Source organism: Gouania willdenowi, chromosome 3 (assembly GCF_900634775.1).
Source record: "Gouania willdenowi chromosome 3, fGouWil2.1, whole genome shotgun sequence".
Classification (NCBI taxonomy): Eukaryota; Metazoa; Chordata; class Actinopteri; order Blenniiformes; family Gobiesocidae; genus Gouania; species Gouania willdenowi.
Genome location: NC_041046.1, coordinates 26,062,034 through 26,122,643, shown reverse-complemented (window position 1 = coordinate 26,122,643; position 60,610 = coordinate 26,062,034). Strand labels below are relative to the sequence as shown.

Sequence of the window (60,610 nt, the reverse complement as noted above, 5' to 3'; positions counted from 1 at the left end):
GGCGTCTGCCGGACACTGTGTGCCCTCAAACTCTGCGTTTGAATATTGGCTTTTGAGCTGATTTTGAAGGTTGGTCTATGACAGAATTACTTCATATTAAACTAGTAGTGGTCAAAGAACGCACATGACAACACCTTATTTTATGGTCACTTCTACAAAAGTGAGCATGTGTGAAGGAGCTTACTTGACAAAATGTGCTAACAGAGGAAAGCCAGATAATGATTCCTGTACAATGACTCAGTTCTCACATTTTGAGATAAAAAAAATCAAAATGAGATCCCTAATTTATTCTAGGCTGCAAGAGAGAAAGACTTCAGAACCGGTATCTGCTCTGGGGTGTCCTAATCTGATATTGGATATCGGTACAATATCAGCAAATAAAAAAACTACCAAAAAACACCAGGAGTGTCGGATTATATTGGCTTGCCTCTAAGACCTCCGATACAAGCAGTTCATTCTCGACTCCTCTCTAGCACTTCTGACATATGGGTCAGTTTTTCTCACACTTACTGTTGCTGACTATGGTTCTCTGTTTGATTAATATCTTGGATCAAGTCCTTTCAATCATTTCACACTGTAAAATAAGCCATAGATATACAGTATGTTTGATTTGTGCTAAAATTGCATTGTATCAACATCAATATCAGCCAATTCTTAAAGTTGAAAAATTGGTATTGTATCAGAAGTGGAAAAGTTGGATCGAGACAGCTCTAATCTGCACTTTGTTAACGGAAAAAGGCTCAAGTGCTTTTTAGCTGTAGGTTATACTGCATGAATTTGACTGATGTGGCATTTGTTGGGATCATTTAATCCTTACACCTGTCATCTAAAAATATATCACTAGTGACAGGGGAAGTATTTAAGCCTGATTTTAGTGATTATCTCTTTATTGTGTCATCGCTGCAGGATGCACACATAAGGCACCAACTGAATCGTGTACCACAGGCCATACCACAGAAGTCCACAGTTGTAGATTTAAATTTCATATTTTGCTGTCGTCCACTCATCAGCATTTATAGTTAAATTCAATTCAACTTTATTTGTATAGCGCAAATTACAGCAAAGTCATCTTAATGTGCTTATCAAAATGTAACATTTATAATAAGAAAGAAAAAACTCAACAAGATCCACATGAACAAGCATTTAGCAACAGTGGGAAGAAACAACTTCCTTTTAACAGGAAGAGATCTCCAGCAGAACCAAGTTCAGAGGTGGCAGCCATCTGCTGTGACTGGTTGAGGTTAGTGGACCGAAGGAAACAAAAGAACAGGATAGAGAGATAGAACATCAGAGTGTCCCAGACAAGTTGAGCCGTGAAACACAGATCAGCAACTGCCATCATCAGCTTCACGACACCTGAAACAGAGAAGAGAGACAAGAGCGAGGAGAAGGCACTGACTGCAGAAAAACATGACACATTATTATAAAGTCAGCCTGCCTCGGCCTTGGGCCTCACTCCCAGTGGCCTAATCAACACTTATATAGGTGACGAATCTCTTCCCGTTTATTGATAAGCTAACAGCAACTCCAAGGTCTGCAAATGTGACCGTTTACAGACGAGCCCATGACCGCTCTAGTGGTTAGGTTATGTCATGATTCAGTCCTGTTTATGCGGACTATAAATCATAACCAGCTACATCAGAATTTGAATCTCTTCCTGTTTATTGAACCAGTAAATGCGACCATTTACAGACAAGCCCATGTCCGCTCTAGCGGTTAGGTTAGGTTATGATTCAAAAGGGCAGCAGCCAATCCCCAAAGTGACATACTCTAGTTTCTCCAAGACTTTCCTCTGGAAGGACATATCTAAAACAACTTCCACTGGAGCATGGAAACCTCATCACTATTGATGCATATTATCGGAACGTTATTGGTATCGGCCGATATTGGTTTTAAAATCGAGTCTCGACATAACATCAGCCATTGTGCTGATGTAATTATCTGATAAAGTAACAGGCTTTGCTTCCTTGACCAACCCATAGAAATAATATCCCTAGAAGTCTTATAGCCCATGGAGAGGTGTGACTAAACGCTGCTATCTTGTGTGTGGGGAGCAGACTGCAGTGGGTATATCAACGGAATCAACAATCTCAAGCTTTTTCTAACATACATACTGTATATAGCTATGACACAGAATGCTTGGATCTTGTAAAAATTCTGTTTTTGCCACTTAAATAAAAAATTAAATTAAGTAACTCGCTGGCAGGATTAACTTTTTTTTTTTCTTCAAAACTTCTATTCTGAGTGCTTCCAGATAACCAATAATCTAGTCACGTATCTTGCGAGACTGAAGTGAATGTTACAGTGGTCAGGACCAGGGGTGGACTGGCCATCTGGCACTGGGTATCGTCCCAGTGGGCCAGGCCGGTCAGCTACGTTTTTTTTTTTTGACGAGCAAGTGAAGGCAGCCATGGTCACAGGTGGCCAAAAATGGGCAAATATGTAACAAGAAAGATGTGAAAAGTGACTAAATGGGCAAAAGCAGTCCGAGTGGCCAAAAAATGGGCAAATAAATAGGAACCAGGTGGTATGTTATGGCAAAGGGTAGCTTTGATGAGCAAAATGTGGCAAACAATAGAGGGTTTTCATCTACGTCACATTCTGGGCAGTAACCCAGATGCGCAGCCATATGGGAAGCCATTGGAGATAAACACTGCGATAGATAATGTCCAAAACCACAGAAAAAACTCCTCAAAATGCAAGATGCAAAGGCATACAGGGAAGGACTTTGTCCGCAGAGAAAGGGCACAATATTTGGAAAAGTTACAGTTATTGGTAGTGCAGATCCATACGAGTCGGCTTCCTCGTCTAGGATCAATGACGACCCGGAGAGTCTTCCGTCTATCCTGATATGTCAACTACCTGGTTTCTCGCCAAGCCCATACACAGTGGGAAGATCTTAAATCTTATAAAAGTTTGGAGGCCTATAACCAGATGGTGTGTGGATGGATGAGGTAGATGCAGTATCAAGTCATCAATGACAAATGTGTTGTGAACGCCAAAGTAAGTAAAGCAATAACGTATTTAATCAACCTAACCTTTACTGTATGATATCATGAACATTAGTTATGAGCCGCTGCTATCAACAATTAACTTACCTGACAAGAATTGGGCCAAACAGATTTGGATGTTCACCAGATTTTTGCCTCGTAGATCCTGGTTTAGCTTTGCTAACCACAAGCAACCTCCTTCCTTCTGAACTTTGACATTGTTCTCCCATATTAGTTATAACCTTTGGCAACTCCAAATGTTTTTCACGGTCTGACCGTTTGGTACAGCCAAAAACACGGCAGTTAATTCACCATTCCTTTCGTTCGAAGTTGGGATGTGCTTTGTTTACCTGCTGAGTACCTCGAGTATGGCAACTTCTGGTTTAATGATGCGGTGATTACACGCTGTGAAAACCCCTATAGTGGGCAAAAATCTCCAAAAGTTAAAGAATTAGACTTTAAAAATTTAATGAAATTTATCCGACTAATAATTTTATCAGACCTAAATTCAATAGAGAGGTGGAGGCTTTACCTTCTGTGTCAGTGAAATAGAAGATTTGGAGCAGCTTTTTTTTTTACATTGTACTGTGGTTCGGGCATTTTGGGAGGAATTTGTGGAGCTGCTGCGACTAAGGGAATACATTTATCCCCACTAACAAGTGTATTTATTGGCAAAAGTTTGCTCATTGGACTGAAAAGGGGCCGAAAACAGTTGAAGAAAGTGCCAAAATTGGATAAAAGTGTCAAAAAGATTGTATTGTTTCATAGATATTGTTCAATGTTTTACAATAAAATAAGATCGGAACATTCAAGCTGTCACTTATTAAAAATCGGGATAGCAAAAAAATCGGAATCGGCAGTTCAGACTTTTTAAAAGATCGGTGATGACCAAAAAATCGGTGCATCTCTAGTTTGACGTGTAGCTTCTCTAACAGGCTGAAACAAAGAATACTGGAAAATTGAACAATATTTTTTGTGCGTTTGCTTAAATAATGACCACAAGGTGTCCTCATCGTTTTGAATAGTGATGTCCAGTTTGAGCCTGGTATGGTTTCAACTTAAAAAATGGTACACTGTGTCAACTAACATCTCTCTAATCAATCAGCGTCCTGGATCACCACATTAACATCACACACTAGTTGAAGTGAAACACAAACACGTTCCTTTCAGTGTGAGACTAATAGTAAATCCTGAGTCTTTTTTTTTTTTTTTTTTTTTTAACTCTGCCGACACAAAAGAAAAGCGTTGCTGTCTCCTCCCCTTTTTATCAGATCCTTGCGTGCTGTAATAGCGGCTCTGAGCCCAGCAGCTCACCTACACTTTCAGCTTAGAATGATATCACTATGATCGATCGTGCTGCCATCGATCCGGACCGGAGCCACTGATCCCAGTGTCTGATCCTCCACAGCTCGCATGGTGGATTCCTTGGTCCTCTGTGTGGGAAACAGCCGCATCCTCACCGCTGTGGATGAGAAGGTGAAGCCTTCATTCTAGCCGCTATGAGACGGATCACTGGGAAGACGAAGGATGAAACTTTAATCGAGCTGCAGAGCGCTACAGACTCTCAGATTACAGGTGATTAAAAATAATCTACCTTTTCTCCTTATTGGCATGGTCTCACACGGTATGGGGGCTGGGGCGGCATGAATTGTCTTCTTTTTTTTATTTAAATTATTATTATTATTATTATTATTATTATTATTATTATTATTATCATCTATCTAATGGTGTTTAATGCTGCATGTGCTTTGTGCACAATAGGACAGCTCTGTACGTGTTGTTAATCAATAGAACCCACTCAACTGAGGAGACATACAGTTAATCTTTTGAAGACTAAATCCTTCATTTACATTTAAGGTAGCAGTGTACATCAAATACAATTCAATTCCATTCAAAAACAAGTGTGATATAGAACAATATACACACAAAAGGAATAAAGATTAAAAATAGCAACATTTGTGTTGTGCAAAAAACAAAAAGTACAATAAAAAATAGTTTCACTATGTACTGTATATGTAGAATAAAATTTACGATTATGTTATGAGTGTTTTAAAAGAGGGAAAGGTTATGTACAGGGTTTTACATATATCTATATACACACACATATGCATACATGTACACAAGCACTTACAAGTATATGCATACATGAATGGACAGACTATTTATATATACATGAATGTAGTCCAAATACTCTTCTACCTGCTTAACCTAACTCCATATTTATAATGTATTTGATGGCACAAATCTGTTTACTCTCAATGGGTTCTTCTAAATGCAGGTTAGTAGGTCTCATCATCATGACTTGGCTGTTCCTTTAAAACTGGGACTACTGTAGCCCTAGTGAGGTCACACAAACTGAGTTCATTTAAGGTCACAAGCAATTCCCACAAATATTTAGTGACACCGCTGCAGACTGTATGTTTGCCAAAGAAGAATTTACATCGCATGGATTTAAAAAAAAAAAAAGGAGCAAGTGAACAAATGATCTCTGCTGCTGCAATCCCCCAGGCTTTGTTTGCTTTTCAGGAAATGTCAAAATCCCCATGAATCCATCACAGTCTGTCAGCTGAGTTCCTGAGAATGCAATCAGCAATTTGAGAAATGTACCACCGAACATTTACACATAAATATTAGCCTGATTGAAGTGTATCAGCTGACAATCCTCAAACACCAGCTAAAGATTAATACTAGTTGTGATTATAACAAAGGAGTCTATAATGTATCAATGATTATTAAATCAAGCATTTGGTTTCTAGTGTTAAACTACAATCTATAAACTTTTACACAGGTAGCAGCAAATAGAGAGATTCTATCAGAGGGTTGGCTTTTTTTTTTGGTTAAGATTAATATATTCATTATTATTACGTAAAGTAGTTCTGCCATTATTTAGAAGTATTAAATTATTTCCTATACAGTAATAGATCTTACTACAGACTAAAAAAAAAAAAAAGGTATATTAATGTATACTGCAAGGCTTCTCCATGTTTAGTAAAACCTATCATGGATTTCGATAACTTGCTATTAAGCGGACAACAAATCTATGATATTTACACCAGACATAGGCAACTGGTGGTCCTCGGTTTAATTTTGTGCGGCCCCCAAAACAAATCCCCCAAAAATATATTTCAAGAAGTTGGAAGGAATATAAAGCCCAACATAAAACACAAAATAACTCCCAAAACACACAAATTAACAGCAAAATGCAGAAATTACACACAAAAAACATACAAAAAAATTGCAAAAATACACAAAATGACTCATGAAACACAAAATGACAACAAAGACGGACACAACAACCACTTAAACAATAAAATGACTTCGAAAACACCATTATAGAATAGCGCCAAAGACACAGAAACTGTTCAACAAAATTACACAAAATGACTGGAAAATACAGAAAACTACAACAAAAAAACAGAAAGTGACCCCAAAAAGGCACAAAATCGACAAGACAGAAGAAAACACAAAATTACAACAAGAACACAGCAAAATAACAAAAACACACATAATGACTACAAAATGACTAAAAACCACAGACACAGACACACAAAAAAGACAGTAATGCTCAGACTCGTCATTTTTCTAAATGCTGACATAAATATTGATAATGTGGCCCTCGGATCAGATACAATCACATTTTTGTGGCTCCCGCTGTGATAAAGTTGCCCATCCCTGATCTACACATTGTTAAGGACACTGAAAGAGGACGCACATGGGCTTCACAATGACTGATGATATCAGTTGACAACTGTCGAGAATATGATCTACATTCCTCTGACGATATTTTAATTAAAAATTGTCTGAGGAAAAATGTACTTATGATTTATTCATTTTTTAATCATATATGAAATAAACCTACACTTTCAGCTCAATGTAACGTCCATTTTAAAAGCATCTACTACCAAACCAGTCCATTATGGGGTTAGCTGAAAAACACAATAACCACCAATGTATTCTCAGGAAGCCTGCATAATAAGCAGGCAGGAGGAGAACATGCAATTTCTAAACAGATCAAACGCCCGTCTTTGGATTTTTACACACTACTGCAGTGTGTTTACAATTGTATTTTTAAATTTATTTGAATTATTATTCTTTTTATAAATTAACGCATCCCACACAATAAATATTCTATAATTAAACTCTCTGAAATATAAATCTAGTTTAAATAAAATGCAGTGTGAAAATATCTGAGGACACATCTTTGTGCACTAATCTTGGCTAATCTGTATTTGTAACACACTTGAATAAACATGATCAAAAACCCATTCTAGAGAAAAAATAATGTCTCTGGGGTCGACGGACGTTTGTGATATCAAATTGGGCTCACGACCCGAAAAAGGTTGAGGAACCACTTCACTCCTGACTCTTCGAGGACACAATTTTGGTCCTAGTTATTGATATTAGAAAGTGATGTTTGAGAAATGTTCTTCTTTTGTTTGCTAACTGTATACAGACAAACAAAAGTTCAGTTCATGACCTGAAAATTAACCAAAAGCGAACTGCCCCTAAAGATAAATTCTTACTTGAATCACAGCCCATTGTGTGTCTGTGCAACAGCAGGATGCACAGACCTCTCGCACTGATGTCACTACATCACTGAAACATCATTAAAGGCAATGGGACACAAAGGGCCTTTTTAGTTTGTGAGTAGCCCAAACCTTATCTCAGATACCCAGCTTTCCCTTTGTTTTCCTTCACTCTTTATCGTGTTCATTAGCAGGTTGGTGATCAAATCATGTGCAGAGGTCCAGACCAATGGACTCATGTTCATCAGAAGCTTTGTTTAGCTTCTCATCGGGCCAGAGCTTTTGCCATTGGAGAGATGGAGGCACAGAGAGCAGAGGAAAGACTCTTTCCTCACCTTACATTTAGTGTTTGAGGAGCATTACAGCTGTCGTTTACAGCTGCACAAACACTGAGCAGTCACAAAGAATGAAAGGTTTTCTCCAGTTTGGAGGACACTTTACTTCATTCAAAACACAGTGAAGCCCCTGATTGCCAGCTTCCTGGCTTACCTTGTTCTCTTAATGGTCTTCAGTGTGTTTTTTTAATAAGCATTTTCACACACTCGGAAATCTCGCTCTCGTTCAGTTCTCACGAATGAGGTCAAAGGTCAAGAGGTATAAACTCACCATTGCTGACGGTGTAAACAGTGAGTCTGACAGAGATTTAGATGATTTTTTTCCCCATTGGGAAACATGGTATCGGCCTCCAAGGTAGAAATGCCGAGTTAGCTGCTAAACTAATGCTGCACATAAGCTAAAAATGCAGGTTTTTCCTGACTTTTCAACAGTGATCAATCAGCTAAACAGTGGTGTTTCACTTATCAGCACTGTCCATCCTGTGCACTTCCTTCAAATTTGTAAAATGAATTAAAATAATAGCTTAATATAAATAATCATGGACCTGGTTAGTGAATGGTGTACCACGTAAATTCACCTTTTCAAAGTGAGAACTCATACTGCCCTTTTCACTCTCGGAAATCTTGTGTGTCCCATCAATAATAATGTATTTTAGGCAGTGGCTATCTGTACAGTTTGCCGTATCAATTTACCGACATTCTGTCTTTTACGCAGCACCCCTATTTGTCCAGTTTAGGTCACGTGATAGGTCAGTCATTGGGCAGTTTAGGTTACGTGACTAAGACTAACCCTAAACCCTAACCCTAAAATTGTTGCGATATTGGTTATAACAAACCCTAACCCTAACCCTAAGATGCTACATACTTGTTCTTCAGTACCGTACCAATAGCACCGGGGGTTGTCCGTACAGCAACCATAAATAGACGCTTTCTACATTTTATTTATAAGCACTTTATGAAAACTCAGACACTGTACAGTGTTAAACAACTACAAAAGTCAAAAATAAACACAACTACCAATAATAAAGGTAAATAGAGAAAAATTCAGGAGTAGGAAGCAGAGGAGTTCTGTTGCTTCTCCCATCAGTTTTACAAAATTGCTCAGATATGGGATCATTCCCGGTAGAGCCCAAATTCCGCCCGCTGGAGACCAGGGTAGTTGGTGTTTTTTGTCACTAGGGGTCACCTGTGTGGAAGCGAGGGGGACTGCTCTTGCTTAATACTGCTGTTGAGCTGCTCCCATTGGCTTTTAAAAGTGCACGGATTGGCCGAAAGTGGCATCAGCGAAAAACCCTGGTCACCTCCTTCGAGTACAAATATGAGTAAAATTTAATATTTTAAACACTAATAAAAACACTAACGATCTCTGGAATAAACATTACAAACACCGTTAAGTTGGAAATATCAAATCAGTAAAACGAGCTTGTTGACGTTTTTATCTCTCTCGACTTATGACCCCCCAGGTCGCTCATGCGCATGTGTGAAAGGCTTTTTGGTTAAATTTGAATGTATTGATTATTTAAAAGGTACAATGCACATTAATAAACAGACATGCTGTAAATGAGCCAGAGTTTGTCAAAAGAGGCTAGTTTTTCATCTGGTGTCCCTGGTCAGATTTTGAAAAGGCAACCTAGAATGTACAAGGTATTGAATACAGAGAGAATACCACATGGCAAAAGTAGTAGTATAAGCAGATAAATAACATAATTACTGATAAAACACTGAGACTAAGACCCTCAGAATTTCCACACTGTATATTACAACAGGAACACAGTGCAAACAAAACAGTTAATCCATATTTAACACAAGAGAAACAATGTAAAAAAATCTAAATAACTAAAATGGTAAATAAAAGGCTGTCAGTGTGAACATACTGTAATTGGTGGTTTAAAAGCCATGTTTAGCTGCAGAGAAAAGGACGTGTTACAGTATGTTGCTGGATTATAGTTACACAAAATAACACAAATTACTTTTTAGTAATACGTAACTCGTAACTACTCGTAATACGTAACTACTTTTGAGGCGTGTTCCTTTTAAGATGATCTCACTCTGCTGGTTCGGCTTCTGATGAAGCCATTTTATAAGTCAGAGGTGAAACAGAGCTCAGTGGTTGCTATGGAGACAAGACGTAATTCAATTAGCCTTTCGGATATAGAGACATGATATTGAGCTGTGAAGAAAGTGTTTCTGCTGAAGAAACCACAGGAAAGCTGCAGTATATCTGTCCAAGCATGTGCTCAGCCTTTGGGTACATATTAAATATTTAGAAAAAGGAAAATAACAACACTTTCCTGACGGTATTCTATTTATGATAGATTTTTTTAATATCAAGGCTGTGCCAGGTTTAAAAAAGAAAAAGGAAAAAAAGCTTAGTTTATTTTATAACATAGTGTAAGAAAACAAATTATTTAATGTATCTATTTAAAATCATGTTTTTATTTATGTGCCTGGTAAGAAATAAAAAATGAAACATTTTTTTTTTTGTTTATAATGTTTGTTTTTGACAATAAAGATGTGGTGTAACATTTTAAAACGACTCCTTTTTCCGTGACAGACTATTTATACAAACATGGCAGGAAACATTGGATTGTAGATTAGAATATCTCAGTGTTCATGACCCAGGGATAAGTCATGTTCAGGATGTTGTGGTTTTTACTGTAACTGTGCAGTGTTTCCAGCTGTCCTATCAGGACATGGTGTTTTCGTAAAATTATTCATTTTTGCTCCATTTTATTGTGAGACCATCCACTTGATCACCGGTGGACTGGGACAAATATTCATCCCTGGCATTTTCTATCCAGACCAGTTTCACTACATTATCAGCGTACACTACGTAGAACAATGATTAAGTCAGTAATGCTCCACATGTGGCTTTTTATGTCTTAATTTTAATGATTATTCCCCTAGAAAACCTTAAAAGGTGGAAACTTTTTTACCTATTTCCTTTTTCCCTTTTTTTGCCCCTGTTCAAAAAGTTCTGACACTTTTTTCAGACTTAAGCTACCTTTTGCCAATAAATACCCAATTTTTTTGTCAATTTTTGCAAGTTCATATTGACACTTCTTTCAATTTTTGTCCTTTCTTGATTTTTTTTGGCACATTTCATCCAAATAAGCTACCTTTTGCACAATAATACCACTTTTTTCCCCTAAATTTTGCCTCTTCTGTTCCACTTTTATGCCCTTTTCATGATTGTTTGCCACATTTTTCCCATTGCAATTAAATACCACCTGGTTCCTCTTTATTTGCTCATTTTTTGGCCACTCTGACTGCTTTTGGCCCAATTTAGTCCACTCTCCACTGCACTTTTTTCCCCATCACTCCCTCATCAACACCCCCCCCCCCCCCCCCCCCCCCCCCCCCCCAAAAAAAGCAACGTTGCTCTCCAGGACGATGCCCGGTATGACAGATGGCCTGTCCACCCCTGCACCTGATTATCAATAAATAATAAACCTGCACATACAGTTATGCCCATAGATTTTCTCTTTCTTGCCCTTCTTGCATTTATGACCTGTATTCATTAGAGGAATTTGTGCAGCGTCAGGAACACGTCAGTCTCACTTCCCTTGAGAACAATCTTTGTTATGACGCTTCGGGTTGGTACACTGTTGATAAGTGAGGTTAGAAGACTCTCTGAAATATTAGATGTGTTTGTTTGATAGGATAGAGCAGGGCGGTGTTGCTTGGTGCCAGCCCTGTGGAGGAGCAGTTATTGGTGCTTGTTTGACTCACAGTATAAAACAATTAGGCTTTTAATGCTTCACAGAGGCACCACTGTTTGTGCTCATTTGCTAAATGGTGCATGGATGAATGGTTTTACACTCATACAAACTCTGCTGAAATTTGATTGTTATTTTTTTTTCTCTGCTAAAGTATAAGAGGACCCGGCCTGTAAGTGAAACTCTTGTTTTGCAGTTGTATCCAGAAAGCCTGCATGATTGTGTGGTAAGTTATATAGGAAAACTCAAGTCTAATTTGTTTTTGTCTGTCTGTATTTACAAGATGGCCCTGCTGTGTTGACCGGGTTCAGGATAAACCTACATTCAGGTACGGGCAGAACAGAGGCTTTACGTCTTTACATCTGTCCGTGTCTGCTGTTTCATATTTTTTGTTTTCTTCATAACACCAAAGTTTCCTCAGTGGCACAATACGTCTCTGCTTCTGTTCTCATGCATTAATCCTTTGTTCGTTATCCGATCCAGATGTTTGCGTGTATCTGCTCGATGTGCTTCCATCTCAGCTTCTACTTGTATCTGGTTCACTGTTAAATGTAGAGTGGCCTGTACGTATGTATGGCTGAGTGTTAAAGCTGTGGTGAAGCAATGTACTCCTGCGCTGCAATCAGGCATGTGCACATTGTTTCTTTATTAAGGCCCTAAATGATTTGAGCATTCGTATTGTGAACATATGTGGAGTTGTCGGACAACTGAGAATCTTTGTTACTACTGTTAGGTTTGGTACGGTACAACCGGGAAATATTCACACTTTTTCCATATTGTAATGTTCGTTCTGAAGTGTAGTTTTTTTTTCTTCTTTTTTTAATCTACACAATAATATGACAAAGTAAACACATATTTTCAAACATTTGTAGATTAACAAAGATGTATACTGAGTTCCAGAGCTCTCTGAAACAAGTTTTTTTTTGAGAAACTGTTCCATGTTTGGTGGCTGTCATGTTACGTTAGTTGTTGACCCTAGTAGCCCATTTTCTGTCTGAGAAAAACACCCTAGCATCTGATGATGCACCACCATGCTTTTAAAGTAGGTATTGTGTTAGCTAGGTGATAAGCTGTGCCTTTTCTTTAATAGATGTCACGCTTACAAGTTCAGGTCCAAAAGTTCTGTTTTGTTTTCAACAGACCAGATAATTTTATTCCTCTAGGTCTAAAAACTGTAGGAAATTTCAACGCAGGCTCTATTAAAAGATTGTGTATAATACCAGCGGATCAGTTAGATAATGTTCTTCATACATTCATGTCAAACAGCCACAGGTACTGACTAACTGCTCCACAGGACGGCACAATAGTGACACACCGTTACGGTTATGTCAGATTAACAGTATTTGATCATAATTATTCAGGGTGTTCTGTATTACCTAAGTTCTGACTGAAAAATGAGAACTCACCTGTTTGTCAGGTTACCGACAGGTGCTGGTCCTTGGAGGTACCAGTGGATCATCCTGTCAATGTGCACCATTTCCAGGGACAGTTTGCAAAGAACATATACCTACAGATGTATCTAGCTATAATTCAGCTTTCCAAGCGGTGTCCTATGAGACTCCATTTCAGTTCTAATAATGATGTTGTCACGCATATCTCTGGTGGCGTTTTTCTCTTTGAAATTACTAGAATGTGATGACTCACTGCCCTCACAAGAATGATTCCTCTCTGGCTCAAACAGAAAACCTAAAAAAAATTAAACTTACTAACCACCCATGACCTCCTCCTAGGGAGAAGAACACTGTTTATCTGCCAGTCTACTTCACATTTGTCACAATTGTTCAGTAAAGTACTTCGATTGCGGTTCTTGGTGGTTCCAAACTGCTTTCACCTCTAAACACTCGAGACCACCGGCCTTTTCAAGACATCAATACTAACTATATTTGTGCCTTGACACACTTGGAGGTCTGTGGACAATTTCTTGGACTTGCTTGTAGTTTCTTCATTGAAACATTATGTTCAACTAACTGAAATGACCAAAGATGAGGTTAAGTTTGAGTCTCAATGCAAGAGTTTTGATGCTTATGTACCTTATGTTATTGTAGTTTAAATATAAATGTACATAACTGGTAAGAAAAAAAAACAAACTTAATCATTATTAGAGATGTCCCGATACAACTTTTTCACTTCCGATAACAATACCGATATTGCAGCCTTGAGTATTGGCTGATACTGACATCGATCTGACACGATATAGGCACAAATCATATTAACATACTTTATTGGTTATTTTGTTTAGTGGAATGTTAGAAAAGGCTTGATTATTAAAAAAAAACAGACCCATTTATTATAAACCAATGGATTACATATAATTAACATTTTAGATTAACAATATTCTATGATTGAATAAAATAAACAAAAAAACAATATATAATATATTGGAGATTTTAGATGCAGTCCGATAAAATTCGATATTCGTTTTCTGGCTGATATTGGACCAATATCAATATCGGATTGGGACACCCCTAATTGTTATGGGATGTGTAGTTATATACTATAATGAAAGATTTGGTACACTTTAAATGCAATGTTAAGGTAATGTAGTGTGTTTTCTTCAATTTTATTCTTGGCAGTTTTTTATGTTGATTTGAATATGTGCCCTATAGGGCCACAACTAAGTACTATTTAAATTGTTTTTTATTATTATAATTGATTAGATCAATTTCTTATAACTTTTAAAGCTATTTTTTTAAAGCTATTTATTGTCAATATTACCCTATACAAATAATACAGAAAAGCAAAGACTGTGCTACCAGCTATTTCACTAGAATTCCAAAATTTACGTTAATTAGTTAAACTAATTAGGTAAAAATAAATGTCACCTGTAATGCCCATAATAAGCTTTTAAGTCACTTTGAGTTTTTTAACATAGCAACAGAGGGGCTTCAGAATAATCTGTAAAACAAACTTTGGCTTTTTGTAAAATTAATTGGGTGTTTCATTATTTTATTTTTTAGCTTTTTGCTTTTCTTCTATCTTTTTAGCAACGGGGAGACAAAACCTCAGGCACACAGTATTTATTTCCAAAATATACTGAGTTCATCACAAGAACATACACAATATTACAGCACTGTAACTAGGCACGAGTATGTCGTCCATAACTTGAATATTTATAAGATTATTATTGTCTGCATTAGCTAAAATGAATCAGAAATGAAGCATTCCTCTTACTGATGTTTAAACTTACTGCATGTGTTATGTGTTTGTGTGGGAAAAGGGCTGGCTGACATACTCTTTCACATCCTCTTCTCAGAACACAGAATCCTTCATGGTGACTGACGCTGACGTGTCACCATTAAGGATTTGCCATTTCTCTTTCGTAACATTTTTTCCATGACTCAGTCTGAACTACACTGATGTGACATACAGCTGTGTAACAACCACATGTTTGTCACAGCTCAGGATTGTATGGCTCGAGGAGATAACAGGCATTGACCCTGCGTAGAGACATTCCCTGTCAGTAGGATGTTGTAGTATGAGTCAAAAATAAGTTTCATATCAAGCTTTGACACATTTTACCATTTAAAAACAAATATACTGTAAATCGAGGGTTATAGTGCCCACACCAAACATATTAAACCAATATTTTCATTGATTAAGAAGCCTAACAAGGAAACCAATAGATTGGAAAGAAATTAGATGATAGGCATTGGCTTTTAGTGTATTTTACAGCTGATTTAGGACCTGTTATCATAAGAGTAACAGGAAGCTAACACTTTTATCAGATTATTTATGTCAGGCTCAGTAATTGTGATTAATTGTAATTGAACTTTTGTAATTGAGAACATAATTGTAATTGACTTTCTGAGTATAATAAAAAAAATAATTGAAAAAAGTAATTGTAACTGAAAAATGTAATTGACCCAACCCTGCTGGTAGGTAGTGGCTATGGACTTTGGTGTCTTTATTTATGCGTGGTCAGCACTTTCATCATCTGGGAATGGATCTGTTTACACAAATGATCACGTTTTACAATTTCCCGTTGGTTTGTAAACCCTCCCAACCCCCTAACCCTCCCTCTAATGTTCAACGTTATATGATCGACAGTACTTCTCATGAGGGTGGTAAAGGCTAATCTGACTGTTGTAATTTTTTTTTAGGATATCTGTTAATTTTTTATACATTGAGAGTAAATGCATTAAAGACAGGAAACAGAAGTGATAAATATATCTCTAAAGGCATTCCTTCTGGCACATTTAATATTGTTTGAAATTAGTATATATTATCAGTGAATTTAGTTCCAGGAAGAAACATTTCTTGGTGATAGGTTTATTGGCACATGACTAATGTAATTGTATAGTAGTTGTGCCAAGAGTTAAATTAAGTTTCCCTGCCTGCCATTACAGCAAAGTTGTCCATACATTACATTTTCAAAATAACAGGTTGCATCCTACGCTTTCATATTTTCAGTCTACATTGTCAATATAGCTCCTTTATCATGTGGCCTTTCTGGGAACTATATTCTTTTAGATTTGTTGGAAGGTGTGAAGACCAGGGCATGTATGTTTCTTCACTTTCCAGACACTACGAATCAAAAGGACATATGCATAATAGGTATACTAATTATGTGTCAGATACACATTTTCACGACGTCGAAAGCAGTCTATTTTGATGGTTGTGGCACAGTGTTAATAGACAAGTTTCACATCTCAGCAGCACACGTTGTGGGATTTGTGTTCTCACATATGCAGGTGTTGTCAGGGCATGGCCCTGTAATATTTTCCCATTTTAATTCAATTGAAAAAAAAGGAAATAACTATAATTACTCTAATTTTTTCTAGCTATACCAAACCAGCAAGGATCCCTGCAGCCCATTTGTTAAAGGTGAAACTCTAGCCTAAGGCCAAACTTGGGGTCATTCTCATATTCCTTTTTCATCGAGCTAATATTTCACTAATAGGCATTTTCACATGGGAAGTGGTTGTTTACTGTATAATGCACCTTTGCTATGAATAAGTGTCAGTCTGTGTCTTTATGCTGCATTTCGCCAGCACCAGCGTTCACTGCTCTGTGGTAGAGGTAGAGGTAACACACTGCTGGGCCTTTGCAACTATTTGCCTAAGCCAGGCTCTGATAACTGGCTGTGCACACTTGGACTGGGACCAAAAGAGTGAGAGAAAAGTGGGGGAAAAACAGAGAGAAAATCCAAGCAGCACGGTCACTGACGTTTCCCATAAGGCTCGTGGAAAAGTCTCTCTGTCATCTGCTCTTTGTCGTCCTCAGGGATTCATCTTGTTTAACTGATATAAACATTTCCATTCTGTTTTTTTTTTGTTGTTCTGGCCTATAATTAGCACGCAGATAACCAAGTCACGGCCTTATTGGCTCGCACTGTTGTCTGTCACATCATTTCATGCATCCATATATTGCTCGCTGTGGCCTCGAGGTCTTTGTGATCCTTGTCTAAGATTTCTTTGTAAAATGGTGGCTGTGGTTGAACGGGTGCCGATTGTGGGACTGGCAGCGGTAAAAACCAGCTTCTCTCACTTTGCCCAAGTTTTCATTCCGCCTCCCCCACAGGAAGTACTTTGTTCCCACAGTTTGGGAATAAAAAGGGGAGAACGCAGCGAGTGGAGCTGTGTGCTACACGAGCACATCCCCCCCCTGGCAGGAGTGAGCCGCGCTGGGAGAGCGAGGCTCTGCAGGAATGCTGTGTGTCTTTGTGGGAGTGTGTGTGCATGAGTGGGTGTGATGGAGCCTTTTTCGTCGCTCTCTCTATTATTATGACCACTGTCTGCATCTGAAGGATAATTTTGGATTTTTTTGTTTTTACTTTATTCAACTTTTCTGGCAGCCATAATTATAACCCTTAAAGGGATAGATTGGCTTTGTGTGAACACCAGGCTTATGCTTTTTACCTCACATGGATTTAACAACAGCTAACTTAACGTAGGATTAACCAAATCACTGCCTGACTAGGGAAAGCCTTGTTTGCAGAAATATTGTCATCTGGCAAAGTTTGCCCACATATGAAATAGAATATTTTTTTCCCCCTACATTATATTATACTTTGTTTACACAACCATTGTTTAATAGCACAAAGGTACGCAATGATTAAAAACATCAATCATACATGGTAAAAGTTGAAATATTGAGTATTTTCACTAATGGCGACATGTTTTAGATTATGCTTGGTTTCAGTCTGGAGTATTTTTTAGCATTTATTGTAACTTCCTCTTTAAGAGATTTGGTCAAAAAAGAAAGATCATACTGGAATGTTCCTATGTGAAAAGCTCTTTGGAGGAGAATTTTATCCACACTTTCAAAATGTCGGCATTGAAGCTGATATCAATTCCTGGGTACATGTTTTGTTTTTTTCATCACAGATCTAATGTTCCCTCCCAGACATTTGGTTTAGAGATTGTAAACACTGAGACTTTTCCTGGGGAGAGCTTAGCTTAGCTCAGCTCATCAATTCTAGTGTTTTTGTGAGATGGAATTGTTCTTTCAGACATGGTCACCAGCAGGAAATGATTAAGCTTTGTCACAAAGCCATTACTCTTTAGTACTTGTTAGGAAACTCAGCAATATTGTTGGATACATTACTTTAAAGTTCAATCGAAATGTTTTTTTAAAATACTAGTACCAGTGGCCCGCTTGAAGTATGTATTCATATAGTGGGAGGAGCTTAAGTAGAAGTTGTCAGTTATGGCCAAATGAGTATGTGTTTGAAAGGTTGGATGTACATACTCAGTACTCTGTAGTGTTATAAAGGGGGTTTATGTGAGGGTGCAAAGTAAATAGCATGGCTATGGGACATGCGCATGATAAATGTTTTTTTTTTTTGATTGGTGTATTTTTCTGTAATGTATGTTTTTTGCAGTCATTATGTGTATTATAGTATCTTTTTTGTATAATTATTGTTTTTTGTTGCCATTGTAGTGTGATTCTGGAGTCATTTTGTGTATTTTTGTATAGTTTTTGGTGTATTTTTTCTGCATTTCTGTTGTCATTGTGTATTTTTTGTATTTAGTTTTGTGTATTTGGAGTCATTTTCATATTTTTGTCATTGTTTTGTCTGTAATGTATGTTTTTTGGAGTCATTTAGTGTGTTTTTGGAGCCTTTTTGTATATGTTTGTGCATTTCTGTTGTTGTTATGTGTACTTTTTGTATAAACATTGTTTAGTTTTTTGTTTTACATCATTATGTGTAGTTGTGTATCTTTTTTACTGTTGTTTTGTGCATTTCTGTTGTCATGTTGTGTATTTTTTGTATAAATATTTAGTTCTGTATATTTTGAGTCATTTGAATATTTTTGTTGTTGTTTGGTGTGTGTGTGACTCTCTACTCCGTGGCTCTCACACACGCACACACTTTAGCCGCGCACATGCCTGCCCATCAGTGACTCACATCAGGCCCAATCAGTGAGACTTGAGAACTTTGCTAATGTGTCAGTGTGAGCGCGGCTGCCCAGACGCCATTCCCCCCTCTCCGGTCTAAACTATCTTCCTCTCTCTCACTTGTGTTGTGTGTTTGCGGTCCGTGTCTGCTTGACTGTGTGCACAGCGATTGGCTCTGGCCGCACATGTGACTCGAGCTCGGGTGAGGAGCTGTGCTGTGAAGTAGATATAGATGGTGCGCTAGCGTGCCTGTGGGAGGGGGCGCCGTCCCCTCCCACAGGCAGGTCAAAAGCTGAATAGGTTTCACTTCTGGGCAAACGTGAATGTGCCGTCCAGCCAAAATACAATAAAAATAAACATTTGGAAATTACCAAATTACTCCAAAATAAAGGATGCACAACTTGGGGTATTGGAAGCCGTTGACAAAGTTGCACGCATGCACGCACACAGATCTTTCTTGCTTTTAGTAGTAGATTAATAGATATTTAGCTCCTTTTGGTTATTCCAGAAAAACAAACATCAGTGAATTGAGGTAAATTTTAACTAATGCTTTTTTACATTTCAAATTTCTAAATAGTTGCACTACTACTTGTTGAACTAATTTTCTGTCTTTAAAACTGACTAAAAACCTATGGAAAAAATCCTTTACTTTGTACGTAAGCTTAATGTGTTTCTGTATATAATGTTGTATTTAAGATGCCTAAATACTGTACATGTTTTAATCTGGTCTCTTCTGTTTATGTTGCAGATGAAAGCAGTGGAAATGGTCTCAGCTCATTATTAGACAGAGCTCCACTGCCTGGAAACACAGAGGTAAAGTCTGATGCTAAAACATGCTCATGGAAAGTCCTCTGTTGTTTTAACATTTTTTTGTGTTTTTTTTTATTTTTGTCAAATTTTGAGCTTTTTTTTCAATGCTGCAAATGTGCAATAACATGTTGATCATCAGATGAATTTCACAGAAACACCTCAACTCTTTTATCTCTGTGGCTTTTTTAAAGTCACCTGTGAATAAATGACTAATTTTGACTTACGGAAAACATGCATTCATCCAAGGGAAAGGGTTTCAATCTGAAAAATGTAATGTTACAAATGGAAACATCAACGTATTCATAATATTAAACATAATACCGCTACTGCTTGTTTGGTAATCACTTATTTATTTATTTATTTTTTAACAAAAAACAAGAGCTCTGTCTTTTTCCTGCTATTGTTAAAACATAAAATAGAGTTTGAAGTAAACAAGCATTCCTTCTGGAATTCTAAGGACTAAAAACATGATTAATAAATTAGATTTTCACAACACTTTATTATATATTTAAACCCTAACAAATACAATCCATATCTTCATTTAATGTCTGAGCAGGTTTTTAATTTTTAATTTTTGTATTCATACTTAATTTTCATCAGATTATTTAAGACAGAATTAAAAGCTTGTTTGTGTAGTTTTCATTCATAAACATCATTTTTGACCTTTTGATGACTCACGCCTCCGAGTCACAAGATTCCTATTTCTCTCAATAACTCACTGTTCCACCTCTTCGATTATTAACTCCTTATATCTTCTGCAATTGTGAGTTTTAATGTATCAAATAGATGGAGCATTTATGCACAGCGCTGATCTTACATTTAGTTTTTTTCTCGAACTCATTTTAGCTGTATATACTGTAGCAGTCTAATCAGCACATTCACACCCTTCATACAAGCCAGCCTGTTGGTGAATGTGAGGCTCTGATAAACAAGGGAGGAGGAGTTCAGACATGGTTCAGCATACTAAGATCTTTGAGTTGTTATTTATTTGCAGTATAGCTGTTATTATTATTATTATTATTAATAATAATAATTTATTTTATTTATTTATTCAGTTTATTTTCGACATGGTTGCATTCACAGAAATGTATTGTTATTATTATTATTATTATTATTATTATTATTATTATTATTATTATTATTATTATGTGTCCTGCATAACCCTTTACTAAAGCATGAGGCGTGTTATGGCTCCAACATCAGAGCGAGAGCCTTCTAGCTTTTGATACATTAAACCAAAATAGGAATGAATGTGATTTCAGAGGATTATAGATCTGCTCCCTCGTCTCAGTCCACTGGGTTTTACATGTTCCGTCTCCAGGCGAGGGTTTGGAGAGAGAAAGAGGTGTTACCAAATAGTGTGCGTGTGCGGGTGCGTGCGGGCGTGCAAAGGTAAACTAATACATCTGAGCAGATATAGAGGTTTTTTAATTTTTACTTATAGTTTGTTAACATGATTCTTTTCATATACAGTTGATACATCATTTACCAACATGTTTTCTTCATTAGCTGGAAGAAACCAAGTGGAAATGTGAGAAAACTTTGTTGTGTTTCTTTATTTCACTTTAAGCTCACTATGCTTTTAAATGTGAGCGCTTATGTGACAATTGTAAAATAAATCAAGGTTGGTTTATGATAACATTTCATTTATACAATGTTTATTTCATATATTTAATTAAAAAAAAGCATTTATCAAATTAGGAACTTGCTCTTACACTGAGGTTATTCTTTTTTTTTAGGTGGTCACTTGAAACGTGTGTTCACATTATTAGAGGGAACTAAAACTACACTGGAAAGATGTGATTATACACAGACAAACAGCTGCACGCATTCTGAAATGTGTATCTGGAGTTGCAGTAAAAGCCAAACAGTTTGATGCCTGTGGTGTTGATTCTTGTAGTTATTCTGACTATATTTTGTCTGAGAAAGCTCTTCCTGTTTCTGATTTAGTCTGAAAAGCTGCAGCCAAACAAAGACACAGTGTTCTTCAGAGATGGAGTTCGCAGGATAGACTTTGTGTTGTCCTACTTGGACGATAAAGATGGAGAAAAGAAACAGGTACGTGTAATGGGCGAGTGGTGAGCCGTTGGCTCTAAGCTGCACTCAATAGTGTTATTGTGTATTCAATGCTACACCTGATATTACTGCACCAAAATCCACATCTATATTAGAAATACTGTATGTGGGGCTGCAGACAAAGTGAATGCATCATATTGGAAACAGCCCAATGTGGTATTTGAAAAGTTTGTAATTTGGTAAATGAAAACGGTTGAGTTCATTTTCTTCCTCAGAGGCAAGAGGATCGTTTGTGCCAAAACGCATGAATCATGTGATTTTTAGTCACATGTGAGGAGGAGTGAAGGGAAAAGGGGCGTGGCTTTCAAACTTTCAGCCATTTTCTGCTCTCTTACAACACACTGTAGTTTACTCATTGGGCAGCGCTAAATATAGACTAAATATAGACTCCTGGTTCCTGCCTTCAGCTTTTTATGACAAAGATACACTTAAACCGTGTTTTGTGTGTTGAAAGTTTGAGGATACTTACCTTGAAACAGTGAATCACATAGTGTTGGTTAAAAAAAACAAAAAAGAGTCAAGGGCCAATTTTCAGCAGGTCACAGCAAGCTACTATCTACTTATATTTCCAGCTTCAGGTGATGAAATGTTGCTATTTGTGTTGAAAGCACCAGATTTTGCTGTATCCGTCTCCTAAAAAGATTATTTTTCTGTATGATTTTCTCTTGAATTTTACTTTATGTTTGGTTTTCCAGTTGTCTAACATCGCCATCTTCTTGTGACTGAAAATCTGTTAATGTTAAATACATTAGTATTTCAATTTCATAATTATAAGATATAGTTAGCTCATCGAAGAAATGATGGTGGTGTCAAACTCACTTAAGTCAACAATACAATACAACACCACAAACTAAAATCTTGTTTTTAAAGGTTAATAAATAAGTGCAGAACATTATGAGGGTGCTAAAATATTTTTGGGCAAAACACTTTTACAAATGCCACAACAACTTTATAATTTTGAAAACAGACATACATAATTATCTTAAAAAAATACAAATAGCAAAACACTTTTACAAATGCCACAACGAATGTACAATTTTGAATTTTTTTTAAATACATAATTAGCTAAAAAAATTACACATAGCAAAACACTTTTCTAAAAGTGTTGCTGTAATTTGTAAATTTGTTTTCGGTATTTGGAAATGTGTTGCGATCATTTATTAATTTGTTGCGTAAAAGTGTTTTGCTCAAAACTGTAAATTTATTGTGGTATTTGTATTTGTGTTTTGCACTTCTTAGCCACCATATGCTAATAATAAAGATCTTCCAAATATTATTCCACAGCAAAGTCCTTCCTACAATGGGGGGGGTGGGAAGTTTTGTCCTTGAGTTGTTGAAATGAAGCTTATACTAGTCATGGTAGTTGCACATTTTCAGGCTGGAGCACAGGAGGAATTGACATTGAAGAATAAAGAGAACTAAAGTGTGCTTTCAAGTGATTTGTGTGATTTATTCACAGGAAAGGAGGAGGGAGTTTGAGGCCAACCTTGAGAAACAAGGACTGGAACTGGAGACTGAAGACAAATCAGTAAGAAATCCTTCTGCAGAGCACTGTCTCCACCTGGTGGAGTGTTTATAGAAGCACAACAAATCCTTCAGAGAAACGTCTTAAAGGGATTGTTTAGCATGCAACCCATACCAGTGCCATTCAGTCATTTTGGTACACTGCTTTCTAAACTCACACTACAATGATAAGTCCATGTTTGCCTGTGTGTTCTCTGCCAATAGGACTCCAAAGACCATAAAACATATTTCTTAAAGATCCATGCTCCGTGGCATGTGCTGGCCACCTACGCTGATGTCTTAAAAGTTAAAGTTCCTTTCAAAGAAAGTGATATTCCTCACGGCCAGGATGTCCCACTGGAGTGTCTCTCACAGCCTTTTCGCCTGCCAGAGCACATCATGCACCCACAGCCAGACTACTTCACCTACCCCTTTGAAAAGACCAAAACAGACTTCTTCCTCATCAACGACAAGGACACTTTCTTCCCACCGTCAACAAGAAACAGAATTGTACGTGATTTAAACACGTGTCAAGATTTGTCCTAGAAAATAAGGATGTGTGGGTATGTTTCAGGGTTTTCTGTTTCTTTGCTGCCACCACAGGTTTTCTATATTCTGGCTCGTTGTCCATATTACAAAGAAGGGCGGAAAGACAGAGACAAGACGGGTATCAAGCGGTTACTCAGCAATGGGACCTACACAGCAGCATTTCCACTGCATGACGTAAGAATCTATCTATCTATCTATCTATCTATCTATCTATCTATCTATCTATCTATCTATCTATCTATCTCTGTCTATCCATCCGTTGTTTCGTATCAAGTTATCTAAATGACTTTTTGAACTTGTTACAATGAATGATCCCTGCTAGCTTCATCAGTGCATTCACTGTGAACCCTTTGTAAATGCAAAAATAAAATGTGATTTCTTCAAAACAAGGGCATATATTTAAGGCTGTTGCTATAGTTCCGGACCCGGACCCCAGACAAACCGGACTATAGCCCCCTTAATGGCCAGCAAACAAGAAACTAAAGAGGCTAAAGACTGTGGAGGCTAGTAATGTTACAGCTTTGTTGTGTGTTTGGGTGCCAGAATAGGAGGAATAACGTTAGTGGATGTAAATTAAAGTTCATAAGATTCCAGCTGACACGCATGCCCAGAAAACACAAAGACAATTTTGGTTTTGCCTCCAGGCTAAGCCCCGCCCAACAAAATACGTCACAGTGTTGTAGAATTTGCTGCGTTAAATATGTTAACATGAAAAAAGATTTATGTCAAAAGTGGGATTCAAACCCACGCCAGCAGAGGGAAGAATCCTTGAGTCTGACCACTCAGCTGTCCGGCAGTGATGGAACTGCGCATGCGCACAGGAAGTGCCGGAACTATAGTCCGGTTTGTCTGGGGTCCAGGTCCGGAACTCTAGACACTACGTATATTTAATGTGGACATAACACAAGCATGGACCTATTTTTTAATTTCTTTAAAATTTTTGTTTAATTAAAAATAAATAATTAAATAAATAAATAATAATAATAATAATAATAATAATAATAATAATAATAATATTTAAAATCAAAATGTAACGTTGTTATCATAATTCTTCTAATTAACTATGTTATCATGGAAATTTGTTTTGTGTTATACATTTTTACTGTGTGAGTCTTGACCCCTGCAGAACCACTGAGACTGACTCAATGAACTCTAATGCTAACCGTTAACATTAGCATTAAGGGCTGGCAAACTATCAGTAACAATTGTGTTTTGCTAATTCTACTGATTTTAAAATAGCGTAGCTGTACCAAGTATAAAACCAAGATATTTCATGAACATAAACAGAAATACTATGTTCAGAATTGTGATTAAATTCAAAGAATGTGTTACAGTAATGATAGATGACATTTATCTGCCTAACTTATTCAAGACTGATGGTTGTCCTAGGCGTTACTTTTACAAAAACATTTATTCTATCATTCTTAGCTCTGAACTAACTGTGTAGGATACTGGATTTGACCTATTCATAGACCATTAGCAACATACATTCAACCAGTCAAGGAAAAATTCAAGCTATAGTCCAGATAGAGAGACATACACTGATATTTTTTCACAATAAATTGACATTTGTCCTTTGAAACAATGTCCAGAAAAGGTTTAACATATTCTTGGGATTGTTTTGCTTATCTGCCCATCATACTTTGTATGATGCTAACAGTGTAGATACTGGAAACGGGCACGAGATGCTGGGTGTGAGAGTGAGCGCTACAACTTGTACAAGAACTGGGCTCGCTTTCTGATTTTTTACAAAGAACAACCGCTGAACCTCATCAGGTAAACACATGTCACGTAGGATTCAATAGCCATAGTCAGGGTCGGGGTCAATTACATTTTTCAATTCCAATTACATCTTCAATTATCCAAGTTCAGTTTCAACTCAGTTATGATTACGGTGACCGGGATTTTTTCCAATTACAATTAAAATTACAATTATATTTTTTTTCCCCAGAAGTAAATTACAATTATGTTCTCAATTACTAAAGTTCAATTGCAATTAATCACAATGACTGAGCTTTTAATAAATATCCCCATAAAACATAACCTTTCTCTTGTGTTAGCTTTCTGTTAGCATCTCTTATGATAACAGTTCAGTTCTGACTCACGTCTTAAGTCAGCTGTAAAATACACTAAAAAATATTATCTGTTAGGCTTCCTTATCAATTAAAATATTGGTATATTTTGGTGTATTCGTAATATTTTTGGTGTGGGCATCTGAGCCTTTTTTCTGTCAGTTTACTCCTAGATACAGATTATTATTATTTTTTTTCTTTAATGGTAAAATTATCCTCAAGAGAACTGACAGGTAGTGAGAAAAGTTCATGTGAAATACATTTGAATAATTGTTAACTACATATCATTATTGTATAACTTAGTTATTAAGTATGTAAGTTATAGAACTGTAACATGGTTACTGAGATTTGCATTTAATTAAAATGTAAATGACAATTTTTGTATAAATTCCATGCAAATTACAATGATAAAGTCATTTACCTGAACTCAATTACAATTCAATTACAGTTCCAAAAGTAATGCAAACTTTTCCAGTTACAATGAATTGACCCCAACCCTGGCCACAGTCATCACTGATATGGATTTGTGAAATTAAAGTGATCGATTGATTGCAGGAAGTATTATGGAGAGAAGATTGGGATCTACTTTGCTTGGCTGGGCTTCTACACAGAGATGTTGTTCTTTGCTGCGGTCATGGGCTTCTTATGTTTCACCTATGGGCTGCTGAGTTACGATGACAACATATCAAGGTTAGTCGCATTTGGAGTTCACAGCATTTTGCTTTAAGCAAATTTATCACAATTTACATTTGCACTCTTAGGTATTTTAAATAGAGCCGAACGATTTATTGCATTTGCGATATTCTCGCGATATCACAAAACACGATTTTCTTATCGTAAAGGCTGCAACTTATTTTTATTTTATTTTTTTCTTGTCCTGTCTTGTATTGTCCTGTCAAGTTCAGAGAGTGTTTTAGAAGTGCATTCCACATGTTTACATGTTTCATGAAACGTGAAGTTAGTTGGATATGTTGAGGAGGTAAAGCCACAGATTTGTTTGCTTTATTGTTGTGATCTGTGCTTTAAAAAGTATATTTATTTAAAGTTTAAATAAATCTGAAATTGTTTAATTATGAGACAGATTAATTTTATTGCTTTTGTTTATTGAAAAATACACGACAAGAGGCCCTTGACAAAAGAATCACATAGGAGAAAAAAAATCGCAATTAGATTTTTGATTAGTTTTTTGGGAAACAGCTTTAGTTTTTAAATGTATGGTCATCTAGAACTGCAATAGTCTAATTTTAGGAGATGGGAGCATGAAATCTTCTTGATTAAATCCTTACTTGTAGGTTTTTTCCAGTTAGTAATTTAGATTGTTCTTGTTTTTAGTATTTGTTTGTTTTGTTTTGTTGCTATTCTAAAAAAAAAAATCTCATTACTGGTTTTGTTCTCCAATTACTCTCACAAAGTCCACAAATATTAAATTAAATCCCTTAATTGCTCCCATTTATCCAGGTTGGGGGCAACAGTACAACTTTATAAGAATAAATAGAGTTTTTAAAAGTTTGGACTTTTCTGTGTGAATTACATCTAAATCAGCAGATATCAATCTTCTACTCTGCTTAAAAAGTCTATATTTACACTTTATTTTATTCTTTTCCAGCAAAGAAATATGTGATCCTGACATCGGGGGCAGCATTGTGATGTGTCCTCTCTGTGATAAGAAATGTCGTTTTTGGAACCTCAACTCAACATGTCTTTCATCATGGGTAAAATAAGTATCTCTAAAATGTTATTACATGTAATATTGGTATTATCTGTGTTTGGCAATGATATTTTTTTTTTTGTTTTTTTTTTTTTACATCAGTCTTTAATTAACTGTATATTTAACTTTCAACATCCTCCCCCTTGTCGTCTCTTCCAGCAATCTCACCTGTTTGATAATGAGGGGACGGTGTTCTTCGCCATATTTATGGGGATCTGGGGTAAGTGGGTCCATCAACACTGAAATGTGTGTAATAGCTTCAAAATACTTTGTTAGTATTACTTTGGATACACTGTAATGACAATTTAATTTTCACTACACACTAGGGATGTAACGATTAATCGTAAGGCAGTTAAAAATCGATTCATAGGTATCAAGGTTCACATCGATGCTGTGAAAATTGAATCGCAGTACTTTTTTAACCAGCAGAGGGCGCTATCCAGAAGTCATGGCGGCGGGCGAAATCTGCTAATACTTTCTTTCTGGCCGCCTTCTACTCTTAAACATATTCATAAATGATTCCTTACCCCTTTAGCACCAAAAGAATATCTGTAATATTAAGTGAATATCTGTAAAAGTCACGTTTTTCTATTAGCTCTGTCTGCTAGCATAGCATCTCTTCTTCACTGCACTTAGCTGCATGCCAACCGACCACTGGGTTACCAGCGCCCTCTGCTGGTTCAAACAAATATCTGACGCAAATACAGTGAAGACTGTTTTTTTTTTTTTTAAGGTCCAATTGTTAAGTTACAAAATACATTTTCAGTTGCACTTTTAAAAATAAAAATAACTATTATGCAGTTTTGTATTGTTTACTATGGAACCAGAATTTAAATGAATAGGCTTCTTCCTTTGTATTATTCCTTTATTTATTTCATTCAAGATTTATTTTAGTTAAATTGCATTGTTTGAATAGTTCATCAAGGGATTCTTTTGACAATGAAAAATAAAAGGAAAATAGTACAGTATTTTCTAGTTTTTTTTTTCCCCAAAAAAAATAAAGGAATATTTTTCAGTCATTTAAGTACAGTCCCATTTTGTGAAATTAATCGTGAGAGAATCGTATCATGAACCCAGTATCGTGAATCGAATCGTATCGGGAGTTGAGTGAATTGTTACATCCCTACTACACACTGTATGGCTAAGTGTGAATAGTTTGAGTCCCGAACCATGAAGATTACACTAGGTAAAGATTTTATTTTGTTTCTAATCGACTCAAAGGATATGATGAACTGTCCAACATTAGTCAGCAGATAAAGCCTGCATGCGTTGGGCACATTTTCTCCACGTTTGTGATTGGTCTGACGCTGCAATGTCCTCCCCTTTCATGGGGGCGCGCACGTTGCCAGGTTGGAAACACTAGGCTTAAGTGAACTTGTTGACAGCCAGCTTCATAGGACAGAGATATCCTAGATATACTTATCCAGCTTCATATTACAGGCCCTCTCTGTTGCTTTGCTCACCATAACAATGCTCTTCCTGTTTTAATAACATTATGCATATCTAACAATTGCTAATCTCAGTCTTTTTTTTGTGCCACTGCGTCACATTACTTAGCATTTTGACTGCCAATTTTACGTGGGTTAAAGGTTTATTATTATTATTCATAATACTAATTTAATGTAATTTTTTCAGCGAAAAAATCAGATACCTAGTGAATGTGACCTGAGTTTATCCTTTAAAGGATTACTTTTTCCAGATATTTACATTTCACCACTTCACATGGAAGAATGTTCCTTCATTTAACCTCCTTTAGCTCGGACAATATATTATATATTACATATTTTATTGTTTACTATTTAATTTGTTCAATGTAAAATGACCTTGAGAGGTTTTGAAAGGCGCCTGAGAAATAAAATGTATCGTTGTTATTATTGACAAACCTGCCAACTCAATTCTTTTACATAAAATGTACATAGAATGTAGTACTAAAATGTTAAGAACTAAAGTGCCACTGAAACACATTTCATTACAAGCATATAAATATTATTAGAGCGCAGTGTGCTGAAAATTGTTTGTGAACTTTCCAACAGTGACACTGTTTCTGGAGTTCTGGAAGCGTCGTCAGGCTCGTCTGGAGTACGAGTGGGACTTGGTGGACTTTGAGGAGGAACAGCAGCAGCTTCAGATTCGACCAGAGTTTGAGATCCAATGCACCAACAAGAGACTCAACAAAATCACACAGGTACTGAGCAAAACACAATGATTTATGAAAATATGTTTGCTTGATTAGGTGCACAATAGACCCAAAGTTTAGATGTTTGTGCTGTATTTGTTTTGAACAGACACATTTAAATAAAAACTAATCACTTTAGGGACAAAATCAGTTGCAGAATTTGAAAATAATTGCTGTTTTCTCAGGAAATGGAGCCTTATCTCCCAGTCACCAGCAAGTGTGCACGCTTCTGCCTCTCTGGAGCAACAGTTATATTCTGGGTAATGGATTTTTCATTTCACCACATGTTGTGATGTCTGTAATTTGACTGAAACGTGGCAGAGGATTATATACACGCCCACTGACTGTGTGTGTGTATGTGTATGCTCTCATCAGATCTCTCTGATTGTGGCCTGCATCATTGGGGTCATAGCATACAGGCTGGCCGTGTACGCAGCTTTTGCCAGTATAATTAAAGACCCCATGAGGAAGATCCAGCTTGTGGGAAGATTCATCACCCCACAGCTCGCCACGTCAGTCACTGCCTCCTGCATCAACTTTGTCATCATCATGATCCTCAACTTCTTCTATGAGAGGGTGGCCATCTGGATCACTGACATGGGTGAGCTTTTAGTAGAGGAGCAAAAGTCATCTCACTCTGACATATCATTAGTGATGGTAATATGGTTGTTTGTTCTATTTCCCACCTGTAGAGATCCCTAAAACTCACCTGGAATATGAAAACAGGCTGACGATGAAGATGTTTCTATTCCAATTCGTCAACTACTACTCCTCTTGTTTTTATGTGGCCTTCTTCAAAGGAAAGTTTGTTGGTTATCCTGGTGCATATTCATACATGTTTGGCAAATCCACCAAACTGAGAAATGAGGAGGTGAGCATTGACACAAGGATCTGAGCTGCATTAAAGTCTTATGCTGCTTTCACACCGAATGCGTCTTCTGCTACACCGGACGCATCTGCTGTACGAAACGTACCGCAGGGTCTGCAGGATCAAAAAATGTCCCCATTCGCTTCATACGCACATTTGAAGCAAAGCCCCGCCCACTAGCAACACATCCAACTCGGTGAGTTTCACTGCCTGCTGAAGCGAGGAGCTGCGCTCCTTTTTCTCCTCTCATAAACATAAACCACTAGTGAAAAAAGCCGGTGTGATTAGTGGCTAATGCTATCCTAGCTTAGTGCCGACTTTCAGAGATGGAAACTACAGAGAGAACTTTTACCTGCTACTACCACCTCCTCGCTGATTCTCCTCCACGCCAAATCCTTCGTAGTCCGGTCCCGGTTATAAAGGCTCTGTCATACAGCTCCAGGTGGTCACACACAGCTTCTACTCCATGGTTGAATAGGTGAACAGACCGGTGTCCGTGTTGACGGCCTGACATCATCGTCAACAAAGACTCTGATTGGCTTTCGTCATGCAAAACAGTCACAGGAGTTCAATATTTTCAACTCTTCCGAATGTGCGGATATGCGTAAAATTGGGAGCACGCTCGCACGGCCAAACACACTTGACGTGTGGATCGGACCGCACCGCCGCACAGGAAAGATTTCACATCTGGGACGCGCCTATTCATTGACCTTGTATGTAATCTGGACGTACGGACATTTTGTGACGCATCCGGTGTGAACGCAGCATTAGGACAACTATATTTCTGATGACAAAGGCATTTTTTGTTTGAAAAAACATTCTAAAAATTAGCACTCAAAAAGTGCAAACCTCCACCAAGCGCTAAATATCCTCTTTGCCAGATATTAGCCGTTATCTGGATCAGTGATGCTGATCATTGTACCACGGTCATTCACATTTTAGACAAGGGGTCACCAACACGGTGCCCGCGGGCCCCGCATGCTGCAGATTTTGTGTATGGGTTGGGGTGTGTTATATATAATATGATATACCTAAAAAATATATTTTTTTACAAATTTTAATGTTTTATGATTAGTTAGAAGTTGTTTGTTAATAATTAGTAAAATAACATCATAAGGATTTTCTATTTAATGTAGAAAATGAAACAATTGAATGAATTAGGAGAAATAAAGTGTTGCCTTTCATACAGTAGGATAGACACAGTAGGTCCAAATTAGGGTTGAACGATTTTGAAAATAATCTAATTGCAATTTTTTTCCTCAATATTGCGATTGCTCCTCTTGTCATGTATTTTTTCAATGAACACAAGCAATAAATCAATCTGTTTCATAATAAACAATTTCAGATTTATTTAAACTAAATAAATATAAAAGATAAATTTTAAACAACAATAAAGCAAACAAATCTGTGGCTTTACCTCTTCAACATATTCAACTAACTTCACGTTTCATGAAACATGTAAACATGTGGACTGCACTTTTTAAACACTCTCTGAACTTAACAGGACAGTACAAGACAGGAGAACAAAAATAAATAAATAAAATGAATCGCAGCCTTTGCAATTAGAAAATCCCGTTTCATGATATTGCAATAATATCGCAAATGCAATTAATTGTTCAGCCCTAGTCCAAATGTATGGACACCCAAATTTTGGGGAAAAATTGTGATGAAATGCACAATCCTGCTCTGATCCAGATGAAACTCAAAGAAATAATTAATGAACCAATCTGAAATAACTGAGTAAAATTTTCTATAAATCGGTCATTTACAAACCGAAATGCGAATTTTGGAAATTTTAGCAATAATGAGAGATGGAGATTCAGAATCAGTGTATTGATCCGTATCCCCTCCAAAATGTAATTTTCCGTTGTGTAAGATATCTTTGATCAAAATTTTGTCAAGATCCGTTAATCCTGCCAAGAGAAAAACAAATAATTGCATAAACGCCAGTGAAAATATATCGCCATTGGCGGAGGTGCCAATAAACTCCTTATTGTGTCAGGGCAGCTAAATTTAATGGAATTTGTGTTGGTGATCAAAGTGTAAAATCTAAATCTTCTTTATGTGTCAGTGTGATCCCGGAGGCTGCCTGATTGAACTGACCACACAGCTAGTGATCGTCATGGCTGGAAAGCAGTTATGGGGAAACATTCAAGAAGCTCTGCTGCCGTAAGTTTCCTTATCAGAGTCGCATGGAGCAGGAATCTGTACAAGCTCACAGGCAACGCTTCATAAAAATTCCAACATAAAGAAGCAGAAAATCACATTTGAGAAGTGAGACTGCTGCGGCACAATTGATCTAAAGGTGTGTTGTCACGCACCACTCTTTGAAATCAGGTGTGATGGGGCTAAAGCATGGGGAGGGATGCCCTGACCTTGAGTTTGAGACCCAGTATATGCATATCCACGCTTTTGGAGAAAGTTAAACACCTCCATCAAACTCCACACAGAAAAGCCATGAGGTCACAATATCCTTAACCTTATACTTCTCATTAATTCACTTGGATTATAGTGCATTTGGAATCAGCTGACCTTCATAATCTATTTTAGGTTAAACATTAAAGGCACATGCAGTTCATCCTCCTTTTCTTTTGTGTCAGATACATACAGTGTTAGATTAAACCAGATTTCTCTACTCCTAAAGGCAGTTTACACCTGAACAGGTACTTCAATTATCAAGTAATTGTCTTTTCATTGCTGCCTTTTAGTTTCTTAGTCTTTAGGTAATACCAGGGTTGAGGTCAATTATAATTGTAATCGCGTAATTGATAATTAATTACAATTGTGGCATATTTATAATTGTAATCGTAATTTTTTTAATCTCTTGCTGTTGTAATTCTAATTAAATTGTAATTGAGTTTAAATAATTGACTTTTAATTGTAATTGCCATTAAAATTCTATTAAAAAAAGTAAATTAAATTGAACTCAAAACTGGGGAACCATGTTACAGTTCTATGTACAGTTATACACATATGTAGATAACAATTATTAAAATATGTATATAGCGGTTTGAGATCACTATTGTTGTAATTTGCGCTATACAAGAAAATGTACTTAAATTGAATATCAAGCTGTCCCACATTTGATCATTTAAAAAACATTTAAATCGACCGGTTTACAGACACAAAAGAGGTTCTGACACCCACACCAAAAACATTAAAATCCATATTTTCATTGATTAGGAAGACTAAATAAGTGGGAAAGAAATTAGATGATAAATATTTCTTTTTAGTGTATTTTACAGCTGTTATCATAAGAGATGCTTATGCTAAGCTAACCAATTGAAATTGAACTTTAGTAATTTAGTAAGCTAAGACAAGTGGAAGGTTAACGTCTATTAGGTTATTTATTTTAGGCTCAGTAATTGTAATTGAACTTTAGAAATTGAGTATGTAATTGTAATTTACTTTCTTGGGATAAAACATTTTTGTAATTTAATTGTAAAAAATGCTGGTCACTGTAATCGTAATTGAATTGTAATTGAAAATGTAATTGTAACTGAAAAATGTAATTGACCCCAACCCTGGTTAAAACCCTGATGGTCAATGCTGGGTTTGCATCTGATCTATAGACAGTAGTCATAATGTTATGAAGCCTAGAAGCCTGTTATTTATTAGCTGACTATTGGCTACTTGGCAGGTTGCTGCGTAACTTGTGGAGCAGCAGAAAGGGCCGTCACAACCCTGAGAACCATTACAGCCGCTGGGAGCAGGACCATGTGCTGCAGAACTTCAGCCAGCTGGGCTTGTTCTACGAGTACCTGGAGATGGGTGAGTATAACTTCCTTCTGCTGACTGTTTATCAAATCATGACACGAGCGTGCACTAACACTCTCTCTCTCTGTCTCTTCCCTCTCGACTTCTGTGCGTTGCCAGTGGTCCAGTTTGGCTTCATCACTCTGTTTGTGGCTTCTTTCCCTTTGGCCCCGCTCCTTGCCCTTTTCAACAACATCCTGGAAATCAGGGTGGATGCCTGGAAGTTCACCACTCAGTTCAGACGACCAGTCGCATCCAAAGCTCGAAACATTGGAGCTTGGCAGGAGATCCTTAATGGAGTTGCCATATTGTCTGTTGTTACCAATGTGAGTTGGTTTACAAATACATAATTACAAAATACAAAACAATTGTTCCGTCAATGTTCTTTTCCAAGAAATGATTGAAGAATAATCTACGTAATGCTGGCTTTTCTACTGGGTTTATTTTTCCTCCAGGCGTTCATCATGGCTTTCACCTCAGATATGATCCCTCGTATGGTCTACCTGTACGCCTACAGTAAGGAGGGCAGCATGAGGGGTTACGTCAACAACAGCCTGTCCATATACAACATTTCTCAGATTCCCAAAAACAACATGCCTGAGGATGAATGGTTTGTTAACCTCACCACCTGCAGGTATTCCAAACTTCATGTGTCAACTTTTTGCATTTTTGAACATTTCAGTCAGGATTACTTTAGTCAAATTGTTTATTAGCATGCTATTTAGATTTGGCGGTAAGGCTCTGTTCTGGGACCTCTCTGCCAGTCCAACAGCTGCGTGGACAACCTGAAGTGAAGGGAGTTTCCCCTCGCTCTTACATGAGCTACATGGAAAGGCATAAGCAGAGAGAGCGGTCAGCAGGACCCCCTGATATAGATCTTGTCTGACTCTGCCGATTTGTTGTACGGGGTTCCCCAGGGCTCTGTTTTGGGCCAGATTTTGTTTTCACTCTGTCCTTCCACTAGTAAAGATTATCCAGAGCTTTGATGATGATTTCTATCATTTGTTTGCTGATGATATTCAGCTTTACTACTCTTTTAAGACCTCTGAGACCCAGAAATTAAGCTCTCTGCTGGAATGTCTTGCGTAAGTTAAACAATGGCTCGGCGCAAATTCCCTGCAACTAAATTCATACAAAACGGAAATGCTGGCGATTGCCCCTGATGACGCCATCCCAGGGATTCACCAGTATTTGGGCGACCTGAGTTTGTCTGCTAAAACAAGCCTCAGAAATCTAGGCGTTATCTTTCACAAAGCAATGTCTTTAGAGTATCACTCAAAACTGCTAACAAGGAACTGTTTTTATCAAATGAGGAAAATCTCTAAACTTAGAACAATTGTGTCCACAGATGATCTTGAAATGATTATTCACACCTTTGTGTCTTCTCGTTTAGACTACTGTAACAGTTTATTTTCTTGTTTAAACAAAAAGCAGGTGTCTTGTCTTCAGCAGGTCCAAAACTCTGCGGCGAGGTTACTGGCTCGCACAAACAGAAGGGCTCATATTATTCCCATTCTAAAAGCCCTTCATTGGCTCCCAGTCACTTTTCGTTTCAATTTTAAAATCCTGGCGCTAACCTTCAGAGCCTTGCATGATCAGGCTCCCTCCTACATTAGAGCCTCTTGGAGGCTGAGGTTTCTGGATCAGAACCTGCTCATGGTCCCTCGTACTCGTTTCAGGACCAGAGGAGATCGCTCCTTCCAGGCCGTCGCGCCGACGCTCTGGAATGATCTTACGCCTTCCTTGCGCTCACTTGATTCTGTTGATGTTTTTAAGAGCAAACTGAAAAACTATTTGTTTCAGAAAGCGTTTTAATTCCAGTGGATTAAAGGTTGTTTTATGACCATCATGTTTTGTGACTGTAAATGTACTTTGTATTTCTATTGCAATTCTGTGAAGCACTTTGATACTTCTCAGTCTGTGAAAAGTGCTAAATAAACATTACTTTCTTGGGGGTTGGGTTGGGAGGCGTCTGGGGACGAAGCCTGTGGAAGTAGGCGTGTTGCAATGGTTTAGATACAACGCCATGACTAACTCTAACCAATGGAAAGCCTAGAAAATGGATAGCTGAATGATTAACTGAGTTAGGGAATGGCTACTGTTCGTTAATTTTTTATCAGATAAAGACATAGTGTATAGGTGTCATTGATCAATTAGATTTAAAAAAAGATGTAAAAGATTGAAATTGCCATTCAAAAGTGTGTTTGGATCTTGCCTGTAACAAACCATTGTTTGTTAATGTGATAATCACATTGTTAGTGTTGATTTTTTTTGTTGGGATTTCCAGAATTGTTGTTCATCTTGTTTAATTTTTTATTTTTATGCTGTCGTCTGTTAAGTGAGTGCATTTGTGGGAAAACTATCAGCTTTCTCATATGTTATAACCACTGTGTTCTGTGTTATCAGCAAACCTTCATACAGTACCGTTTTGTTTTTATTATAGATACCGAGACTACCGCTACCCTCCAGGCCATCTTAAGGAGTACACTCACACCATGCAGTTCTGGCACATCTTGGCTGCTAAGATGGCCTTCATCATTATCATGGAGGTAAAACATCACACTTTTTCTTTAGACAAGGACTACTGAACATCCGTATGGCCAAATGAAGAATTATCTTGATCTCATTATCCTCTTGCAGCATGTGGTCTTTGTTGTGAAGTTCTTTGTCGCCTGGATGATCCCGGATATCCCATCAGATGTGAAAGCGCGATTTAAACGAGAACGGTACCTGATTCAAGAGTACCTGCATAATTATGAGGTGGAGAAGCTGAAGATCCAGCTGAGTGCCAGTTTCATCACGGAGCCGATGTCTGAAATGTCGGTGACGTCCGACAAACATGAAGTGCTGTCTGAGTGCCTGTAGCCCTTCGCTAACACCTCCGACTTAACAAGAGAAGGGCCAAAATGTGTGCAAACATCTTCCCTCTGAGAGCCTCTACGTGCAAAGGGCTTCGGGCTCCAATGTCAAAATGTTACTTTTTTTCCTTATAAACGTATAAACTTTTTCATTAGGATGTGCAGAGATGCATGAAAACAAGTGAATGCAACATTTTATGTTGTTGCTCCATCAGATAAATCTGTGCCAATAAAAACTGTCGCGAGGTGGAGAACAGTTGAAAAAGCGGAAAGCTTTAAACTGCCATTAAAGCTTCATGTGTTTCCAGTTATCGTTGTCTGTGCTGTTATGCTTGAAAACTTGTGATGCCAAACCTTTAAGATTAATAGTAATAATAATCGATAATTACTCTTTAAAGAGCTTATTGTGATGTCAATCATTTCATTTCCTGCATATCAAATATATACGACTGAGCTGTTTAGATATGAAGATTAAGTGCCGAAAAAAGTGTGAAGTTGATCTAATTTAACTATGAATGTAAAAACTACTCAGAGTAACAATTGTTAGAACATCAGAGAGACGGCACTGAAATGAATAGTCAGCGCACATGCCACATCCATCCACAGCGGTGCTATCAGACTGTCACATGTTAGGTTGGAATGGTTTGTGTTTTTCAAACTGTGCATTAAATAACCATGTACCTCCATCGCCACCACCAAAAACATGTCAACTCACTTCAGAATAAGTGATGGTCTATACTCCGTAGCCATACTGCAGCTAGCTTCCAGTTTGGGTCTCATTGTTCTCTCATAACATCAACCCTTTGTGGGACCAATTATGACATTTTGACCAATATGAGCCTGTATGAGGAGGACAATTTGGAGAAGAATCCTCTTTTTTTTTTCAATACTGTCTTTCAAACTGTATAGTATGAATGTGTGTTGGTTTAACTTCCCATGTTAATGCAATCTATGGGCTTTATCTGTACTTCTGAAACCAGATCCTTGTATGCTGTAGGGATAATGATTTCCAAACCGAGGTGAAGATATAAATATGAAATATTTATGTAAATGTAATTTATTGATCTATCTTTTATTTGTGTTGTACTCACCTCATTCTCATGCATTTAATTCCATCAATTGTATTTTTTTTTTTGCACGCTTCATCACTTTTTAAGCAAAGTTATTGAATTGTCTCATGATAAAGTTGTAATGGGACAAGACAATGAAAAATGTATTTGTAATCAATCATCCTACAGGAGACAATGTTGCTACTAATATCCTTTTTTTTTAAATAAATAAATAAATAAATACACTTTCTTCTGTATATGCCTGAGGTTTTTCTCTTTTGTTTCATTTCTCAACTGTTCTGTCATTTTACAGTGTATTGTATTCATTGCAGTCAATGGTAGCATTGATTTCACACCAACAGCTAAGCTTGCTTTGCTCCGATCTCAGGATTTTTGCTGTAACACATTTCTGAAACGGCTCGATACTTCTGCAAGATGCATGATGCATTTCCCAGCAAACAATTGCCTTAAATGTCTGTGTGTAATTTTGTAAGGCAGAAATTTCCTAACTGTGAACATGTTTCATGTCAGCTGTTGCTGCTGCTGGATGTTTGAAATGTTTCTGTAATATAAGTTAAATTTCACTTATAGGCTAAGTTCACTGTAGCTTTTTGAACTTGCACTTAGTGAAGCTGTTGATATTCACATTAAATATAAATTTAAAAAAAACTTTTGATTGTGAAGTTTTTAATCAATCTTTTAGTTTGGCTCTGACTGCTTATAACGAATATGAGACTATAGGTTCTTCATGCAAATTAAAATGTAGGTTTTTTCATAAAAAAAAAAAAAAAATATTGATTACGATTTATCTAACTCTACTTTTATTGGACACTTACAGCCCGATATCTTTATACCAATAAAGTTAATAATTTATTTATTTTGTTTAACTCTAGAATATTATCGCTAAAATTAGTAACACCATCACTATCGCTGGGTGTTTTTTACCCTATATAATATAGCTAGCTACCCAATAAAAAGTAATTATAATCAAAATATGACAATGCAGTCAGAATTGTGCACTTTTATTTTTGACAATACAATGTCTAACAAAGTGATAAAACAAGAATACCGTGGGTGGACTACCAAACTTACTGAAAAATGAAGAATGTAAGAACAAAAACTCGGTCTTTGGTTCTTCTATTTCTGAGGTATTTGAGGCTTTCCTGGTGAAGGCAATGATAACACACTAACAGCTGCAGGCGAGTGGAACATAGAAAAAAAAAGGCATTTTTTGATTGGGTAAAAATTATCACCCGACTAAAACATTTTTTTCAATCACCATATGAATTTCTTTGGAAATCCAGCTTTGTGATATTTATTCTCTACTGAACTAAATGCAGATAGCACGGAAATTTCAGGACCACTTTTACTTACTTTATTTTTTAGATGTTGTCATTATATGTTTTTTTTTTTGTGTCCCCAAAGGAGCATTGTTTGGGATCTACCTTTTTCCCCTCTTCTTACCTCGTTTTCCACTCATCTAAGATATGGGGCGCTGCCTGTGGCGACCCACAGTTCTCGCCCTCCTGTACTACCATGTTATATGTGTCTGTATTTACATGTTTCTTGGATGGGATGTAACTGAAACTGAATTGCCCCTTGTGGATAAATAAAGTATTCTGAATCTGAATACAGTAGAGTAATAATGGGACATATAATGGGAAATAATGGGAAAATCACCCAAACTCGGGACTATAGGAAAAAATGGGCTTTGGAGTAGGAGAACATCCACACCTTCAAAAACATCAGAGAAGAATATGAAGCTACCCTTAAATCTAACACAACTTCATGAAAATAATGTAAATACTTTTGCTCCCCCACCGATAGTGGTCTGTGGTCCTAGGTTCCCAAAGTGTGGTACGGGTAAAAAACTGCAAATATGAAATTCAGCCAAACATTGCAGAGTTCTGTGAATCCTCTTAACCTTTTGCTTCTCATTAAAGTTGTAGCGAGTTGTATTTTATAGAGTTAGGGTAATGGATGTGTTGTATTATACTGCTATATGCTCAATCAACAAATGTTTGGTAGATTAATTTCCCCCAAAAAAAGAAATGTGTTTCTCACTGAAAATGCCACTAGGCTAATTGATTTAATAAAGCAATGTGATCATTCTGAAGAAGATATTTTCTTGTGTGGTTACAGATTATTATTATTATTTTAGTTATATATAATTCATCAAAGGGACAGGTAGAATTCAGGGAACATTTTCACTGTAGAGCTACATTGTGTAACATTACAATACTATGTCTTCTAAGTGTGCAGGATTAGGGGGTACAGCTTTAGGTTTAATGTCTGAAGGGGTACAGGACTGTGAAAAGTCTGGAAACCACTGGTCTGGGGTTAATATGAAGTCATGTAAAAAGTACTATTTCAATTCTCAAGTGTTCAGTCACATAGAAACCATTGCATATGTCCTAAATGACACTAGACTACAGACATGCGTCACCCCCCCCCCCCCCCCCCCCCCCCCCCAAAAAAAAAAAAAACCAAACTCCTATAGTACCAGTTTGTGTGTAGTTTGTAACACAATTAGATAACAAAAATGGTATATTCCCAGTACCCACAAGAGAAAGCAGACAATGTGTTGAGGCAAAAATAACAATAATAAAATAGAAATTAAATGAAAATATGATTTTAAAACAAGCTCCAAAACAGCAGAAAGAGTCAACCAGCATCCCAGAACAAATGGGAAGTGGCTCAGCATTATATTGCAACCCTATCTATAGCTATCTAATCAAATAAAAATAGTTAGGGAGTAATCCTAAAAAAGTGATATAAATTAAAGAAGGAAGCACAGCAAAAACAAATCAAACACCTCTCCTATAGGATTCATTTACAAACACCAGGTGGCGCCCAATAACCACAAATGAAAAGAGAATCTGCCTCTAGCCTATTTTTTTTTTTTTTTTTTTTTTTTGCCTCTTTGTCATTTATTTGGTGAAAGATCTTTCTCTGAATACGTTTATTTTAATAGCTACCGGTTTACGTTTTTCTATTGTTTAAGATTATAAAGATTATCATCATATACAGACTGCCTAATATGTTGTTATTTGTCCTGTTTCACTCTATAACAGGTGTCTAAATGATGGGTTCATATGTTGGTGATCATATAATTAAATTTATGTTAATGACAGAAGAAGAACACAGTGATGAGAGAGTGTGGATGAGGATGCCCGTCTGGGTGGATGTGGTTGTCTGGGGGATGAAAATAAGAAATAAGGGAGACGCCTGAATTATTGATGGATTCCTACGTTGTGCAGTGTGTGTGTGTGTGTGTGTGTGTGTGTGTGTGTGTGTGTGTGTGTGTGTGTGTGTGTGCGCGCGCGCGCCAATCCTCTTTTTTTCGTTTGGTTTCCATAGCACCGCCCTACAGAGATCTACAGCCTCTCCTACCACAGGCTGCTGCCATTGTTTTGAATTTATTTCCATCGGTGGAAAAAATAATAAAAATGAATCACATCATTTAGATAAAGTAAGCTATACCACGTGGTTTTATTTCCAACCCCCCTCCCAAAAAAATAAAGAAAATAAAATTCAAACAGTGGTTTAAACCTATATTATATTTCCTGCCCATGTGGGTATTTAAAATGAGGTTATAAAAAAATAGAAATAAAATGGGTTATAAAAGTCTTGTACTTTCTATATGAGCCGCAGTCGTGTTCAGCAGCTGGCCAGATGTGGCACGCGGAGCTGCGTTCGCTGACCTCGGTGCTGAAACACGACGTCAGATGAACCTGCGCCTCACAGGAGACACCATCAGCCCCACTCCCTCTTTCACTTACTCCAAACACCCGCTCCTATTCAACCTCCACCTTTTTTTTTTCTTTTCTTTATATTTCGTCTCTCTACGTTATTTCTTTTTGAGGCAGGACGCCCTTTTTCCAGCTCTTTTTCGTCATGTTACTCCGTGCGTGTTCTGTGCGACAGGCGGGAGACGCGCGGCTGCTGGAGGAAGTCGCACCACTCGTTTGATCCTCCGATTTTCCGCGAAGGTGTTTCCACTTCATTGCGGGGTTGAAAAATCCATCTAGTCATCTTGAACTCGATTTTTTTTTATTTTTTTTTTTTCAGTCGTTCGCGTTGTTTTACCTGCGGCCGCAGCAGTCGCCTGTCCTGTGCTGTAACATGACGCTTAAACAGTAAAATCACATCCAGAAAAACAGGCCTAGTCACAATAAACGGAGATGGATTCAGTAAAAGCGAGGGCTGCGGCGGGGGTGAAGGAATTTGCAGGGAAGACCATGGGCCAGGTGTACAGGTAAGGGCAGTTTAACTGTATACATGTATTTATGGATTTATTATTCGCGTTGCATGACATAGCACTCGTGCGTGGCACGCTGGATTCGATAGTAAATAATCAAATCACAAATGTGTGCATGTGTGTGGCAGTGGGGTGCGGGGGGAGGAGGGGGGACCATGGGACACTTAAATAGGTTTACAAACTTTCAGGGATCTGTGGTCACGCCTCTGGAAAGGAATGGAAAAATCAAACGCGCGTGCGTACGAGCGCGCGCGCGCGCGTGTTTGTGTGTTGGATCCTCGTGCAGGGACCTGTGCATGGAGCTCATTGGCAGACAGACAGGCTGCAACAGGAACGTGCCGGACACGTTTTTTGGGGGGGATTCATTCATAATTTGTATTTGTTTCATGAAATCCCTTCCTCCAACCCCACGATTTAACGATTTATTATTATTTTGTAATAAAATACAATTTTATTTTTCGTTTAAAAATGCGGAAGTTTTATTCGTTTTTTGTTAGATTTTTCTTTTCTTTTTTTTATTATTACGTATTTCTCTTTTTTTTTCGCCTGAAGTGAGAAAAATGCATTATGTTACAATCTATCTTTAGATTTGGCCCACTCCTTTGTGTATTCATCTTAGCAGATTTGCATGGGTTTTACAGTGCATAGCAGCACTATATATGGAATAGAAAAAAATCATTTTGTTTTGGAATATTCTGATAATAAAAAATTAAAATCAGGCAAATGATTTTTCTTTTTTTTCCTCTGCATTGTTGCGCATTCATTTATTTGTCCTCTAAATCAGTGTGGCATCCCATAATTCAGCACACAGGACAGGACAGGCTTATGGAGGATGAGGAAAGCCCAAAGACGTGATGTGTTGGAGCTGCTGCTGAATGCTAATGAGTGAAAGTGAGGGAGCTGCTGCAATGCGGAACAGTCAGCAGGATGGATCGCTTGTTTTCTGCTTCGAATGATGCATTTCAAATGTATATCGCAGGCGAAATCATTGCATTTGTGGAGGAAAAAATAAATAAAAAATAGTCGTTTTCCAATCCAAGATGGAAAAACCCCACTGATGTATACAGTTCAGAGGCCTTATTATTAACATTATTATACCACCGATCTGGTGAATTTAAATATGTTCCACTATCTGCAATAAATAAATAAATCATATCTCAACAGCTCCACCAGCATACAACACTGTAATGGCGTTCTCCTAAAATCTATTATCAGGGGCTATGCATTTTTATTTATTCATTCATTCATTGGGGGACTCAGTGCTGTTGCTGTCCCATCTTGGCTGTTGCAGAGTGATCGAGAAGAGGCAGAAAACCGGGGAGGTGATCGAGCTGACGGAGGATGGGAGGCCCCGAGAGGCCGCGGAGAAGAAGCCCCCGCTGTGCGACTGCAGGTGCTTCGGTTTGCCTCGTCGTTACATCATCGCCATCATGAGCGGCCTTGGTTTCTGCATCTCTTTCGGTATTCGGTGTAACCTGGGCGTGGCCATCGTGGGCATGGTCAACAACAGCACAATCCACCAGAATGGGAAGATCATCATCAAAGAGGTCTGGTCTAAAGAGAAGATGCTTTAATAAGATACATAAATGAATAAGGGCTCCATACATTTCAGCGAGATTTTATGAACCAAAGGGGAGCAAAAAAAATTAAAATCAGTGACAGTGGGCCTCCACAAGGCCTCATACAGACACAATGTGCTTTTGCTATATTCAAAAGCGTCTAAACAGTACCATGTTTATATATATAATCCAAAAATTGTTGTCAAGAAGCTAGCTGACCATTTTTAATATCCAAAATAAGTCAGCTATGCAAGATATGAACAATGTTAATAAATCAAATAGCCAATTCATATGGACAGTAATGTGTTTCTTGCAAATTAAATTTCACCTGCAGTTTTCTGGAAATATCTGATGAAATCAAGCAAAAAGTATAATTGTCCAGTATATGCAGACATATCATGAAATGTGAAAGACCAGATCAAATTAAGAGCTCAGGTTCGATTTCAACATTTTTATTATTGTTTTCATTTTCTTTTATGAATTTGTGCTTTGACAAAAAAAAAAAAAAAAAAAAAAATAATTCTTGCCCATTTATTGGCTTTTTCTAGCTCATTTAAAAAACACAATATATTCATGCTGCATGTCTAGCTATAGATAAATCCTGTGTTGGTTGATAAAGCAATGCCTTTTTAGTCACAAACTCAGGCCTTAACTGAACTGATATTTTCCCTATATTGTGTTACATTCGATTTATAATTATTTTGGTATTTTTTCCTCTTTTTGTACGTTTACTAACAGAAAGCCAAGTTTAACTGGGATCCAGAGACAGTGGGGATGATTCACGGATCGTTTTTCTGGGGTTACATAGTGACGCAAATCCCAGGAGGATACATATCCTCTAGACTGGCTGCAAACAGGTAGGTGGGAATCCCAGTATATTACCATATCGCACCATAATGTGACATATTGGAAAATCTTTGGGAATTATATTTTTTCATCATGGGTGGCAGTTTGTGTGATCAACCAATAGGTCGCTGAATAAATAGGCTACTTTTTCAATTACTGTTGTCTGCTTTAGAAATGGACATTTATGATGGAACCATGCATGTGAGTTCTGACGAAATCCACAAATGAAATGAAACAGAGGAAGCTCACATGGCCCATATGAATAATTGTGTAGCTGGTCTATGTGGGCCCCTGTCGGCAGGGCTCTGTGCCACCTGTTAATGAGCTCCCTGGGGCCTCAGGGTCTGATCCATCCCTCTCTGCAGGGCACAGACACCAGACCCAGCGTCTGTTGGCAAAGGCTTTAACTCACATGAGCTCTGCCAAAGCGTCAATCATTGTATAGCCTATATGTTTTCGTATTATAATAAATATTAGTATATAGTATCATTTTCTGGCCTTGTTAGAAACCAAGCCACGGTTTTAGACGTTTCAGTGGCCTTAACAGCGTTTTTATTTAGTCCATTTGATTCCAGGTCACACATTAGCCTATTTATTTCTTTATGTTTGAGCTATTGACGCAGTGATGTCTTTTTTCTTCCTGTAAATAAGCTGTCAGTAAAAAAAAAAAAAAAAAGGTTATTCCCCCACCAACACCTATTAAAACCCACCAGCCTCTTTAGCAATTTCTAACATGCTGCAGAAATATTAATATTTTGGTAAAAATAAAATTAAAAAAAATCTCACGGTCACTTTTGGATTAGATTAAATGTCACTCATCATTAAAAAAAAAAAAAAAAAAAGTCGAAAAAAACGTGGCGGTGGTGGGGGGGAGATAGATTTTTCCTTCAAAGTGAAGGTGGTTGCTTAGCGACACAGACGTAACTATAATGAAACTGGTATCGGGGCGTGGCGTAAAATATGAATCCACTGACGTCAGAGGAGTGCGTGTTGGACCGGGCCAATCACTACCGAGGACACTGATAACGCGTACACACGTGTATTCTCAACCAGGCACGAGATGCTATGATTATGGGTTAGTAACTAACTGTTAATGTGGAGTTTTCCTGATGTTTATTCCCACTGAAAACCAAGATGTTGTACAAAAAGCTATTTTAAAAGTTAATTAAAATAGATACAAGCCTATTCTATTCCCTTGAAAGAAAGCATTGTTTCATATTGTGCCGGTGGTTCCCAACCAGGGGTACATGTACCTCTAGGGGTATACTTGAACATGATAAAGTGGGTACTTGGAAACATTAAACAATTATTTAACATAAAGAGTCATTTCATGTCCTATTTCAGACACTGTCCACATTACAGTTTTACCACCTATACTGAGAGTAAATGGCATCAATAGAAAACACAATGCAATCATTGTACAATGTTAATATATTTTTTTCTTTTACAACATCCATCCTAATATGTTGAAGTATGTTAATTTAGTGGTTCCCAAACAGGTTATGTGTACCCTTAGGGGTACATGAGCACATTGTAGGGGGTACTCAAAAGATTTAATAATCAGGAAATATTCTCATTCCTTTTTAGGCCATTTTTGGACAAATTCACACACTAACAGTACTATTGCTCAATAAAATACTATATTTCCTTGTAATTGATTGAAAAATGATTATTTTACACTGTAGAGACCATTTTATCACACGTATGACCATAGGAGACAATGATTAGCTACATTTTAAAAAGGATATTGGTATTTACTTAAAATTGAAGTAAACACAAAAGTTGCATGGTATTTAAAAAAATAAAGAAATATAAATTCCACTCATTGTTTCAAGTTTGTAGATTAAGCCTGAGGTAACCAATGTTTTGAATCAACATGATACAGTTAGAGATTTAGGAGAAATAAATAAATTATGGAGAGGGTTCTTATGATATGAAGGGGGTACACATGAATTGACAAAAATGCAAACGGGGTACACAGGACAAAAAAGGCTATGTAATATGGTTCTCTTACGGAGGTAGCCAAGGTGCCCAATAATAATAATAATACAAACTAATGAAGACAGCAGATACTTATTATCCACACATGGGATTAAAAGAGCATTACCTCCACAAGCAAGAGACCAAATCCAACCAAACCCACAGTTGCAGACCATTAAATAGACGATGGTCTAACCCATTAATCCATGGGTAGGTTAGTTCCATATTTAGTCAATCTCAAAACCCACAATACATATTTACACATCAAAAACATAGATATATATATATATAAAGAAGCACTTGTTTTATTATCATTAGCATTTCATTATTGGCATGAACAACTGAATACCCTTTTACTCTAAGATTTCTACTCCTAAACCTCCCCCTCCTTCTGGACCACATGGTTCTGTCTGATTAGGCCAATGGTTTGCACCTGTCTTGCATTTTCATAGGTGAATTCCATAAGCGTTAATGAACTCAAAGAAAAGGTGAAGTCAAAAACAGGTCACAAAAATGAAACCCCATCAACAAACTCATGTGCTAAACTAAATAGGTACATCTTTGTTTTGAAACACAAACGCATTAGTAGATGACTATGAATTAGCAAAATGAAAAGATACAAAAAATACCAAATGATACTAAATGTATAAGGTGAAGTGCATACACCTGTACAGTGAAGGACAGGGTTCACTACAGCTCAATGAACACAACAGAAAAGGTTGGGATTGGGAACCACCATTGTATACAACCAAAACATGATGTTTTAGTTCTTTTCTTTTTGAGATAAACTGTGTGCTTTATTACTTTTAGGGTATTTGGTGCTGCCATTGTCCTCACCTCCATTCTCAACATGTTAATTCCTTCCGCTGCTCGAGTCCATTTTGGCTGTGTCATTTTTGTGAGGATATTGCAAGGGTTGGTGGAGGTAAGGATACACAGATTCATAAAAGCCGTCTTTTATAGGCATTAGGCCAAGCTGTAGCTTACTGTGTGATGGGTTTCATGACTCAGCCTTTTCCCTTTGATTGAACGTAAACACAAAGACATTAGACATGATTTGATACTTCTGTTTTCATATATAAACAAGTGCTACAATGATACTATATATAGAGATACAAAGGAGCTCTCTGCACATTGTGCTTCGAGAGCAAACAAAGGAAACACTCTCGTGCAGGCTGGGTTTTCAGCGACAGGGAATATGATCCGTATATTGATCCTTTCCACTACAGCTGGTTTTAGTTTTTACTATTACACTGTGCAACAACAAAGTGCCTCTGTGCGGATGAATGGGACGCAAAATACTGGTCATAACATGTCACGAAATGGTCTTACTTTAATGATGACATGCATGGAATGACGAAACTTGTGCTTTTAACCTAAAAATAACACTAAAACATTAAGGGAAATATCACTATTTAGCACCACCACAAACAAGACTTACATCCACTGAAATGTGATGCCAACAAAAAAAAAAATGATAACTAAACATGGCAGCTATCTTTTATTGTAAGTTACAAAAGAAAGTCCCTCATATTTGAATAATTATTAGCACAGTTTCTTCACATTAGAGGCAAATGAACATTAATTTCCCTAGATCTGCTTTGTTTCATGAATTTGAATAGCTCATCATGGGTACCTTAGCGTTACAATTTGTTCTTTGTAATTAAAGGGGTTCAAATATTGATTCTTACAATTCACAATAGATAGTTTGCTTATGATGCAGATATAAAATTTCAGAATGCTGCTTCAAACCAAGTAAAACAAGTTTGGAACTAATATTTGACAGCCATTTAGAAAAAAATATAAAGTAAAATTGTAGGAATTTTATTGTATTTATTTCTATACAGGGTTTAATATACAGATCTGAATATGTTTTTGATAGTTTTGGAAAAGCAGAATATGTAAACAAAGTGTTCATGTGTGATTTATTAGGGCGTGACCTACCCAGCTTGTCATGGTATCTGGAGTAAATGGGCTCCACCCCTCGAAAGAAGCCGTCTAGCCACTCTCTCTTTTTGTGGTAAATATTTACTGACTTGTGAATTAATGCGCTGCCTGTCAATATTGCAAGGACTGCAAAATCATTTCAACACTTGGTTTCTTTTTTTTTTTTCCCAGGCTCGTATGCTGGTGCTGTGATAGCGATGCCTCTGGCTGGGATCCTGGTTCAATATAGTGGATGGTCCTCAGTGTTTTATGTCTATGGTAAGATCTATAACATATCGTGTTTCAGTCTAGGTTTGTAACCTGCTGCATTGGGCAGCGTTAAGGTGTAACTGTTTGTTGAACAAAGAAGGAACACAAGTTGAATGAAGCTTGAAAAATGTATTTTCTACTCTAGTTAAAGTCAAATGGATTTATTCAGACACACTCCATATTGATTTTCTCCACACAATGTTTTGATCCATCAATAACTAAACCAAAGTCCCCCACGCTGGACTGGATCCACTCCCTGTCCGGACTTACCATCTCCCTTTTGTTCTGTTATGGCAATTATTACCTGATTTGATACAAATTGTGAAGGCCACATTTCAGCTGTTTCCTGATTTAGACCCACAACAGCTGCTCTGCATTGATGAAGTCCACGCTGAGATGGGAATGCACAAAAAACATATTTAATAAAGAAAAGACCAAAGGATAAATACAGTGCCTATCCTCCAGTAGGAGGGGTGACGCGCTGAACCCTGAAAGAGTAACGCAATATATTTTATGGCTGATTGAGAAGAAGGGGAGGGAGGGTGTGAAGGGAGGAAGGAGTTAGATGGAAAATCCACTGTTACAGAGCTCTGCTTATCAGAGCTTTGGTACGAGACCTTGAGCAGAGGCTGGTTTTTGCTGGCACTGTGAATACAGCCCAATCTGTCTGCACTGCGAGTAATCTAATCTAACATGACTCAGCAAAGGAGCAACGTCTCTGTTCAAAAGTACAACGATATAATGCAGTCATTGTGTATAAACACATGACAAATTGTACACATGAACACACATTTGATGACGTGATGATTAATATAATAATTACCATAACAATTCTCTGAGGCATTTTCAAATATTACAATGCTAATCTGTGTTTGCATATGAACGAGATCGAGAAATTAGCTACACGTTATCTGAAGTTATTTTAAATTCTGGCGTACAATCTCCCTGTGAAACGCAGGCTGCTTTGGCCTCTTCTGGTACATTTTCTGGATCCTTGTGTCTTATGAGAGCCCTGCTGAACATCCAACCATTACGGATGAAGAACGCTGCTACATTGAGGAAAGCATTGGAGAAAGTGCCAAGCTCATGGGTCCATCAGAGGTGAGGGTCTATGTTTTGATTTTCCAAAATAACTCTAAATCATTCCTATTTTTCAATCCATCATCCTGCCAATCAAACACAAGCACAAACATCTCTATCACCCAGTCTCTTTTATTAAGGCAGCATTTGAGGTTCATATATGTTTTTATGATGTTCCAGAAATTCAAGACCCCTTGGAGGAAGTTCTTCACATCTATGCCTGTCTATGCAATTATTGTGGCCAACTTCTGCAGGAGCTGGACATTTTACCTGCTGCTGATTAGCCAACCTGCATATTTTGAAGAAGTGTTTGGCTTTGAGATAAGCAAGGTACGGTTAAGCAACAGACAAACGAGGAAAAAAAAGAAAGGAATCGGGATGAATTGACAAAAATACTGTCCGATTCATGATTGACATAAAAAAAAAAAAAACCCTAAATGTCACACTTTGTTTTTGAAGTAAGTAATGCATTCCTTTCCCCCCTATTTTTGGGCTTTTGAAAAAGAACATGTTCACCATTCAAATTTGATTAAATCACATGCTCCTCATCTGGTAAAATATAGAAAAAACGTGATTACTAGCTTGACTTAGTAAAATAAACTAAACAGAGAAGGAAACCCAAATTGAATCCATTCATAGACAAACATGCACATACTGTATGTATTTTTTCTAAAAACCTTAAGATCTAGTATTGTGTACTAATGTTATTGTAGCAGCTGATTTGATTGATTGTCTGTATATGAATGTAGGTTGGAATGCTTTCTGCCCTCCCCCACTTGGTGATGACCATCATTGTGCCCATTGGGGGCCAACTGGCTGACTACCTGCGGAGCAAGAACATCCTGTCAACCACCACTGTCAGGAAAATAATGAACTGTGGAGGTGAGAAGTCTGAAGCTCAGGTGACATGTACAGTGTTTCCACACCTTTGAATGGACCTCTACAGGGTGTTACATTCTCAGTGTTGGATCCATAAGGCTGTTTATTAGTCGGCCTGCAGTACAAGATGTGTTTTGATGCTGTTTTGTTTTTTGTTATTGTTAGAAAAAAACAAAAAAAACAATCTATTTTCTTAATACCTCACTACACAAGTTGAGTCATTAATTGTGACTGTGCATTGATTTCATATCTGTCAATTGTGTAATTGAGTGCAGGCAGCTTGATTCAATTGGCAACAATGATAGCCAACAGCCTGTGGGGCTGTGCGCGCACGCACGTTTGTGTGTGTGTGTGTGTGTACGTCTGTCTGACCTGCTGTTTCTCTCTGTAAGGGTTTGGCATGGAGGCCACACTGCTGCTGGTGGTAGGATATTCCCACAGTAGAGGGGTGGCCATCTCCTTCCTGGTGCTTGCTGTGGGCTTCAGTGGATTCGCTATATCAGGTTGGCACGAGTCAACACATTTATAATTTTGATTTTTATTGGGTATTAGTTCACTAATATGTTACAGATCAGTGACAAAGACAATTGTGTGAGTTCAACAGTTTCTTTTTTCAAAAAAGAGAAATACAAAAATAAGAATCATCCATCCATCCATTTTCAAACCCACTTGCTCCTGTCTCACAGGGTCGCGGGGGTCTGCCGGTGCCAATCTCTGGCTCTCATTGGGCGCTGGGCGGGGGTTCACCCTGGACAGGGCGCCAGTCCATCGCAGTCCATAAGAATCAAAAACAAATGAAAAATAAAAAACGTGAAGCTGCTGTCGGTTTAATAACCGATCAGTGATGCTGTTTCATGGGCTTAATCGTAATGCTTATAATTAATTTGGAAAATAAAACGCAAGGATATATGGACATTTGTTATAATATAATTTGGTAAAAGCATGCACAGCATAATAATTTGTATTTATTCATTTAAATATCATGTGAACAACAAAAAGTAAAAACCAAAACATTTGAGGATAAAGCTTTTTTTTTTTTGTACAATCAGAGTCTGACTCCTCTGTCACTGTGAGCTCCTACAAATATAATCCCAGGCTGCCAAGAGAGACTTATCTAAACAAGACAACAAGAACATGAAGTAAAAAACACTTAAATGATGTACTTTCAGCCTTCCCACAGCTACAAAGTTGTTCATCTTCATATATATATATATATATATATGTAACCTATAACAATAGAAACCTTTAGTTCCCTCATTCAGCTGATTTAGCCATGTTTATGGTGCTCACTGTGACTATGTGGATAATCAGTTTCTTCCCTGTTGTTCTCAAGCTTTTTTTCTGAAGCTTTTTAATAATTCAAGGCTAGCCGTCTCCAGGGATTTGCCAGGCAGGCAGTGTGCAGCAGCTCACCAAGGCTCTACTCATTAAGTGGGGGAGGAGGAAAACACGTAGCCAGTTTGGATGCCTATTTTTTTTTTTAATCAAAAATATGGTCATAAAGCGTGTCTTACACCTGTGTTTCCATACAATTATATTCTAAAATCAGTTGGCGGTTGATTTCAAAACATCATGTTTTACTTCATAAAGGTAAAGTTATTGAGCAATATTTCCTGATTTTTGGTTTCTCATGTTTTTTTCACCAGGCTTTAATGTTAATCATCTGGATATTGCTCCACGTTATGCCAGTATATTGATGGGCATCTCTAATGGAGTGGGGACTCTGTCTGGGATGGTGTGCCCTCTGATTGTTGGTGCTATGACAAAGAACAAGGTGAGACAAAAAACAACTAACTGTTATGTACATTATACTAGAGTTTTCATGTCTAAGAAGGTGTTATTGTCCTGCCTGTTTCACTAGTATTTGAGTAATTTGAATTAATTCTATAGGTGCCTATCAAAACAAGATATCAATCCACCTACGCACAGTTTAACAGCTGATCAATACAGGCAAAATGCAGATGCCGATTTTTGATTTATTTTTTGCCACACTTAAGTAACTGTGTTTGATAAAAAGGTAAACCTTGAGCTTTCTCCCAAAGTTGATCCTTAATGTGTTATTTCTTAGCAATATTTTATGCATCTGGTTATGGGAAGTAGTGCAAACAATAAATAAATAAATAAATAAATAAATAAATAAGAAAAATAAAAAGTAAAAATGAGAATTTACTGAAAATAAGATATATGTATTTGCTGGCTACAGTGCACTATCCATGCACTGATGGATGGATGGAAAACTGAGAATTGTAAAATAATTGTGTAAGTGTAAAAACTAAAACTCCAAAAGACAACATCTCACCCCCATTTGCCACCTTTTTTTTGTTCACTCCCTCACGCATAAATTAAAGTGGCAGCAGGAGTATTTAATCTATACTACAAAATAAAATCAAATAATCTACTTGAAAATAAACTAAAATAAAAAGCTGTTATTAGAAAGGAAATTATATTTATCACTTTGTAAATATAGATGAATTTGTATAAATGCAGATGTGATGGTAGTACGACATGCTGTTAGGATGTTGAATGATGTTCTTCTGTTTTAGGTCATGTTTAATAGGTGAAAGATTTCACTTACGTTTTAATTTTCTTGTGATTTTTATTGGGACAACCAGGAAGAATAGTCTTCTCTAATGAGAATCCTATTTCAATAAACAATAATAAGCAATAAATTGTGTTCTCATAGCTTTCTCTTCCTGTTCTCTCCAGACTCGAGAGGAGTGGCAGTACGTGTTCCTCATAGCCTCCCTGGTGCATTATGGCGGCGTCGTCTTTTACGGGATTTTCGCATCAGGTGAAAAACAGCCTTGGGCCGACCCAGAGTTGACCAGTGAGGAAAAGTGTGGCTTCATCGACGAAGATGAGCTGGCAGAAGAGACGGGTGACATCACTCAGAATTACGGTGCATTCGGGGGTCCGGCTAAGTCCTACGGTGCAACCACGCAGGTGAACGGCGGCTGGGCCACTGGCTGGGACAAGACGGAGGAGTACGTTCAAGAAGAAGCACAAGGAGGAAGCTATGGATACACCCAAGATGAGGGATACTCTTAGACCAAACGCACATTCCCCTTATTATTAGACAAAGTTTTGGTTTTTGGAGTGTGCATCGGTTTTAGTCACAAAAGTATCTGTAAATGAGAGGTTACAAATCGTACCTATCGTAGTATTGTTTGCACAAATTCTTTAAAGAAGTTTAAAAAAGAAAAAATGATCGCCTGTAACTGACAGAGTAACACAAATAGAAAAATCAAGATCCACGAGTCCTATAGAGGTGTTACACATATCTAATTGGCTGTCTCTTAATGTATAATACATATTGATAATAGATATATTTATTTGGAGTGCAATAGTGTGTTAAAGTGAATCTTGTCATCAGGCTTTCTGACCAAACCTGCAAAGCCTTAGTTGTAGGATTAGAAGCTGATTAGCACAACAAACCTGTATCTACCAAATCAACAGCTACAGTACAATGTCCTTCAAGCCAGCCATGTCAGTGTAAAGATATATCACTACGCAGCATTGTAAACAGAAATAGACACTGTTGATATTAGATTGTACTGGGTCTCTCCTGAATGCACTCTAACCAGTGTGTCTTTTCTCACACACAATATAGTCATTCCTGAGTTTTTATCACTGGTTTCTCCATATTGTAGTAATTCCTGAACGTGTTTAGGTGGCTCACTGTAGAGGTCTGACTTGTGGCTTGAGATGCTGTTATCGTTGTACACGCTCGCTGAGGTTTCACTGTTGATCGAATGTTGGCTATTTGTGTTTTGTAGCTTTTTATCTCTGCAACAGAGCAGCCGGTTCAAGCTTTTGCAACCCTACAAATCTCAGTAGTGTAGTGCAGGAGGAAAGCCATCCTTGGTTTTTACTTAAATCATCTAATGACACAAATGCATCCTTGGAAATTTGTATGTAAAAGTTTACTATAGAGGGTTAAAGGGTATGTTGAGTTTATTAGATATATTTTAAGCTCAACATATTAATAATAAAATGTGACCTTAAGAAGGGTTTGTGCAATTGAAAGGTTTTTGGGTATATACCAAAATCAGTATAATATTTTTGCTCTCACGCAAATTTAATGGCCTTTACTGTAAATTCAATAAAGATTATAGAAAACAAAGAATTGAAAAAATGAATTATAAATAGGAATATTAGTGCCTAATGGTACAAATTATTCACATAAAGTGTGCTATATATAAATATATATATATATATATATATATATATATTGTTTGCCATTATCAAAATGATTCTGATTGTTTTATTTTGGAGTCTTATCTAAATTCCACCTGCTCAGCTAAGCCACGCCAACTTATATATCCTTTGTAGCATTACAGAAAAAACAAAACAAAACTAATCAACAAAATGTTTGCTTGGTTTTATTTTTGAAGGAGACAAAATGATAAACATACATACAAAACAAAACAAAACAAAAAAACAGATCATTGTACAAATTAATGAAAGATGTCAGCATTACAAAACAACTACCACTGTAATATCTTTACATTTCTCCACACTGCATGGCGTTCATCAAAATGGGAGATATTTTCATTTCTTGTTAGTGTAAAGATGTGTGTATTTCAGAAATAATGCTGTTTGCTTTCCCTCGTTACACAATAAAACGCAAAATGAGAAATTTTAGCTCAGCAAAGACCTGCCTCTCTGAGAGAATCTAGTCATGTCTAGTGTTAAAGTCTAAAACAAACAAGCGCCACATGCACCGCAAAGCCATTTGTTGTGTCTTCATTCTGCACTCACACTGACAAGGTCTGAAGGGGGCCAATTCTCTTTGATTTTTCTTATCTGTGGAGGTCTTGAGTCAACACTTCACAATGTAGATGTGTATGGATGTGTATTTATGCATGGAACAAAGTGAAATTTGTAGCGTGTCCTTTATTTTATTTTTTTTACATACATGTTTTCAGTTGTTTTTGTCGCTTTGTCTCAGAAACTGTTACTGAAGCTTGAATTTCTTTGCACAGTTAACCAAAGGTGAAATAGTGGAGCTGGTTTTTGGCTGGAATATCAATGTTTTTTTATGCTAGTGCAGACCATCAGCAGGAAGACTCTGGTGTTTTGGGACCTCTTGGGTGCAGGTGGCACCAAACATTACTCAATGTACAAAGCAATAAATTCAAAGTAACAGTTCTGAACCAATATTGTAAACAGTCATTATGTAACTGTTTTTATGCATTTGTCTATGAGTCAAAGTTGTGTTTTTGTGATATAGAAAACATTACTTGTGAAGAAAAAAAAATGTAATGTATAAAAAATATAGTATAGAGTCCAGCACAAATATCTTTGAACTTATGAAAGTACAAAGACTTTGTATATGGGCTACTCACCAGATGAGAATGACAAAGAGCTCTGCCTGAGAGGTGGATGCTCTTCTTCTTCTTCTTCTTCTTCTTCTTCTTCTTCTTCTTCTTCTTCTTCTTCTTCTTCTTCTTCTTCTTCTTCTTCTTCTTCTTCTTCTTCTTCTTCTTCTTCTTCTTCTTCTTCTTCTTCTTCTTCTTCTTCTTCTTCTTCTTCTTCTTCTTCTTCTTCTTCTTCCTCTTCTTCCTCTTCCTCTTCTATCTGTTTTATTTTTATGGTGCCGTCTACACTGCCTGTTTGCTGTTGTCGTCCTTGCTCTTCTGTTTCCTCTGCCCTCCTCTCTCACTTCTTTCAACATTTTGTAGGATTCTCATCTTTCACTCAATGACCCCAACCTCTTCCTTGCCCTTGTGAACTCAGATTTATTTGTCACAATATTCGAGACAGTGGGGGAAGACATTGAAACATGTGATTTTGAAAATGACAGATGTACAACCTGAAGTAGTGAGACGTTTCCTGTTTTTGTGCCTCTGAAAATAAAGTGTGACTAAGTTGGTTCTGTCGATGTGTAAACTGAGAGGTTTTGTTGATGAAATACTCTATATGCTTTTTTTTTTGTATAAAAAAAAAGAAAATCCAGCCAAATTGAAACAGATCTGTGTCCTGATCATTTTTATTATTTTTTTCCCTCTCTCTTATTACAGTCACATGTTCTTCCAGAACATGTTTCATTTTTTTTTTCACTCATTTTACGATGAAGCTGTTTGGTCACAGCTAACTAGCCCGAGGTGAGTCTCTGTGTTTTCTGACAGAAGAAGCTTACACCATGTGCTATATCGTTTATTGAATAAATCAAAATGAACAGAGCCACGTGCATTTGAGAACAGAACACAGAACATTAGAACCTGAAGTCTGGTAGCGACAGTACAGTGGGAACCCTTGCAGTTCTATTGAGGCCACAGTCCGTGTGCACATAGTGTCATCCCGCCGTCCTCGTCTCTGAGATCAATAGTGTTGCATCCCAATGTTAGACATGCACACAATGACTCTTCTAAATGAATGGGAGGAGGAGACTATTAGGCTAATTGCATAATGTTATTTTGAATGACTCCAATCTCCAGCTCCTCAACCATAGTCACATTTGTTACTAATCAAAAACAGTTTTGACTTAAATAATACAAAAACTATTTATCTAAATCCTAGGCCTTATAGGATAACATTTATTGTCCCACAAAGGGGAAATTGGCTGTGTTTCAGCAGCAGTAGATAAATAAACAGCATAATAAAAAGAAAGGCACAAACATGGGCCTGTACACAGAGATAAAGTTGGAATTCGGACATTACGCAATAAAAAAAAAAAGGAAAACAACTTTATAATTAGTGCTATTATTCTAAAGAGCTTCTAATAGAATGTGAATCCTACTCACTGTTAATAGGTCGTATTTCTACATAATACAAAACCTACATGCACAGCGACCACCAATGTAAAAATGCCAACTGCTACTTTTTTTTCCCAGATCCATGTTTAGCTGATCCTAAACTTCTGAAAGCCGTAAAAAGCAATTTTACTTCATACAATACCGATAAAAGGTTTTAGAACATTCAGAACACCCTGATTTTTCCAGTTATTTATTGCAATTCAAGTCGTGCAAGTCCAATGAATAGCTTGAAATGGTACAAAAGTAAGTAACTGAACAGCCAGAGGTTTAAAGAAAGGTTTGGTTACCCAAAACTGAAAAATAATGTACATTTCAGAATTATACAAATAGGCCTTTTTCAGGGAACACGAACAATTTAAAGCTGTTCTGCAGCGATGAAGGTTGAATCAACCTTGAAAGCTGGTGTTACTCATTCCTACAGACGTTCCAACTTTTCTTGGTGACTTCCAACCTCCTCTGTCTGCATTAAAGCAGTATTAGAACACACTGTGGTACCAGACCCTCATGAGCATCAGGTGAACAGTATTGTTCATGGATTCCATGATTTCTTTTTCAACTCAAATTTATTCTATGCTTTCATTTTAGAGTGCAATAACACAATAAACTGAATAATTTTCCGTAAAAATGTATTAAAAGTGCGGTGTTCTAAAACTTCCGATCAGTAGTGTACGTGTTTGTGAACATAATTATGTGAATTTCAGTCTAATCTTTTTATTTCTCTGAGTTTATTGGTTTAGTTGATTTGTCAGACTTAATTATTGTGTCACCAGTCCCCCATAAATGGTGTTTACTCAAAGTCAACGAGCCTGAACTGTCATCCTGTCCTGGTACAAATGTGGGAGGTGACCCATAACCTCCTGTGACCATCACACCACTCTTTACTGCCTTTCCCTGCGATAAAAAAACAATCTCAAAATGGTGCAGCTTTTGTGCAGAAATGCGTCATTCACCATCTTTTCTTGTCATTTGAATGATTTGTATAAATTTAGCATGTGGGCGTGTGTGTCTGACAGCATTACCAGAAAGGTGGGGGAAAACAAGGGCACATATGTTCAGCGCCTTAAATGGTTGATCAAATGAGGGTGGGGGGCAGGTGCCGATTCATCCTCAGGGGAGCTGACTGGGGAGGGGGGGAGTGCAAGAAGGGATGGGAAGTAGATGCCAAAATGGCTCTTTAATGACTCTGGGGCTGTGCTGGGGCCTCTGAGGTCCAATGTGGCTCATAAATAAGCCTCTGATTTAGAAACTATGCCTCAGGCAGGAGGATAAGCAAGTATTTTCTCAAAAAACGACATACAGGATACAACAGAATGACCATTATTGATATTTTTCTTAATAGTGACAATGCATCAAAGGTGAAATACTCAGATTTTTGTTGTAGTTCTGCAAATCCCTGAGAGAATGAATATTCAAACTGAAGTATAGCTTCATGCAGCCTCTAGTCACACAGATCTACATGTGAGCTGTCCATGGTGCTCAGTGATGGATCACTGCGTATTCACTGAGCTGCTCATAGATATACTGTAGTCAGATCAAACACACCGTGGTCCTTCTCTACACGATCCATTTCTATACCAGGAAACCATCCCTTCACAACAGACTCCCATAATAACTAGCAGCCATTGGCTTGGATCACTGCTGCAGGATTCTCCTCCCACACAAATCTGGAAGCACGATTGGTTGCACGTGCCAACCCTGAGCGCTATGTCCACAGTTGGTATATATTTAGCTTACCACCCCATAACCCTCCCACCCTTCTGCCTGAACACCTCCTCCTCCTCCTCATTAACACACACCTTATACCACCTTCACAGGAAGTGCGTCATGAGTTTGTCAAAGGGGAGCCTCTTGGGCGAGGCTTTGCAAGGATGGGAGACAGAAGCTCATAGTTAGCTAGCTAGTGTGTGTGTGTGTGTGTGTGTGCATGCATGCGTGCATTGGCACAAAGGTAAACTAATAGATCCAAGCAGATATAGAATAGTAATATAGTTATTTTTTTATTTACAGATGATCCTTAAGTACATTTTGTTAAAATGATTATTTTCATATACATTTGATACCACATTATGTCTTCTTCAGCTTCTTCTTCTTTAGCTGAAAACAACAAGTGAAACTATGAGAACACTTTGTAGTGTTTCTTTATTTCAGTTTATCCTCACTACAGTGTGACATGGTTGGTTTATGGTAACATTTCATTTATAAAATGTTTTAGTTCATACATTTGTATTTACTTTTTAAAAAAATGCACAAATTAGGTCAACTTCACCAAACTGAATAGTCAATCTAATTTATTTATTTATTTTTACATTTTGCTCGGACACTGAAATGATTGCTTTTTTGTGTGTTTTTTTAAATATTGAATTTTTTTTAAAGGCGGTCACTTACTTGAAACGCATGTTCACATTATTAGAGGGAACTAAAACTACACACAGGAAAGATGTGATTATACACAGACAAACCAACAAATGCATTGATTGTGTGTGTGTGTGTGTGTGTGTGTGTGTGTGTGTGTGTGTACTGCTTGGAACAGAGTGTTTCCTGAAAAGCCCAGCATCCGGCCCCCTTTTGTCCGAGTGCCTGCCCCCCCCCATGGCCTCACAGTGGGGGGACAGGCACACTCCAAATCCCATTAAAAAGTGAGAGACGGGGGGAGTGAGGTGCTTTCATCTACTGGTACTATAACACTAACACTGTTGGACAGTAAATGTTTGAGGA

At 37.3% G+C, this 60,610-nt stretch overlaps 2 protein-coding genes across 3 annotated transcripts; both read left to right on the top strand.

Annotated features, from left to right (window-relative positions):
- Window positions 1-4,279: 4,279 nt before the first annotated feature.
- Window positions 4,280-38,785, top strand: ano5b (anoctamin 5b). Of its 2 annotated transcripts, XM_028438560.1 has the most exons (21): window positions 4,280-4,565; window positions 11,854-11,898; window positions 19,660-19,724; window positions 21,672-21,779; window positions 23,257-23,325; window positions 23,526-23,810; window positions 23,904-24,023; window positions 25,510-25,625; window positions 26,477-26,611; window positions 27,528-27,633; window positions 27,789-27,849; window positions 29,663-29,814; window positions 29,991-30,065; window positions 30,181-30,406; window positions 30,498-30,676; window positions 32,745-32,842; window positions 34,314-34,444; window positions 34,550-34,755; window positions 34,885-35,063; window positions 36,873-36,978; window positions 37,070-38,785. In XM_028438560.1, exons 1-21 carry the CDS (start codon window positions 4,490-4,492, stop codon window positions 37,292-37,294), a joined length of 2,763 nt encoding a protein of 920 aa, XP_028294361.1. In that variant the 5' UTR covers window positions 4,280-4,489; the 3' UTR covers window positions 37,295-38,785. The 2 variants fall into 2 exon arrangements, with proteins under 2 accessions (XP_028294361.1, XP_028294371.1); XM_028438570.1 differs by lacking the exon at window positions 11,854-11,898.
- Window positions 38,786-42,003: 3,218 nt separating this feature from the next.
- Window positions 42,004-56,647, top strand: slc17a6b (solute carrier family 17 member 6b). The gene is made up of 12 exons (XM_028437466.1): window positions 42,004-42,594; window positions 43,889-44,144; window positions 44,895-45,013; window positions 47,793-47,907; window positions 48,915-49,002; window positions 49,101-49,187; window positions 50,137-50,279; window positions 50,439-50,588; window positions 51,008-51,140; window positions 51,530-51,640; window positions 52,784-52,911; window positions 53,844-56,647. Exons 1-12 carry the CDS (start codon window positions 42,521-42,523, stop codon window positions 54,183-54,185), a joined length of 1,746 nt encoding a protein of 581 aa, XP_028293267.1. The 5' UTR covers window positions 42,004-42,520; the 3' UTR covers window positions 54,186-56,647.
- The last annotated feature ends 3,963 nt before the right edge of the window (window positions 56,648-60,610 follow it).

Excerpts from the sequence above, each read along its gene's own strand:
- ano5b (XM_028438560.1), top strand. The coding sequence starts at position 4,490 with ATGAGACGGATCACTGGGAAGACGAAGGATGAAACTTTAATCGAGCTG. Across the intron at positions 19,725-21,671 it reads CACTGCCTGGAAACACAGAG|TCTGAAAAGCTGCAGCCAAA; the intron begins GTAAAGTCTGAT and ends TTTCTGATTTAG. Across the intron at positions 23,326-23,525 it reads TGGAGACTGAAGACAAATCA|GACTCCAAAGACCATAAAAC; the intron begins GTAAGAAATCCT and ends CTCTGCCAATAG.
- slc17a6b (XM_028437466.1), top strand. The coding sequence starts at position 42,521 with ATGGATTCAGTAAAAGCGAGGGCTGCGGCGGGGGTGAAGGAATTTGCA. Across the intron at positions 42,595-43,888 it reads ACCATGGGCCAGGTGTACAG|AGTGATCGAGAAGAGGCAGA; the intron begins GTAAGGGCAGTT and ends TGGCTGTTGCAG. Across the intron at positions 51,141-51,529 it reads GAAAATAATGAACTGTGGAG|GGTTTGGCATGGAGGCCACA; the intron begins GTGAGAAGTCTG and ends TCTCTCTGTAAG.